The 72,089-nt window shown below is 38.7% G+C and overlaps 1 protein-coding gene and 1 pseudogene across 5 annotated transcripts; one reads left to right on the top strand and one right to left on the bottom strand.

Annotated features, from left to right (window-relative positions):
• Positions 1-2,289: 2,289 nt before the first annotated feature.
• On the top strand, positions 2,290-36,252 carry LOC149840394 (aspartokinase 2, chloroplastic-like; annotated as a pseudogene). The gene is made up of 10 exons (XR_016431393.1): positions 2,290-3,813; positions 4,563-4,645; positions 11,602-11,642; positions 12,004-12,158; positions 26,324-26,473; positions 26,601-26,696; positions 27,129-27,245; positions 34,250-34,366; positions 35,251-35,313; positions 35,379-36,252. The product of XR_016431393.1 is annotated as an aspartokinase 2, chloroplastic-like (transcript).
• A 3,409-nt stretch (positions 36,253-39,661) lies between these two features.
• Positions 39,662-47,936, bottom strand: LOC149840395 (auxin response factor 2B-like). Of its 4 annotated transcripts, XM_090003142.1 has the most exons (15): positions 47,093-47,936; positions 46,844-46,956; positions 46,623-46,718; positions 46,473-46,529; positions 46,180-46,335; positions 45,985-46,069; positions 44,324-44,414; positions 44,074-44,238; positions 43,193-43,312; positions 43,002-43,077; positions 42,741-42,912; positions 41,726-42,654; positions 41,236-41,426; positions 40,722-40,926; positions 39,662-40,016 (listed from the first exon to the last, which is right to left on the bottom strand). In XM_090003142.1, the coding sequence occupies exons 1-14, from the start codon at positions 47,250-47,252 to the stop codon at positions 40,731-40,733; spliced, it is 2,607 nt and encodes an 868-aa protein (XP_089859268.1). In that variant the 5' UTR covers positions 47,253-47,936; the 3' UTR covers positions 39,662-40,016; positions 40,722-40,730. The 4 variants fall into 4 exon arrangements, with proteins under 4 accessions (XP_089859268.1, XP_089859269.1, XP_089859270.1 ...); XM_090003143.1 differs by lacking the exons at positions 39,662-40,016; positions 40,722-40,926 and having other exon boundaries at positions 41,232-41,426; XM_090003144.1 differs by lacking the exons at positions 39,662-40,016; positions 40,722-40,926 and having other exon boundaries at positions 41,294-41,426; positions 41,671-42,654.
• Positions 47,937-72,089: the final 24,153 nt, after the last annotated feature.

Raw genomic sequence — 72,089 nt, forward strand, 5'->3', positions numbered from 1 at the left:
ATGCTTAGATGGATGTGTGAAAATACAATAAAAGATAAGATTCAGAACGAGGAGATACGTAAGAAGGTAGGTGTCACACCCATTGAAAATAAGATGAGAGAGAATCGTTTACGGTGGTTTGGACATATTCGACGAAGACCTAATGATGCTTCTGTTAGAAGGATGGAGAAATGGGGAAATATATTAGTTAAAAGAGGTCGGGGTAGGCCTAGGAAGACTTAGATGGAGATGATAGGAAAGGATATGAATGCTTTGAACATCACCGAGGACATGGCATTGGATAGAAATGATTGGAGAAGAAGGATTCATGTGGAAGACCCAGAATGATTTTCTTTTTTGGTTCATATCGCCGACCCCAATTGTTTTGGGATGAAGGCGTTGTTGTTGTTGTTGTTGTTGTTGTAGACTGAAGCCAATCTAAGTAGGAAATACTATAATTTTTCTTGCAAGTATATCATGTGTCAAGTATGATGTGGTTGTCGTGTGTGATTTTTAGCATATACAAGAACATGTAAAGAATCTACACTATGACAACAACAATTTATGAAACTAACTAATAGGTAACAACATTAGCATAATTTTAACATCTCATAACCACATATTTCATTGCATGTTAAAAGTAAATGCTCACATGTCAAAAGTAACTGTTTATGTGTATAATTGTAAATCTGTCACTACCTACTCAGATGTGATACCTAAGATGATCTAATTCAAATGTTTATCTTTAATTATCCTGTGGATACATACGGGCCAAGGCAACCATAACAGAAGAGAACATTCGGGAGTTTATTATTTATTGGTGTTTTATTAACACGAATATTCTAATTGAAACTGCAAATCCTATGGGAGTGGTCAGTAACCGAGAGAACCTTTCAAAGGGACAATAAAAAATAAAATGCATCCCTAACTTTTGTAGAAGAACGTGAAACTACTGCCTAGGACAAATTGGTAATTCGGGTCCCCTAACTCTGAGAACTGAGGACCAACAAACCATTGTGGCTCGAAGCAATAAGAGAAAGAGAGAGAGCACTAGATGTAACATTATGTGCATCAACGTCCAAATGTTATATTCTCTCAAAGGAGCCAAAACCACAAAACAACATACAAAATACAAAATACAGAAACTGTGAACTTATGAAATCCTATGCAGTGTGATCACAAACATTGTCTTTCTCCAAACACCAACTATACATAACGAGTTGTCATATTCATTGCTTCACTACTTGGAAAGCTTCTTCATCAAGAGATGAGTTTGCCAAGCGTTTCACAATGGCCTCTTCAGTAGCTTCGATAAAATCACTCTCCTGGCTGAAAACGAAACGGCCTATACATTCCCAAGTTGTAAGGCTTACTGACCTTGCAGTTGAGGCCTGCAATGTCATTCAGCCAATGGATTTAATCATAAGAAAAAAAAAGAAAGCAAGACTTCAAATAAATGCTTGGTAATTCAGGAAGTAGCCCAAAATTTGCATTGACCACTAAACCACTAAAAAGCATCATTAAAAAGGAAAACAGAACCACATATACATTAGTTTACTAATCCTATTTCTAGAATCTTGTGAAAATCTTACCAGAACCACATATACACATATCAGTATACAAGTCAGATTTCAGCAATTCAGAAGCCAGTTCTCACTAAAAATCTAATATTATGTACATCACAGTTTCAAAACAACAAAAGTAAATAATAACCATGGCAAACAAGTTACCTTAGATAAGGAATCCATTAATGCTTTCTTGGCATTACTTTGAACATGTAAGGGATGATCCGGATTTTTGTATGAGCAAAAGGGTCATTTTTTAAATGACATGACCTGCTTCCTTTTAAGTTGCCAAACACGACAAAATATTTTCTCATTTCTTCATCAGACACTATTGTTATGTAATTCAGGTATAAAATTTGGGTCTGAAATATGTATTAGGAATGCTGCACAATTTTTTAACCTTGTCCCAGAAAACTTAAGTGCAAGTTGAAAAATAATATGGAGTTCTTAAGTTTTCCATGGTAAACTTAGGTTTAATGAACACCCAAAGTCTCAAATGTGTTTCCTTTATACACATACAGATACACCCAAGGTTTAATAAACTTAGGTTTTATTCGTGTTCTTGTGACACAGGTTGACGTGCCTGGTCGCCCACGAGTCGCTGGAGAAAAAGCTCACAGTCTGCGCCCATTTTCTCGAGCTGAACCCACCAGGAAGTTTCCTATAAAAGCCGGGAGCCACAGACGCTTGTCATCGCGAGCCGTCGAGTCCGGAGGGAGCGGAAAGGTTGAACTGAATACTATCAGAGACGAGAGAGAGAGAGAGAGAGAGAGAGAGAGAGACCACGACTTCTCTTTCGGTCTTTTCCATGCATCTCCCTCTCTCTTCTTCTCCCTCTTACCATTTCAGCTGCGGTGCCGGCCGCCAGAATCCGCAGTTTTCTCGCGTTCCCTCGGGCGGACGGGCGTTCATATTCTCGACTGCAGTCGGAAGGGAACGGAGTCGGAGAATCTCGAACGAGAGGTTTCTAAGGGAGTTCTAAGCGGTGACGTCTTCGGAGATTTCCTTGCTCAGTGATTCAGATCTTGTAGGAGCTCCTTTTGTGTGTGTTTTCGTGGAAATTTGGCTTGGAATTAGTAGCATTCTTGTTCCAGAGTGGGATTCTGGGATTTCCGGGTCTTGATGTGAGAGTTTGGACTTCATCATGAATTCTAATGGTTTTCTGGTTATTTTGAGTGTTTCGAAGTGAGATTTGTGCCCCCCCCCCCCTGGTTTTGAACGTTTTCTAGAGTTTTTTATGAGTTCTGCGTATGGAATGGTGGAAACATGCAGGCTAGAGGCGAAATCGAGCTAAGAAGGACGTGCGCAGGAGATTCTTGTTTTGATATTGTGCTTCGTGCTTAGATCTGTGAAGTTTTGCTTCAGACGATTGCTTTTTATGCTATTTTGGTTGATCTAATAGCTCATATATTCCTAGGCCATTTCATTCGTCGAAACGACTGAGGATCGGTGGGGTTTTTCTCTGAAAGGGCTCTCTCGATTCGATTCTTTGGTCTAGAAACCCTATTTTCAATTTTTGAGGTTTCCTTTGGAAGATCTTGTGTATTTTTAATTGTTTTACTTGTTCTCTATATTAGGAAACCCTGGATCGTCCGATAACCGATTCGTATAGAGGACTATAGTAATTTGATTTGTTTCCCTTGAAGAGTGTTCTTTTAGCATAGAGGACCGTAAGTTATTAGAGAACTGGATTTTGGTTTGGCGTATTAATCTCTTTAATCAAAAGGGATCAATTTTTTGGGGCGGTTTATTTGAAGGAAGGTATTCTCTGTGGTTTCCTAGGTTTAAGAAGCCTTAGTTTAGCTGATTTGTTCACTCAACCTACTCGAGCTCAAGACCGGAGCTCTATTTTTCATTTTCCCCATTTGATGGCGGTCTCTCTCCAATCCAGTGTCCTCTGTGTCCCTATTGTTCCAGGAACAAGCTCAGAAATGTTTTCTTCTGTATCCTCAATTTCATGTAGCCAGATCACATTTGCAGCCTCTGTGCGCTCTGTGAGAGAGTTGACACATAGGAGGAAGAGGGAGGGAGGCTGTGCAAGAAGAGATTTGAGTGTCTGTTGTGAACAACAATCTGTTGTTGCATTATCAGAAAATTTGGATGACAAGTGGGAACAGGCAAGTGAAAATGTGCGTCAATTGACGTGTGTGATGAAGTTTGGTGGCTCATCCGTGGCAACTTCAGCTAGAATGAGGGAAGTTGCAGAACTGAGGAGAGCCCCGTGATTGTTTTGTCGGCAATGGGGAAGACGACTAATAAACTTCTAGAAGTGCGTAAGTTATTCCGTACATGAAATTTTAGTCCTTCTTTGAATGTCTGTTGTCTAAATCTGTTTGTTCTTAAAAGTGTATGTATGGACTGCACCTACAAATTAGGTAGCAGTCTCTTTATCTAATTGACTCTATTCAATGCAATAATAATGAGGATCCACCTTCTTTCGGTGAAGTCGATGCTTGAGATATACATATACCACGTTCAGTGAAAGTTTCACCTGAACAGCTGAATACCCTCTGGCCATATTCGTTGCTCTAATTTATTTTGCTAGTTTTTTTTTTCTCTTTTCTTAGATGAAATCTTTGATATGCGAGACAGATTCTGGTGTAAGACAGCTAAAGACTCGTGCAACCCATCTAGCTGTGCTACTTGCTCATGCAGGATAGTTATGGAAATATATAGAGAATAAAATTTTGTGATTTCTTTGTCAAAAAAATTTATTTATTGGCTTTTGGAGGAATAAAAAAAGGAACAAAATCTTGCGTGTATTACAGTGATAACGTATCCCAAAGTAATAGGCTGCTTTTCGTCCCTCTTTTTCGGTTGATCTAAACTCTTGTCACTTGCACTAAAGGTGTAATCATTGGTTTTATTGTGTGGTCAAGCCATTGTGGAAACTGGAAATATGCATGCATGTTTTCAGCAGCTTATATGATTTATTCTTCTTGCTTTAGTCAAGCACTAATCTCAAGGATTGCATACAATATGCTTTATGGTTATTGAACTTTTTGTGCTTTCTGTTAGGTTGGGGAAATGGTTGTTAGTTGTGGTGTTAATAATGTCTTTGCAATCGATCAATTGCATTTTGTAAAAGAATTGCATCTAAAGTGTAAGGTCATATGACCATAAGTGACTCTTGGAGTGGCTATTCCAACAGTCACGTTCCAAGAGAAGTGTCTCTTGAACAAACACATTTCAAGAGAAGAGTCTCTTGAGGGATGAAGGGATTTCTCCCAGGGGTTGTGTCCCAAAGCTTGAACTCTCTTCTTTGTCTATAAATACAAGTGAAACAGTGTATGGAAAAACAACACAAGATACACAACAATTCTTAGCAAGTAAATAAGAGAGTTGAGAGTTCGGACCCCCTGGCGATTTCGAGCGTAAATGCGAGGCCTTCATCCCGCTGCAATTTCGGCTTGGTGCAAAGTTGTTTTCTTACATTGGTATCAAAGCCAGGTTGTGCGGGCGTGACAGATCCTTGTCAGTAAAAGTGTGCACGTCAGTATTTCTGCATCGCCATCGTCAAGAAAAAGAAAAACAAAAACAAAAAATTCAAACAGGAAAATAAGCAATTAAGGTCAGTGAAGATTTTTTTTTTTGAGAAAACTCAGTTTATCAGGGTAAATAAAAAAAATAATTTATCGTCAGACCGACTCTGGCTTGCGTCGAAACCGCGCACGTCCAAATCGGGTTTTAGTGGTTTCCTCCATCCTATAGGGTTGCTGCCGGAAAACCCAAAACGTAGCAGGCGACTGAAGAAAGTCGGGCCAACGTTGGTACAAGTTGATCTGGCGAGCTATTGCCGAAAAAAATCGCAGGCAGTGACAACAGCTAACGCCCAAACGGAATAGGAACCGGCAGCTCAGCAGAAATCGCACCCGGCTGCAACCCGTTGCCAAAAAAAGCATCTGGTTGCCGCCCGTTGCCGGAAAAGAAAATGAAATAGAGGAAGGAGAAGGGGGAAGAGTAGAGCCTTACCTGCGCAGGCTGGAGGAACCTGCCTGAGGAACCCTTGTCGGAGATTCCAGCAGCGGCAGGCTCCCTCTTCTTCCTCAGACTGTCGGGGTTAGTCGCCGGGTACTGCAGTGTATGACGACCGTCGGATAAGCCGTCTGCAGCAGCGTGCGGCGGCTGTCGGACAGGACGCCTGCAGCGGCGTGCGTCGACCGCTGGTCACCCAGTCTCAAGCGGCATCCTACCGTCGGCTGATAGCCGAGTGCCGTGAGCACTCACCGAAACACCGACCGAACCCCCCTTTTTTCGTCTACAAAGACATCAAACACGAAAAAGAGGAAGGGGAAAGGGTTTCTGGCTACCTAGGAATCGTCGGCAGGCCGGAGGGAGTTGCCGGAAGAATTTTTGCCAGAAAATCGAGCACTGCTTCGGCGGCCCTTCTATGAATTTTTTCCCCTGAACCTTTCTTTTAACGAAAAGGAACCCTAATTGGGTTCCTCTTTGTTTTAACGTATAAGGTTAAAAAAAAAGGTTTCATAATAAACCTAAAATTTTATTAAAAATTCTGAAAAGGGGTTACCTTTTCTTGAAAAACAGAAAAACTGTTTCTTATTTTTCAAAAGGGTGGTTCCTTTATTTTCTGTTAAAATAAGGAAATCTCTTAATTTCGAAAAGGCATTGATTTCTCTAAAATTACAGAAAGAGGATCAAACATTTCTATTTAACTCAAAATTTTTATTTTGAGGTTTCTATTTTCAATTTTGCTTAAAAAGGCTTCTGCCTTTTTGGAAATTGCAAAAAAGTGTCTAAACTTTCTGATTAACTCAAAAAGTTGCAGAAACAGGTTTATGTGTTTTTGTTTACACAGAACCCCTTTTAAATATTTTTGAAATTGCAGAAAAGCGGTTTTGAGTTTCAGAAAACCACCTGTTACTTATCTTTGTCAAAAAGTGCTTAAAGTTAGCATTTTTTGTGAGTTTCTTGCATACTTAAAGATTGTATTGCATGATAAACTAGTTTAGAAAGATTAAAACTAGTTTTAGTTACAAATATCAGTTAGAATATACTTTATTAATTCTTATATTTGTTCACAATTAGGAAAATAGCAAATCGAATAGTCATAGCTGAATTGTCCAAAATCGAAAAACTCAATGGGATGAATTTTGGAATGAGGAGAAGAAAAATGGAATATCTATTGACACATGACAAGACCCTATACGTATTGAACAATGCAAAATTTTCATTAACTGATAAATCAACTGAAGAAGAGAAGAAAGCTTACAACAAGTTTATTGAAGACGATCAACTTGCTCGAGCAACTCTTCTAACATTTATGCAAGATGAAGTCATCCGAGTATTTGAAGATTTTGACACTGCAAAGAGGATGATGAAAGAAGTCAAGAAAAAATATGATATGACTTCAGAAACCCATATTCAACTTCTTCTAGAGCGGTACAAGTCTTGCAGGATGAAAGAGTCAGATAACGTAGTCGATCATGTGAATCAAATGCTGGTAATGGCTAAGGACTTAGCCATAGCAGGAAATGATATTCCCGAGCGCATGCAAATTTCCACTATATTAAATAGTCTTCCTCCAACATGGAAGATGGTGTCGATTGTCGTGAGATTAAACCAGAAAAGCCTTACTCTAATAGAGCTCCCTCTTCAATTAGCTCTTGAGCAAGAGCAGATGTCAAAAGACAAAAAGGGAGAAGTTATGAATACTCAAGAATCCTTTCCAGCAAATTTTCACAAGTTCAAGCCTAAAGGCACATTCTTTAAGAAATTTAAGAAGAATAAATTCAACAAGAAGCGTCCAGTGCAAACCAAGAACTCCAAGACTACAATCAGGGGAACATGTTTCTCTTGTGAAAAAGTTGGGCATTTCAAGAATAATTGCCCAAATAGAACCAGGAAAGAGACTCCAGGAAAGCAAGTAAATGGAGAACGAGAATTAGTATGCATTGTATCTGAATCATTAATCGCAGATAGTGATCTCCGAGAGTGGTGGATAGATTTAGGAGCGACGCGACATGTGTCTAAGACAAATGAAGGACTTGTGGAAATGAAGGAGTTGAAGCCTGGAGATCATAAGGTGTATATGAGAAATAACACCTATAGTGATGTGGTTGGGATAGGGACTTATAGGCTTCAAGTAGAAGGGACCAGTCTCCTATTAACAAATGTACTTTATGTACCTTCCATGAGAAAGAATCTTTTAGCAGTGGGCGACTTTGTTAAAAAGGGCTTCGAAATCCGCTTTCGGGGTGACAAGGTCACTATTGGGAAAGATGGAAAAGTGAAGCTCATTGGTTTCTATGATGCTGACCATGGTCTTTTTCGTCTTAATGTAACTCCTTCTACAAGTAATGCAATGAATATTTCTGGTTATATTGATTGTGCATTTAATGTAGATGCATATTTATGGCATTTAAAGTTAGGGCATGTAAATATCAATAAAATGAAAAGAATAATTCGCATGAGTTTATTACCTTCCCTTAAAAATATAGAATTTGAAAAGTGTGAACCATGCATATCAGGAAAAATGACAAGAAAACACTTTCCTAAGGGAAGTAGGTCATATGATTTGTTAGTTTTGGTACACACAGATATTTGTAGACCTTTAACCGTAGAAACACATGAAAGAAAATCATATTTCATCACATTTATAGATGATTACTCTAGGGATGGATACATATACCTAATTTCTAAAAAATCAGAAGCTCTAGAAAAGTTTAAGGCATACAAACATGAAGTTGAAGGATTATTAGGAAGAAAAATCCAGGTTATCAGATCAGATAGAGGAGGTGAATATAACTCTGATGAGTTTAAGTCCTTCTGCACTGATAATAATATAACTCCTCATACAACAATGCCTTATACGCCACAACAGAATGGTGTAGCAGAACGAAGGAATAAAACTTTAATGGATATGACAAGATCCATGTTGGCTCATGCAAATCTTTCCAAAAAATTCTAGGGAGAAGCAATTTGCACTGCCATGTATATCCTGAATAATGTTTCTTCTAAAGTTGTAGAGCTTACTCCACATGAATTATGGACTGGTAGGAAACCAAACTTGAGTCATTTACGAAAGTGGGGGTTACATGCTCATGTGTTAATTCCTAGTCAAATGAGAGACAAGTTAGATAGTAAAACTATCAAATGCATCTTCATGGGATACCCAAAGGGATATCGTCTATATAATCCTGAAAAAGGATTTATAGAGAGTAGAGATGTAGAATTCTTGGAAACTTAAGAAAGTATTTTTGATCCTGAAGATGATGATGTCTTTCTGGATATCATAAATGATCCTGGGATACCCATTCAAGATCTAGGGCATAACGATCCAGTTGTGAATAATGAACAAACTTCACAACCAATAACTGGACAAAAAAGAACAAGAACTCCTCCATCGTATTTGAATGATTATTATACATTCTTGGGTGAGGAATTATGTTATTCCATGGATTTGGATGAAACTCTTGATAACTTGAGTTTTGAAGATGCGATTGCTTCTAATGAGTATGAACTCTAGAAGGAAGGAATGAAAGATGAGTTGGACTCCATAGAAAAGAATGGAGTTTGGGAACTAGCTACCTTGCCTAATGGATATAGAGCAATTGGTAGTAAATGGGTTCTCAAGAAAAAACTTAAGGCAGATGGATCTATTGATAGATTCAAGGCCAGATTAGTAGCAAAAGGCTATACTCAACGATAAGGGATTGATTATGAAGAAACTTACTCTCATGTAGCCAAACTAGCATCTATTCATATAATTTTGGAATTGGTAGCTTATTTTGATCTTGACCTATATCAAATGGATGTGAAAACAACCTTCTTAAATGGTGAATTAAATAAAATTATTTTCATGCAGCAATCAGAAGGTTTTAAAATTAAAGGTCAAGAAGATAAAGTATACAAGTCAAACAAATCCTTGTATGGACTTAAACAGTCACCAAGACAGTGGTATTTGACCTTTCATAATGCTATAACCAAATTGGGTTATAAGGCAAATAGTCTGGATCACTGTGTATATGCCAAAAAAAGTGGGAGTAAGTTTACTGTGTTATCCCTATATGTTGATGATATATTAATTGTAGGGAATGACATAGACATGATAAGTTTGACTAAATCATGGTTTAGTTCTTGATTTGAAATGAAGGATATGGGTGAGGCTTCATATATCTTTGTTATTAAAATCCACAGAGATAGAAAATCGAGATTGCTATGTCTGAGTCAAGGGAAGATATTTTGACCACATTCTAAAGAAATTTAGAATGGAAAGTACCAAGGCAAAAGGTACTCCTGTAGTAAAAGGCCAAAAATTAAGTAAGAATGACTGTCCAAAAGATGGACAAGAAAAGTTGAAGGTTCTCTATGCTCGAGCAATTGGAAACTTGATGTATGCAATGCTTTGTACTAGACCTGACTTAAGCTTTGTTGTAAGTCTAGTAAGTAGATATCAAAGTAACCCTGAGCTTTCTCACTGAAAAGCAGTGAAGAGAATTTTTTGATATCTAAAAGGAACTAAGGAACTTAGCTATACTATCAATCAAATAGTTTAAAGCTTGTAGGATACTCAGATGCTGACTTTGTTGGTGATAGGGATGAAGCAAAGTCCACCTCTGGTTATGTATTTATGTTAGGAGGTGGGGCAATTGCATGGTCTTGCAAAAAACAAGGGTGTGTGGCACAACATACCTAGGAAGCTGAGTATATAACTTGTAACATGGCAGCTACATTTGGTGTGTGGATAAATCGTTTCTTAAATGAGTTAAAATTGGACATTCCAAAAGATCCAGTTCAACTATATTGTGACAATAAAGTTGCTATAAGACTAATACAAACAGGAGCAGATAGCTCTAAAAGTAAGCATATTGAAGTTAAGTATCAATATATTCATGATATTCTTATGAAAAAGGAAATAGCAGTGGACTATGTTCCTTCAAGTGACATGGTAGCAGACCCGCTAACCAAGGCAGTCACTGAGGATCTATGTCACATGGGTGCGGGTGCGGAGATTCGACACTTCCAAAAAACCCGAGTGCGGGGGTGTGGCAGGGGCAAAAATGTAAATATATATATATATATATATCATGTATAGTCTATATGTATGAATGTATGGTAGCTGTTAAGGTCCATGACATTTATGCCCAACTTACTTTTTACCATTTTTTTATCTTATATGGTTGTCCCCAAAGATGAAAGTGATGAGTTGTGGAGCCTGATTCATTGTTTTTGCCCTTGCAGGAAGGGGGGTTCGGGGGCTCCCCCGGCGCGAGTCCAGGGGGGCCCCCCTGGCGGGGGGTTATAGGGGGCAGCAGCCCCCCCCCCCCCCCCAAAGATTTTTTTTTTAATTCTGCAGCCTATTTCATAGGGCAAAAAATTTTAAAAAAAAATCCAAAAAAAATTGGACAAAAATGACCCTGGGTGCGGTCAACGCACCCAGGGTCGGGTTGACTGCACCCGCGTCGAGTCGCGTCGACGCGGGTGCGGCACCCTGCTAGCCGAATCCCTGTGACATAGCTGAGGATGTTTTCACTAGACATGTAAGTCAGATGGGACTCAGATATGTCTAAGTGGTAAATGAGTAAAGATTACTCAGAAAGTGTGTATGCAAGGTTCCGGTTGAGAACAAACATATAAACACAAGAAGTCCCTTATGGCCAAGTGGGAGATGTAAGGTCATATGGCCATAAGTGACTCTTGGAGTGGTTATTCCAACAGTCACGTTCCAAGAGAAGTGTCTCTTGAACCGACACATTTTAAGATAAGAGTCTCTTGAGGGATAAAGGGATTTCTCTCAGGGGTTGTGTCCCAAAGCTTGAACTCTTTTCTTTGTCTATAAATGCAATTGAAACGGTATATGGAAAAACAACACAAGATACACAGCAATTCATATCAAGTAAAGAAGAGAGTTGAGAGTTCGGACCCCCTCGCGATTTCGAACGTAACTGCGAAGCCTTCATCCCGCTGCAATTTCGGCTTCGTGCAAAGTTGTTTTCTTACATAAAGTAAGGAAAAATTTTCCTGCTCACAACGTTTAGTAGGTATTCTCAATTATAGACCAAATTTCACGGTATCTTGTCTGCTTATATTTCTTCAGGACTGTTGATGAGCTAGAATTGCCCAGATCAACAATTTCTGGTAAGGACTGCCTTTTGTAATTTGACATGTGATAGCATGTTGGCTAATGTTTGTGCTCTTCTAATTTTGTATGTTTTCTTCCCATTTTCCAAAAGGCATTCCCTTGAAAAAAATATAATTAATGGTGTAAAATGTTGAAAAAATCTCTGGATTTTTTTTTAAATGACACCTAAGTTTTTGCTGCAACTAACCTACTAGGAATTCTATCTGGAGGGAAGTGGAAATAGGCGCTTAACTTTGATTAATCAAAGCAATCCATGTTTTGGACCACAGTTTCTGTACTTTTGTCAGCATTCAGCAGAACATTATCATTGTTGTTGACGAGATTGAATAAGCTTATGAGATACAACCGATTATCCAGGGCTGCTCGAGGAGTTCGAACAACTGCTGACTGGAATTGCCTTGATGAAAGAGTTGACACCTCGCACAAGAGACTATCTAGTTTCTTTTAGAGAGCGTATGTCTACATGGATTTTTGCTGCATACTTGAATAAGATTGGTGCCAAAGCCCTCCAGGTATGTTATTGTACAGCTTGACATGTATGCTAGCTGCATATGCTCATGCAGGACTGTGGAATCTATGCAAGTACTTGCACTAATTGTAGTTTTTATTTTCTCTATTTTGTTTAAAGCATTTCTCATTTCTTTGGACACATTATAGTTATGCTACTGTAGCTAAAAGATTAATATACATGAGTTTTTGTTGCTTCAAAGTTCAGACATGCCATAATTGTTAAAAAAGAACATTTTAGGTCTATATAAGAGCAGTGGAGCATCTATAGAATTGATTCCTGTGTTGACCTTAAACATTGAAAGTTCATTATGTTTTCTTGCAATTTTTTGTGCAAGCATGTGTGGACATTCAGATAAAGCTCTGGGTTGCATTTGCTTTAATATGAGGTTCCTTTGTACGTTAATTCTTCACCCTTTTTTCTTCTAAGAAACAAAAAGTTTAGATTCAATACATGAACGTCAATAGAAAGTCTCATCACTTTGATCTCTTATGATATGATGGAGACTCGTAAAAGACAATTATGTTTTTCATAAACCTGAACTGTTTAACCATGTAGGAATTTGCCAACTGGCTGGAGGTAAATTGATTAACCCCTTAGCGGTGAAAAAAACTGATTAACCCCTTTCAACAAACAGAGGCAATGATTTGAACAATCCATAAAACAACTGCCAACCATTTAAGAGTTTAAGACAAAGACAAGATTAGTCACACAAACTATCGAAACCAGAAAATGATTGTATTTTGAAGAATTAAATTGATGTTTTTAAGCAGGATAGCACCTGAGACGATTAGAGAACACTGCTTTAATTCAGATCATTCTCACCTAAATGTAAATGTACTGTCTTCAAGGAGTCCAGTAGATGGGCAAATCTGCCCACTCATTCCAATTTGCAGCATGAGAACTTCTGTTGTGGAGCTGAATATCAAATAGCGTAGAGATGTGACCTATGATAGTTGCAAGCCCATGCATTGGCAGCTTCATCATTCATAAGAATTAACCCACTATTTCCAGTTGACATTGAGCCCTGAAGCCGCATTCAAATCCCTATATGGATATAGTTGAGCAGTATATTTTTATAATAGCCAAGCTGGAAAACAACGGACTTGTTAAATATAAACCTGGAGGGTGATCAACCATGAGGAGTGACCTCCTTAGAAAAGAAAACCCATTGTTTGTAGTAAGGGTGCCCATTTTTTCCACATGGAAAAGGAAGGAGGGGATGTGGTGTTCCAGCTTTGAAGAATCTACCATTGAACCACGTCACATTTGATTATGGCAGAGAAACCATAGAGAATTTACTCGGTCCTAGCTTTGTTATGTTCAATCAAATTCATTTGTTGTGGGGATGTACAATTGGAAAACCCTGATTGGCCACATAAAATACCTTTTAAGCTATGTCACAGGGATGCCCTTTTTTGCCTATGTAACTGTGCTGAATGGATTCGGTTTGGTTGAGTAGGATACAGTTTGACGATATCCTACTGATGTTTGTCTCAATGAAAAGAAAATACTCTATTGGCTAAGACTATCATAACCCCCAACCTTTTTCACCCATCACCATATTTGGCTTATTTGACCTTCATTTTTTAGGCCAAACGCTTAGTCAAATATCAAATACGTCAAAAATAAAAAAATCTAAATTTGCCCCAGCCCCTGTGTGCAGCACCGTCTATGAAAACCCTAGGGGCAGCTTCTTTTTGTAAAGGAGAAGGATGTCTCCTGTAGTTCCCATATGGGACTGCACCATGTATGAAACCGATAGGAGTAGGCCTGATTTTTGTAAAGGAGAAGGATGTCTCCTTTAGTTCCCATCAATATGGAAAATGTAGTTAAACACACATTTACAATAGAAATGTTCATAGAACACAAAACTTAAAAATAAATAATTTTATTAAACATAAAATTCAAATAATACAAAAGAAATAAAAATTATAAAGAATCCTCGCTATAGTACACTCACATCACACACACAATCCTAAAACTACTCATTACTCTCTCAAAACTCACTTATGCACACACTCACTTATTTATAGAGGGAAGAAAAAAGAAAAATGTGAAGAAGGATCGCCTTCTAGCCGTTGGAGGGAGTGAAACGGTTAGAAATAGTCAATATATATCCATCTTAACACCCTCCTCAAACTTATAGTGACTCACTGTAAGTTTGAAATTACAAAAAAAGAAACCCATTACAAAAAAAATCTTCATAGACTTCATCAAATTCTTTCATTTGGTGTTTCTTTAAAGGGTGCTCAATCATATGCTCTATCACACAGAGGATATTCAATATCATCAATTCTTGATATGCTCGAAATGTCTTTATAATCATCAATACCGCTAATATTTGGAGAACCTGTAAAGAGAGCAAAACGAGAGCAATCTAACAAGAAATAACTATACTTATATATATATATAATGCAAAAAAGATGGTCAAGCACACAACCATACAATATATAGAAGATAAGTTCATTTAACAAATTTTAAAATCATTTAGAGTAAGAATTAATTTAAAAAATCATTAATTTCAAACATGATAGTCATTTATCACTTTAATCATTTATGAAAATCGTGCACACATATATCTATCACAAAAAGGCATATTAATGCATAACATGCATAGATTTTCAACATTATCAATACAACAACAACAACAACAACAACAACAACTACGCCTTCATCCCAAAACAATTGGGGTCAGCAATATGAACCAAAAAAGAAATTCATTTCGGGTCTTCCACATGAATCCTTTTCCTCCAATCATTTCTATCCAATGTCATGTCCTCGGTGAGGTTCAAAGCATTCATATCCTTTCCTATCATCTCCATCCAAGTCTTCCTAGGCCTACCCCGACCTCTTTTAACTAATATATTTTTCCATTTCTCCAACCTTCTAACTGGAGCATCATTAGGCCTTCACCGAATATGTCCAAACCACCGTAAACGATTCTCTCGCATCTTATTTTCAATGGGTGCAACACCTACCTTCTTACGTATCTCCTCGTTCCGAATCTTATCTTTTATTGTATTTCCACACATCCATCTAAGCATCCGCATCTCAGCTACACTCATTTTTTGAATATGATGTCTTTTGGCAGCCCAACATTCCGTACCATATAGTAAAGCGGGTCTAATAGTCGTCCTATAAAACTTTCCCTTCAACCGCAATGGCATTCTACGATCGCACAGCACTCCAGTTGCACTTTTCCATTTCATCCACCCAACCTTTATCCTATGATTTACATCTCCATCAATTTCTCCATACTTTTGAATGATGGATCCCAAATATTTGAAATAATCATTCACCGGTATTTCTTGCTCACCAAGCTTCACTACACTTCCATCACTACTTCGTTGCTTACTAAACCGACATTCCATATATTCAGTCTTACTCTTACTCAACTTAAAACCTCTAGCTTCCAATGTCTGTCTCCATAATTCTAACTTAGCATTAACCCCAACTCTAGACTCATCAATCAAAACAATATCATCAACAAACAACATACACCACGGTACATTTTCTTGAATTGATCTCGTAAGCTCATCCATCACTATCGTAAATAGGAAAGGGCTTAAAGCAGATCCTTGATGTAACCCAACCGTTATCGGAAAATTGGTTGTCACCCCTCCACAAGTGCGGACATTGGTTACTACTCCTTCATACATATCTTTAATTATACTATGTACTTGAGAGAAACACCTTTCTTCATCATTGTCCACCAGAGAACGTCCCTAGGTACTCTATCGTATGCCTTCTCTAAATCAATAAAAACCATATGCAAATCTTTGTTCCTCTCCCTATATCTTTCAATAAGTTGTCTAAGAAGATGTATAGCTTTCATAGTTGATCTTCCAGGCATAAAACCAAATTGATTCTCCGATATCATGACAACCTTCCTCAACCTAAACTCAATCACCCTCTCCTTAAGTTTCATAGTATGACTCATGAGTTTTATACCACGATAGTTTGTGCAATCTTGTATATCACCCTTATTCTTATATAAAGGCACCAAAGTACTCTTCCTCCACTCATTAGGCATCTTATTTGTTCGCCAAATCAAGTTAAAAAGATTTGTCAACCATTCTAAACCTTTCTCTCCCAAGCATTTCCAAGCCTCGATAGGTATACCATCTGGGCCAACTGCCCTGCTTGATTTCATTTTCTTCAAAGCCTCTGCAATTTCTTTCTTTTGAATGTTCCGCATGAAGTCACGATTTATCTCATGAAAAGGAATGGAGAAGTCTCCAAGATCTTGAGCATGACTATCATTAAATAGCTTATCAAAATAATCTTTCCATCTCTCCTTAATCTCCTCATCTTTGACAAAAACCCTTTGTGTTTCATCTTTGATACATCTAACCATACCCAAATCCTTCGATTTCCTATCTCTCATCTTTGCAAGCCTATAAATATCCTTCTCGTCTTCTTTGGTATCCAACTTGTCATAAACCTCCTTATATACCTTAGCCCTCGCGTTTCGAACAACTTTTTTAGCTTCCTTCTTTGCTATCATATACTTCTCCAAATTCTCATTATCACGACTCTTACTTAGATTTCTATAACACTCTCTTTTAACCTTAATAGCTAATTTGGCATCCTCGTTCCACCATGATGCATCCTTACCTAGTGGTGCACCGCCTTTAGACTCACCCAATACCTCCTTAGCCACTTTTCTCATGCCACCTGCTATCTTATTCCACATTGATTCTGAATCTTTCTCGAGACACCAATCAGCTTCCTTAACTACCTGCTCTACTATGTCACAGGGACTCGGCAAAACAGGTGCCGCACCCGCGTCGACGCGACGCGACGCGGGATCGCGTGCGGGTGCGGCACCGGGTGCGGTCAACACGACCCTGGGTGCGGTCAACGCACCCAGGGTCATTTTTGTCCAAATTTTTGTGCGAAAAAAAAATTCCCCCCCCCCCCGATGAAAAGGAGGAGGATTAGGGCAAAAAAATTTTTTTGCCCTAATCTCTCCTCTCTCTCCCCCTGAGCTCGAGCTCTCCCATCGCCGCCCCAGCTCCGCCGCCCCCAGCGTCGCCGCCGCCCCCAGCTCCGCCTCTCAGACTCCTCTCGGCTCCTCCTCTCGGCTCGCAGGTATGTCTCTCACTGTCTTCTTGGGTCGGCTGGGGAGGGGCCGAGCACCCCCCCCCCCCCTCTCTCGGTCTCTTGTTGGGTCGGCAGGGGAGGGGCTGAGCCTCCCCTGCTCCCTCATTTTCGGCACAGGAGGGGCCGAGCCCCTCCCCCATCTACCTCTTTTTTTTGGGTCGACAGGGGAGGGGCCGAGCCCCTCCCCCATCTTTTTTTTTTTTTGGGTCGACAGGCCATCGTAGAATGCCATTGCGGTTGAAGGGAAAGTTTTATAGGACGACTATTAGACCCGCTTTACTATATGGTACGGAATGTTGGGCTGCCAAGAGACATCATATTCAAAAAATGAGTGTAGCTGAGATGCGGATGCTTAGATGGATGTGTGGAAATACAATAAAAGATAAGATTCGGAACGAAGAGATACGTTAGAAGGTAGGTGTTGCACCCATTGAAAATAAGATGCGAGAGAATCGTTTACGGTGGTTTGGACATATTCGGCGAAGGCCTAATGATGCTCCAGTTAGAAGGTTGGAGAAATGGGAAAATATATTAGTTAAAAGAGGTCGGGGTAGGCCTAGGAAGACTTGGATGGAGATGATAGGAAAGGATATGAATGCTTTGAACCTCACCGAGGACATGGCGTTGGATAGAAATGATTGGAGGAAAAGGATTCATGTGGAAGACCCAAAATGAATTTCTTTTTTGGTTCATATCGCTGACCCCAATTGTTTTGGGATGAAGGCGTAGTTGTTGTTGTTGTTGTTGTTGTTGTTGGGTCGACAGGCCATCAGTTTTTTTTTTTTTGGGTCGACAGGGGAGGGGCCGAGCCCCTCTCCCATCTGTTTTTTTTTTTTTTTGGGTCGACAGGGGAGGGGCCGAGCCCCTCCCCCATCTTTTTTTTTTTTTTGGGTCGATAGGGGAGGGGCCGAGCTCCTCTGTCACCTTCAATGCCTACCCTTTGGTCTCGATGATTGCTTGGCCACGGAATTGGCTTCCAATGCATGCTACCAGTGTACTTATTAGTGAACCGAGTAATGGAAATAGCCTCTCCTTTAAGAGCCTTTCTTGCAGCAGCGAATCAACTAGAGAGTCCTGAACATTGGGGAGTATGATGTTCTGCTCCACTGTGAGCCTGAGATTCCCTGTTCCATAGGTGTCTGAGCGAGCTAGCTCAAGCATGTCGTCGGCCTGGAGGCGGCCCACTAGCACATGGAGACCAACAAAGTTAAGCCCTTTCTGCTTCTGGGGGTGAACACCCAGGTACTCTCTTCTAACCCAATTCTTGTGTACCATATCTTCCTCTGCTACCCTCTGTAGCTCCCCTGCTGGCATTCACTTTGCTACCTCTGCTCTGAATCCTACCACTCCCTAATTGAGCACATACCAGATTACTAGTTAACAACACCATAGAAATTGAAAAGAATAATACCAAAATGCATCACTACACTGAAAATTACTGGAATTAATTCTAAACTGTATATTATTTGGAAGTTTCCCTGAATTGCTATCGCATCCTGTGCCACAATTATCTTGATGAGCACAAAAATTCCAATAACAAACTCAGTTGAAAATCTCTTTCATGAAGAAAAACACTGAACATCCAAACATAATACTGAGGCACTGAAAATTTCTCATAGTTTCATAAAGGCAACATTATCAACATCAAGAAGTGATATTTAGAGAAGCATTATATCAGTTATCTAATAAAAGAAAAAAAAAATAATGCATTGCTTGCTTGATTATGATGCCTCACGTAACATTGATTGCATTGATTGATAATTTGATATTTAGGTTGATATACTGCATGCATGATGAATCATATTATGAGTTTATGACAATGTTTACTGTTAAATGTTAAACTGTTAAAACTTCAAAATTATATATATATATATATATATATAATTTTTTTTTTTACATTTTTGCCCCTGCCGCACCCCCGCACCCGGGTTTTTTGGAAGTGCCGAATCCCCGCACCCGCACCCATGTGACATAGCTGCTCTACAAACATTCCTTGTTTAGCTCCTTTCAGTGCCCACCACTTAATTCTAGGATCTATCCTATGTCTATCCCTTTTGCGGCATTGTCTAATTCTAAGATCTAAAATTAAGACTCTATGTTGTGTAGCTACACTTTCTCCCGGTATAACCTTACAATCGATGCAACAACCCCTATCTCTCTTTCTAAGTAGGAAAAAATCTATCTTACTCGTATTAACCCCACTTTTAAATGTTACTAGGTGAGACTCCCTCTTCCTAAACCAAGTGTTTGCTAAGATCATATCATAGGACAAACAAAAATCTAAAATCCTTTCTCCACTTTCATTTCTTTCTCCTATACCATAGCCTCCATGGATACTCTCAAATCCATCCCTACTAATGCCTACATGTCCATTAAGGTCACCGCCGATGAAAAGCTTTTCTCCATAAGATATCCCTTGTACTACTCCATCTAAATCTTCCCAAAATTGATGCTTAATGGAATCATCTAAACCTACTTGAGGTGCATAAACACTAATAATATTAATAATATCCGTACCTAATACTAATTTAATAAGTAAAATTCTATCACCCTTCCTACGGACCTCAACTACATTATCTATAAACTGACGACTCATAACAATCCCTACTCCATTCCTATTCCTATTTATTCCTGTATACCAAATCTTATATCCCCAAGGTTCTATCACTTTAGCTTTCTCACCTACCCATTTGGTCTCTTGAAGACATAAAATATCAATCTTTCTCCTACACATAACATCTACTAACTCTACCAACTTACCAGTTAAAGACCCTATGTTCCAAGTGGCTAACCTAATTTTATGGTCTTGGACTAACTTCTTTACCCCCACCCGTCCAACAAAGTGAGGGAACCCTTGCCTATTTGACACCACACCTGAGCGCCGGTGTGACGCGTCGCTTCTGGGCAACGACCTAGCAACCCTTGCCCATTTATCACTGCCTCCGGGCCTAGAGAGGACAGTAACGAAATTCTCATATTGGTTTATTTTCATAGGGTATGACAAAGTTTTTATGCTGGCTGTCACAGGCCTACCGCAACCCTCCTCCTTTATCCGGGCTTGGGACCGGCAGTGTATAACTAAACAGTTATACACAGGCGAGTTATTTTCAACATTATCAATATCATGAAAAAATAACTCACAAAGATATATAAATAGCAAATCATTTTTACATAACGAAAGGTAAGAAATTATTTTAATTACTCAATAAAATATTTAAGAAAAGTCAAATACATAGATTAATTTCATTTTAGAAGCAATATTAGCCATACAACTAAAATGGTCACTTATGGACCAATTTTAAGAGATAATAATGAAAAATCTTTCAAGAACACATGCGTAGAAAACTAACTAATGAAACCAACAATATCTCAAAGAAATACCACAATGGCTACAACGAGATATCAATACAATGGTGGTCACTTGTGGACCAATTGAAAACACACAAACAACTCACAAGGTAACAATAATATATCCTTCATTATCAAATGCTTAGAAAATATTAATTAAACTTATGCAAAACATGCAAGACAATCAATCATGGAACAAATCATGCAACTAAAGCATATTAAATGCAAAAATGCATGAAAATGTTTCAATAATCATTTCTTATACAAGAGCAAATGAGTTTAGAATAATTACAAAGAGATTTAAAAATCACACAATAAATGATATTAGTAAATCTTAACACTAGTTTGACCACCACAAGCAATCACCTTACCAAACCTCAAATCCTCAAAAATCAAGATTATCAGTTACTAAAATAATAGCATAATCTCAATGCCACTTATGAGTTAAACAAACACACAAAAGTGTGAATAAACATCTCTTATCTACATATAATAACACTCAAAATAAGTGTATCAACTACTAGAACAAGAGTGTAATTATAATGCCGTTAATGGACTAAACACATACACAAAAGTGTGAATAAACATCTCTTGTCTATATATAATGATACTCAAACTGAGTGTATCAACTATTAGAACAGGAGTATTATCTCAATGCCACTTATGGGCTAAGTGTATGTGAATAAACATCTCTTGTCTACATATAATGATACTCAAACTGAGTGTATCAGTTACTAAAACAAGAGTATTATCTCAATGTCACTTATGGGTGAAACACACACATAAAAAGTGTGAATAAAAAACTTTTGTCTACATATAATGACACTTAGATACGAAGCATAAGAGGAGGAAACACAAGAGATAAGAGAGCTTATAATGAGAAACAAACTAATGCCATCAATAATTATTTTAACAATATTTCGAAACTCCATGGTTTAAAAAACATAACTACTATCACAAGATATCAAGCATCTAATGACCATATAAACAAATTAGTGTTACAACACACTCATAGAAACCGAGGTCAATCACCTGCCTATACTAACAAGATGACATGAGGTGTACACACAACTCACCACGACAACTAACTCGGATTTCCAACAACAATGAGTTCAGAGGTCAATCAACCATCAATCAAACCCAAGGCAAATGACAACACGTCACTCATGACCCCTGAGAATCTAGACTGATAAGATTATATGAGGTACACACATAACTCACCTCAACGACTAACCCTAACTCCACAACATCGAGGTGCACAAAAAACAAATGAATGATGCAACACACTTATAACCAAAGGTCAATCAACTGTCAGTCAGAGCTGTCAGTCAGAGCCAAATCATTTGGCAATCTATACTCACAAGAAGACAAATGTACACATAATTCACCTCAACAACTAACTTTGATCTCACAACATAGAAGTGCATACAACTTACTTCGATAAGGCCAAACAAATGATGCATTATATAAAATTCAGTGATGGACAATTCAAATGTCATAAAAAGGCAATACATACTCACGGACATCAATTTTCAAATAGGTGAATTCATATCAAATATCCGATTTGAGAAAAACAAGTTTCAAATCAAATCCAATAAAGTTATGTCAATTGCACAATAATATGTCAAATGATGCAATTATATGCAATACATAATGATTGAGAATCCTTTAAAAGATCATAAATCCACCAACGAAAAACAAGTGCACTAAGCACATCACATACAAAAGGTCAATAAGTCTCGTTAAAGAAACAAGAACACATATGATAAGAGGTTAGAGTTAAATCATAAGTCTACTATGAGGCAATTGAAGACAATCATATGAAGATTCTCAAAGGGTTATAAAAAAAACTTAAGTACACTAGTGCACAACCACACAGATACAAAGCCACTAGTGGGCGAGATACAAAAAAACCAACTATGGGCTACATACAACTTTCATAAAAGCAATATAGATGTTTTTGATAAAATACTCCTAAAGAGTCATAAAGATCCACACATATATGATCACATCAAACAAGAGATTTTTTTTTCTCATAATATAACATTCTTCAATAAGCGTGATGTAGAATATCAATACGCAAGAGAGAAATAACAAAGATAAACATATTTATTGTACAATAACAAGTCATGCTTATGCCATTCAATAAAGACTTCTTAAGGCATATGCCAAAACGAAAGTCTTAATCCAACACGTGTCATTTAAAAATAATCTTACTTAATAGAGCAAATATTGTTCAAATATATATGAAATAACATATTAAAAAAAAGGCCTCATTAGAAATCAATCACGATAAAAGTTCATGCTTGATCACATCATAATATTCCAAAGATAGTCCATACATACGTTTGTGAATTTTTAATACTTTGCAAAACATAATATTTTAAGAAGCCACATATTCAACTTGAGTGAATAACTAAAAAGGTGTTCTCTAAGGAACACACTCACAATACCCACAAAGGGTACCAAGAAGAGGTGTTCTAAAAGAACACAATCATAAATCCCATAAAGGGGATACACAATAAGGCACAATATAAAAATATATTTTTATTCAAATGAAATGATTGTGCAAAAACATATATATCTTTGCAAAATATAGATTTTCACTACACATATCCATAATCTAATGCATATATATATATACAACTTCTACATACTTAAAAAATCTTTATTTTTAACATATTTCCTTTTAAAACTTACCATATATTATGAAAAACAAGAAGCTAAAGATACATACCAAAATGCAAAATCCTTGAATCCTTTTCATTCATTAATACAAATCTTTTCCAAGACCCTGATGCATCGCTCTGATACCATGTCACAAAATGGCATGGATCCCAGTGCACTTTGGAATGCGTCCCATGGACCAAGGATACAATGTAGTTAGACACACATTTACAAGAAAAATGCTCATAGAACACAAAACTTAAAAATAAACAATTTCATTAAGGATGAAATTCAAATAATACAAAAAAGTAAAAAATACAATGAATCCTCACTACAATACACTCAAATCAAACACATAATCCTAAAACTACCATCACTCTCTCAAAACTCACTTATGCATACACCCACTTATTTATAGAGGGAAGAGGAGAGAAAAGTGAGAAGAAGGATGCCCTTCTAGCTGTTGGAGGGAGTCGAACAGCTAAAAATCTAGCCGTTGGACTAGCCTCCTATGGCTTGAAATAGTCAACCTAGGTTGACTAATATATATATATATATATATATATATATATATATATATATATATATATATATATATATATATATATATATATATATATATATATATATATATAAGAATACATTCATCTTAACAATCAATTCTTTCTATGATCGCATATATGGGCAGCACCTTGATGAAAGATGTAGATAGGGGTTCCCTTTTTATAAAGGAGTAGGGAGCCCTTCTCTCTTGTTCCTGATAAGCCATGTTTCATCCCAAATCAAACCCATTCACACCCCTACTAAAAATTTGATAAATGTAGGCAGGTCAGATACTAATTTATATAACTCCATATTCAATTTATGATTGAACTATACCTATATCCACCTAATATTGGACATGTATGAATGTAGATCAATCTAAATCCGACCCATATATGGACAGTATTGTGGATAGAGTTTCAACCTTCCACCAGACCATTTAGATTCAGTCACCACTATCATCATCATTATAAACATCATTACCATTATATATATATATATATATATATATATATATATTTATTTATATATGAGTTTATCTAACATTAAACTAATTGCATTTAACATTAGCTACATTTAATTGATTAAAATAACTAAAATACCCTTAAAAGTAATGGCATTTGAAAAATTCATGGTTACCCTTTTGGGCATTATTAGACTTGGATTTGGAGGAAAATAAAAAGTCGAACACTTTTTTCAAAAAAGTAAAAAGTGTACTTTACAAATTTAAAATTGAAAAGTCAAAGTTAATTTGTTTACCCCAAAAGGTGGTAATGTATTTTCAACGGTCACAAATATCAGTATTGGCTATATCTCGGCAAGGCTATTTCTTGTGATATTATAGGCTGGGTGATAATTCTTGGGGCTTAGAAAATTAATATAAAAATAACAAACATAAGTAAGAAAATATAATGTCTAGACCAGGGTTACTAGAAGCTCCATAGGGCATGGGGAAGTGCGCTTCCCCTTCTTTTTTTTTTGTGTTTTCATTTTTATTTTTCTCTTTTTTCGCTTCCCCCTCGCTTCGTAGGTTGCTTCCGGTTCGCTTCCGAAATGATTCTTGGTTTGCTTCTAAGTCGTCTCGTGCTTCCCGCCTCCTAAAATTTTAGAAGTGCATCGCTTTCTGCTTTCGCTTCCCAAATTGCTTCCCGCTCCCGCTTTCCCGACTGACAACTCTGGTCTAGGCAATAAAATACATATATGATAAAAAAGTAAAAAATGTAAAAAAAAGAAGAAAAACATATTTAAGATGTAAAAAATAAATAAATAAGTAAAAATAATCAATAATATAACGATATAATTAAATTGGCAATGTTTTCAAAATATCATTATATTTTACTTCTAATATTGTTCACTGAAAACACGGCGATAATATCACAATATTTTGAAAGTATAGCCAATATATGTGACTGGTTTTAAAAAATGCTTTACTTTTGAGGGCATTTTGGTCATTTCAATAGGTTGAATCCATCTAATGTTAAATACAACTAGTTTAATGTAAGATAAACCATATATATATATATATATATACTGTTTTTTGGAAAGTGCTATTCATATGGTCTCTACTATGCCATATCCCATTTCTATATCCATGTTCATAGCTTTTCAGTATCATTCCATATGCATATATTCTTGAATCTTGACAAATATGGACCAAACACTAGGTCAGCATTTAGGTATGCAGCATTTTGAGCTGCATGAAGAGGAACTGGCTACTTCCATGGAGTTATCTATTGCAAATCATGAGGAAATGGAGTATCCATGTGAGACGCCGAAATCATGTAAAACAGCAATCAGTGAGAGATGTTGCATAAAATTTGCCAAAGCTCAATGATAATCTCTGTCCAGAGAAGGTTATATATATTTTGACAATTAAAGATATTCATCTGGATATTCTTTGTGCTGCTTACTGGCATGCTCTTGGAAAATTATACGTGGGAGCAACATGTCAACACTTCAAAAGGTATCCAATCAATGTCAGGTGATCACTGGAAGGATTGGTTCCATTAACATACTGATGATGATCTTTATCTAGAAAGTTGGATTTGTAAACTTATGTAGCCTTACTATACTAACATTAACATGAGAACTTGAGAAGGCACTTGAATATGGTTGATTCTCAAATACTTGGGCTTGATGGAACTTTTCATGGGCCAACCTCAGGCTCGACTAAGACTTGTGAAGTTCTTCCTCCACAGAAGGTCAAACTTAATAATGCATGTCTAGATTGACCTATAAAGGTAAGGCCCACTTAGACGTACTAATTGCAGGGTTTGTGTTACCAGGGAATTTTATTTTATGGATTTCATATTTGGTAATATCTTTACTCTAGATAGATTTGAAGGTTCTCTCTTAATTGCAGCCTTTATGTGATGGTCCGAACTTCAACTGTGTATTGATCAATCATCATTTGTCAGTCAAATTTTCTTTTGAAGTTTGTCATCTGTATTTTGTGTAATAGTATTTTGGTCAAGCTGATCAGTGATGCATAATCTTCTGCAGTATGATGCATTCGATATTGGTTTTATAACCACAGATGAATTCACAAATGCTGACATCCTTGAAGCAACTTATCCTGCTATTGCAAAGAGGTTGCATGGGGATTGGGTTGATGATCCTGCAATTCCTATAGTCACAGAATTTCTTGGCAAGGTGTTTATCCGCAAAGTCTGCATTCATTTTTTATCTTGAGCTAGTAAGCAAATTTCTCTTTATTTGTTAATGAATGGTCTGTCATGTTTCTTTCCATTTATAATTCATTGTACACTGCTATTTGCAGGGTTGGAAATCTTGTGCTGTTACAACTTTGGGTAGAGGTGGCAGTGACTTGACAGCCACCACTATTGGAAAAGCCTTAGGCTTAAGAGAGATTCAGGTTGACTTTAAACTTTGTGCTGCAAATAAATCTTGAAACCATATGTTGAACTTTCTAGGATGAGATCAGTTTTTCCCCTTGTTAGTATGTGCTGAACAATCTCTAACTGAATTTCAAGAGAAACCATCTATAGCTTTCCATCATAGGATGTTTATGTTTGAAATTTTGGCACTCATATAGATTGTTGGAATGTTTCAGAAATATGATTGATTTTGTTCCAAATTTCAAAATATGAGAATTGTCCCACAGATTTTGGAATGTTTCAGAAATATGATTTGTAAGTGAAGCTTTTAGCATGTGATGAACAATCTCTAGCTAAATTTCAAGAGAAACCATCTATGGGTTTCCATTGTAAGATAATTGGAGTTGTCTCACAGCGTTTTCAAGTATTTCAGAACTTTTATTTGTGACTATGATCTCATCTTGTCACAGGTATGGAAAGATGTTGATGGAGTGCTAACATGTGATCCCAACATCTATCCAAGTGCTGAACCAGTACCATTTTTGACATTTGAGGAGGCTGCTGAGCTTGCCTATTTTGGTGCACATGTATTCTTCATTTTCCATTTCATGCTATATCTTAATTGAAAAATCTGTATATAATAACCAATTTTTTTATGTTGTATGTTTCTTGGTGCTGAACCAGTCCCATATTGTATGTTGATTCATACCTATATGTGTGCTTTCAACCAATACAGATTAAACAATCTACATAAACACTTGATTAACGAGAGAGCAGTAGTCTATAAATATCTGCGATCAGCAGTGTAGCACCAGTGAGGAATGCCACATGCCCACTAATGCTCAAGCAGAAATGCAGTGAAGAAATGGAGAGTGTGAAAAGAAATGGGAGATGAACAGAAAAGCATAATACAATGCTAACCCCACAATGAATCCACTCTTGAATGCAATCCTAATCCATGTCAATTTGCCTAATATGCTAATGGGAACTATTGTCAATGGCAATCGATGACACTTTTGTTATCACAATATTGACAGAATGGATGAGAAAGAACCCCACCTCTGTAATGACCCCAAATTATACCCTTTGAAAATGCGAAATATTTTTTTTCAATCAATGCAAAAACCTTCCCAGAGATCCGGGGTCTTCATCGTTCTAATTTTCATTGGATAGCCCAAACACCACAAATGAACTTGCAACCATCATCCATAATAACCAGAACAATTTCTTTATTTATGAATAAGAGTAAATTTCAGAGACAAGGTTTTATTCGACTGAAAATAAAGCAACTGAAAAAGCAAGAAGAATTGAAACAAAAGAAAGAGTCACTCTGTCCCCTGCTGAAGCTGACAAGCTCAACTATGACTTTCATCCCTTCTCAGTAGTCAGTCTAACCTCACTTTTCACCATATCCTGTGAAAAACCAACAAAGTAGGGTGTCAGAACCGAAATTCTGAGTACAACTACTTCTAAAGAAATGAGGTGAGACAAAGAACATGGATAAGTTTTCATGTAATGATTTGAGTGAGTGCAGATATAAAAATTTGCAGAATTTAAATAATCATTCATGCAACCAGTTACATATGCTAAGCAGAAAGAAACAGTAAGGCATAAGCATAGACAAGAACTAAGTAATAAGATCTTTCAGCATGCTCGAAAGGAAGTAAATAACATACACGCACCATTCTACCATGCATAATTGAATTGTTCTCTAATTCATGGTAGAATGGTGGGTGTATGTTATTTACTTCCTTTCGAGCATGCTGAAAGATCTTATTACTTAGTTCTTGTCTATGCTCATGCCTTACTGTTTCTTTATGCTTAGCATATGTAACTGATTGCATGAATGATTATTTAGATTCTGCAAATTTTTATATTTGCACTCACTCAAATCATTACATGAAAACTTATCCATGTTCTTTGTCTCACTTGGTTTCTTTAGAAATAGCTGTGCTCAGAATTTTGGTTCTGACACCCTACTTTGTTGGTTTTTCATAGGATATAGTGAACAGTGAGGTTAGACTGGCTACTGGGAAGGGATGAAAGTCATACTTGGGTTTGTCAGCTTCAGTAGGAGACAAAGTGACTCTTTCTTTTGTTTCAATTCTTTTTGTTTTTTCAGTTGTTTTATTTTCAGTCAAATAAAACCTTGTCTCTGAAATTTACTCTTATTCATAAATAAAGAAATTGTTTTGGTTCTTATGGATGATGGTTGTAAGTTCATTTGTGGTGTTTGGGCTATCCAATGAAAATTGGAACTGTGAGGACCCCGGATCTCTGGGAAGGTTTCCGCATTGATTGAAAAAAAAATATTCCGCATTTTCAAAGGGTATAATTTAGGGTCGTTACAAGTTATGGTATCAGAGCATGGGAGCACTAAATCAAAGATCACGGTCATGCCACACCCTGCAAGTGCTCTGTAAGTATAATTTATTTTGTTTTGTTGTTGGTCATATTGCTGGTACTTTTTATTATGATGCTCATATTAGCATATAGGTGAATTCATGCCTACATAGTTTCATATTGTAGATGATTGCATTATAGATGATTATCTGAACAACTCGATTATAATGGCATAGCATGATTGATATGTGTATCATGAATATTCGACTAAATCTCTTAGTTGTCAATCATTAGGCTCGTATGATATTTAATTTGGTACTACCCACACGTGTTTGATATGTTCTAATTTCGTGGACGAAATTCTTTTAAGGGGGTAAGGATGTAATATCTACGAATTTTAAGGTTTTGGGTTCGGGATCCGTTACCCGGATCCAAAAGAAATATATATGGGTATTAAAGGCATAAATGTAATAATAATGTTTAATAAATAAATAATTAAAAAAATAAATTATTATAATAAAAGAATTAGTTTATGTGGGATTGGATCCACGATTGGACCCAAACAGATCCAACATTTTGGATCCACATTTTTTTTTCTGACTCGGATCCACATTCAAACCGGACCCGGATCCATGTTAGGATGGATCCAACACTTTAAAGTAGACCCGGATCCACGTTAGAGTGGATCCGGCACTGCGGGTCACGGTTCGGACCTGGGCTTTATTTTATAAAACTCACGAAAACAAGAATCGTGCCTAGGGCACGATTCTTGCAAAAATCGAAAGGGGAGGGGGAGGTTACAGAGAGCGTAACCGACTCCACCTTTCGCGGAGGGAGGGCCTTCATTCGATAAAAGGGAAGGGAGAGGGTCTCGCCCTCTTTCTCTCACGCTTTCTTTCTCTCGTTCCACCTCTCTCGGCTCCCTCTCGTTTCTGCCCTCCTTGCGTGCGACAGCGCCATCACCGCATCTCCTCATCACCCTCTCGACCGGCATCACGACTGTGGAAACAACAGGCCGACCATCGACAGCAGCCTCCCGATCGCGCCCTTCACTGCGGCAGGAGCAACCGGAGTCGGCCGACCATTGTCTTGCGATAGCAGTCTCCGATCGTCGGAAAAAGCACCGGAAAAGGTAGGTTTTCTGCCTCTTTTTGTGTGGAGTATGGATTGAATCTGCCTGTGATTGGGTCGTTCATGGGGGAATCCCGATTTTTGTTTTACATTACAAGCCTGTCAATGCATTTCTTGGATGCTGGAAAACCCAACTCTGTGAGTCGGGGTTTTTCGGTAGCAGTGACCTGGAGTTGGGGGTTTCTTTGCCTAACCCTGAACCGGAAATCCCAAACCCAATCGATTTGAGGATTTTCTTGTCTAAACCCTAACCTGCAAAATCCCCAAACCAAATCGATCTGGGGTTCGACTGAGGTAGCTGGATAGCCCCAGTTGTGGGGTTTTCGATTTCTTGAAATGGATAATCCCAGGTTTGGGGTTTTTTCCTATTTTGGGACTCGATAAACTGAATACGGAAGGGAAAGAGGTAAACGAAATCTGTTTATTTTGGGTTCAAGTGGGGGATGTTAAACCATATGAAAGAATCAGTATTTTGGTTCAATTAAATTTTTGTTTTAGCGTGATGCCCAGTTTCAACTTTGTTTGCTACAGAAATCTTGGATTTTATTTGGGTAATAAATTTGTTATAGTTTCCTGAGTTGTTGGTTCATGCTAGTCATCGATTGATTTGAGATGGTTCTCATGCATTGTTGGTTCCATGTGAATCGATGTTTTTGGATAGGTGTTTGAGAATTGTACATACAAAACTGATCATGTGCTTATTCATGTACCCATTTTGTTGATTTGATTTTTGATAGGCCTTAAACCCGAATCTCTACTGAAACAAATAGAAATGAAGTCTGTGCTTTTTGGTTAGAATTGATATATTGAACTTTACCCTAACTTGCATTTTCTTGATCTGAGTTCAATTGGTATATTGACATATTGTTTACATGTATGGTGTCAGTTCTAATGTTGAAATGATCCTTGGTAATATCTAACATTTCTATAAATGGGATCTGTTACATAATGGCATTGATGTATGCTAAGGCATTTATAAAACTGTACCAAGAACCTGTTATACACAATGAGATCAACCTAGAGGAGTCAGCCTATTACCTTTTCCTCTCTTGTTGCTGTCATCTAGCCCTCTCTCTTCTCTGATCTTTCATATGAGAGGTCTTATTTTGGTGCAGGTTATCACCATCCAAGCATAAACGGTTATTTATTTATAAAATGTGCTTTAAGAAACCAAGAATTGCATTCCTTTCTTTTTCCCCCAACCCAATCTCCCCCAGCCTCTCCTTTGCATGTGAGTTTGGTATGGTCTTCACTTGCTGGCTTGGTGATGTGCTTAAATTGTAATATATCTATAAGAACTATTCATCACTTTCTGCCATCGCTAAATGATTTTGTCATTGTAGAACTTATGTGGTTTTTCTTTTGTTTCATCTCATGCCCCCAAGTATTAGTCCTCTAATATTTTTGGGCACACAGGCACACTGTGATTACACATATTTGCTTAGGTTTGATAAAAATAATGACTATTCTGATCTAGTTTTGATGAACCCAAATAACATTGTACCAAGAAAATTCATTAGCAGTCAGAATCATTCTGTATATCAGAGGGATGTTTGTCATTTCTGTCACTCACCAAAGTTACTAGGACATGCAAATAATTCCAGAAATGCCAGTGGCCGTTAACATTGGTTCAAAAATTGGCAATAACTTAGTAAGTCTAAGTTGCCTGCAAGCACTTCTGGAGGGGCAGTTGGTACAGGCGCATACATGATATGAATGTGTGCAGTCCTGAAATTTCATTTTCTATATCCGGGTGATGTTCATGTGTGCGGATGTTAACACGTGTTATGAATGAAAAGTTTCATGTGCCTACATTTATGGGACATGTTTGATTATCGTGCATCTATGAATTGGTTTCCAGTACATGTGCATATATGAAATCAATGTGTGTTTGGCATGTAAAATCATGCATAAATGTTCGCATGTACTTATGAATTATGGACTAATGTATGTGTGTTAAGTGGTTACATGAAAGCACTTGCACATGGATGGTGAACACATGCATATAACTGTGGAAGCTCATGCACACTGTTAAAATGGTATGGATGAATGTGTATTTGGAATTATGTTTGTATTATTGCATACATTTCAATTTGTTATGATTTTTGCATACGATGCATCGATGGTCTAAATGAATCATCACAGGCCTAGAGAGCCTTGAGCTTGGGTTTGCTCTTTCTTTAATTGTTTAAATGCATCGCAATAATCATATTTACATGATGGTTTTAATTGTGTTATTCTATGGTTGCCACGGGTGGTAGGCCGTGAAGGGCTACGCATTGGCAATTTGCGAGCTTAGGTTTGCATGATGATTTGCAAGTATATGATTAACTTTGCATGTGGATTTGCAAATGTGATTCTATTGCTCTATATTGCACTGTTCGATGTATTTTCACGGGTTGGAGTCTCGTGATGATTCTCGCAGGGGTAGATGCGAGCTTTTGCCTTGTTTTTGCATGTGGAACTGCAAAACTCAATAATTGACTCTTAATAAAAAGATAATAAATAAGAACAGTGTAATATACGTTCTGGGATATCTCATCTGGAGAATGAGTATCTTAGAGTTCTGGTCTTGGGGAGACTGTGAGGATACAAAAACTCTGTGTGCTGCAATTTTGTCCCCTTAACCCGATATTGAGGTTCTTTCTCCTAACCACGGTTTTAGGGAGAGTCCGCCACTTTACCTGTGAGTGGTGTGTTGATCACAACTATGAGTTTGTTTGGTACCAAGGAAGTGACACTTGTGGGCGTGGGGTGTTCCTTGTGTCCCCGACATTAGATGTGGAGGTCTAATGTTTCGAAGGTGATTCAGTCGAGAGCTAAGTTGGAACTCAGTAATAAAATGCAAATTGTGTGCTAAGCTACCCTGAGAACATACTTGACCTCGGGGTTCGTACCCGTTTGGTATATCCACGGGCAATGGTAATTAAAAAGAGGAACCTAAATTGTATGCATTTAATAAGGCATGCATATAGAAAGGGAAACTTAAGGAAAGATAATAAGAGGATTCATGCATTACACATAAGTCATGCATTTTCCTGCTATGCATTAGAACATGCATATGTTATCTGTTTCCTTAAATGTTATATGTTTGGTGGATGCTTGATGTTTAACTTTCAATGTATGTTAAATGTCTTGTTGTACTAAGATTGTGCATCATAGTATGATTTAATGTTTCTTTTATGCCTAATGGATATACCATGTGGTATGAATGTTTACCTGAATTATGAATTGTCATAATTGCATTTATCTGAAGTTAGCATTTCTTTGACGTTGGACCCTTCAAAACTATGGAGCAGAGAACTGATACAGCAAGCAAGTGTTTCATCCAGGCCTTAGCTGAAAATTATCAGTTGGTATTCATATTCCTGTAACTTTTTTTTTCCATTATTTAAGCATGTAGTGATTGCATAAAACCTCCCATAGAAAAACATCTTGGTATTTCCTTTCACATGGGTGAGGGTGTGGGGGTGCGGCACTTTCAGAAAACTTGGGTGGGGGTGCGGCAAAAAAAAATAATATATATATATATATAATATATATATATATATATAGTCCAAAAGTTGGACATAAATGACCCTGGGTGTGTTGACCGCACCCAGGGTCAGGTTGACTGCACTGGGTGCCGCACGCGCACCCACATCGCGTCGACACGGGTGCGGCACCCAGTTGGCCGAGTCCCTGTGACATAGGGTATTTCTAACAGAGATATTGTCTTCATGCTTAGGTATTTGTTGTCTAACATTTTTTTTTGTTAAGGAGGTGATTTTCTTTAATTGGTATGAGCATCAAATTCACACATGCTGTTTCTCACTATCTTGATGTGGCTTGATTTACGTCCACAATTGCAGCCCCAATATTGTGTGGATATGGGCTAACATGGCATTCTCTCATTTTCTTCTTGGGTGCATGAACAATTTTCTTCTTTGTTCATGGTTTTGAAGGAGTGCCTGAACTTGACCTCACTTCTTTTGGGGTATTGAGGCTTGTGGTGCCTTGATGCACTTAATTTGCTTAATTTTGCTTGGAATTAGATCCATGACTGGGGTTTCTTTTATGCTCAACAATGATTGATTTTCTTTTATTTGGTCCATAATGTGTGTTCTGTTGAATATAGGAGCTTGACCATGTTGTAGAAGAACTTGAGAAAATTGCAGTTGTGCATCTCCTACAATAGAGGTCAATAATTTCACTTATTGGAAACGTGCAGCTGTCATCCTTAATACTAGAAAAGGTAAGAGTCTCTTGGATGTCCATTTTTTATCCTGTTATATGGGCCTCTTTCAGGACTGGAAGATGAACTTCTTGGCTTCACTCTGTGTTTGACCTTCACAGTGCCTCCTGCATGTCCACTTCACAGTTTCCCATCATGATTTGAGGGTTTAGATTTGTACTTTTCTATCACATCTCAAGTTGTGCATTTTCCAACCATATGTCGATTTCCAATTGGTGTGTATTCTCCAAGACTCTAACCTCTCTCTTTCTCTCCTCGTGTCTATTTTGGATGGATAAGGAAACCATAGGAAAATGATTAGAGGCTGGAGGTCTTTTTCCTGTGTACAGACAGGAAACTTTTGTGATGATCGGATGCAGTTAGAGAATCCTAAATAGGATCTAGTTTCCATCACTCAATTGTGCCATCTTGTTATCATCCTCTCTCTCTCTCTCTCTCTCTCTCTCTCTCTCTCTCTCTCTCTCTCTCTCTCTCTCTCTCTCTCTCTCTCTCTCTCTCTCTCTCTGTGTGTGTGTGTGTGTGTGTGTGCGCGCGCGCGTTTACCATCTTGTTCTCTGCATGTGTGTGTGTGTGTCTGCATGCGTGTGCTTACCATCTTGTTCTTTGCATGTGTGTGTCTTCATGCTTTTTTTTTTTTGGATGGGCAAGCTGGGGAATAACCCTGTGGGATTCGAACCGGTGACCCCTCAGTTATGATGGTGTGACCTAACCTTCCGGCTGTCTCATTCAACCCTGTGTGCATGCATATATGCTTGTGTAATATGTGTTTTTGAATCAAAGTCAATATTATGCACTAATGAGTCTTCCATGGTAACATCAAAAATACTGTTAACTGCTTTGATTTGCTCCATTTGATCCCCACTTGATCCCTTGCCTTGTTCCAGGCATTCAATGTTCTCCGTACAAATGGTGTGAACGTCCAGATGATCTCTCAAGGCGCATCAAAGGTCTCTCTCTCTCTCTCTCTCGCTCGGCATATTTTTCACAACCTGCAATTTCATCTGATTGGCAGGTCAATATATCTTTGGTAGTAAATGACAGTGAATCAGAACAGTGTGTCAAGGCTCTGCACCGCACCTTTTTTGAAACACCAGAACTCGCTGCTCTTGAGATTGCCAACGGCTCGGCAGATGAGTGCAGAGAGAGACAACATTCCTAACTCATAATGGTATTATGTCTATCTCCTGTATTCTTTCACCTAGACATGCGGCAGGCTAAATTATCGGTTGCAATATGTTCTTGGTGGAAATATTCCCCAGCGGCAGAGGCATCCTAACAAAATTTTGCTGTTCTTAAAAGCATTATTTAACGTCCATCTATAAAATCAAATGCAAGACGTACTTAGGCCTTTGGTTCACTTTTTGGGCGAAGCCAGAATATTGAGAAAATGGAGGTAAAGATTGATGATTGTACCATAGCTCAGTTCAACGTTTCAGCAAAGCTGATATATTAGGAAATGGAAGATTTGATTATTTTAGCCTCTCTTTTTTTTGCTGACCAATATGTATCTCCCTCTTGTGTGTGGTCAGTATCGTCACGTTGCCATCATAAAATATTGGTCATCATCTTACGACGGTAAATTTGATCCATCAGTGATCAATTTCTCAGGTCGGCTTTTTGCATTTTCTCCTTAACCAATTGATTCTTGCTCATTGTCCTCTTAAAGACTGCAACAGCAAAGCTTAAGGCCTCTGCTAATCGTATCCATCTCTTTTGATGTAATGAACTTTTTCCCCGCCCATATTGGACCATTGATGGTCGTCATTGGTGGTAGCCGAAATTGCTAAATCTTTTACTAAGCCATTGAATTCCTTGGGGAGAAATCTGATAATGCTTCTATGAAAGCAGAAAAAACTGTGAACAAGGAGTTCTAAAGACCCTTCTGTTACTCCCCTCCCATACTTTGATTGATTTGGAGGACAGCGTCTCTTTGTGAAGTTTCAGTCATGATGCTCATGATATAGGAATAAAAGATAAAATTCGAACCCATCCTCAATAATCCTTCTCTTTAATTGATGATTGATAAATGACCCACCCAGCTTTGAGTAACCGGCCCTCTGAGTCTCGAATCACATAGCCCACTTGCCGTTGAGATCGATATATACTAAAGAAATTGCCTTTAAATGTTTTCTTGTAATCATTTTGTTGACCATGAATCAATCCCATCGAAGTTTTTGTTGACCAGGTAAAATGTTTTCTGTATAAGGCTTTTGATTCCCTCGGATCTCTGATATAACAAGCAGCTGATGCCAAGTCTCTGGATTTTTCAAATTGAGAATCTCACATCTTCAACTATGAGATCCTCAAAAGCCCACTTTTCATGGATCTCTTATCTTAAGCTCTTAGATTGCTTTGGATCTGAGATCCAAAGCAATCAACTGCACCCCCAAGCGACATCTGTCCTATATAATGGCACCTGCTAGCTACTTTGCATGTCAAGCAAAACAGATTTCATGAAACTAAAAGGCAAGTTATCAAAGATTTGAGTGCAAGCAACGATCTTTAAAGTTCTACAATTGAGAATACGCAAAAGCCAACCCCGTTTCTTGTAATTTACCTTGGAAAGAAACGAGCAACTTCAAGTTGGAACTAGGAGGTGGCTCTCCGGGGTGAAAAGATCAGGTTCAATATGATTGTACAAATATTTATGCATTAAGCACCTGATCGCCCTCCATCAGGCCTTAGGCCCCACAACTGACAGGTGATGGAGGGCGATCAGGTGCTTAATGCACAAATTTTGTGCCATGTAATTGCACCCGATCTAGACTCCTCTCTGGGCTTTTGCTGACACCACACAAACTCGGATAGTACAACTGTCCCTAGAAGGACCCATTCTAGCTGAATCCCCACGACTCATTCGGTGGTAAAAGAACCAGTTTACCCCCAAGAAGTTACCATGCCCAATAAACTCCAAAGCCGACAACAAAGACAGCAGGGTCATGTACCTCACTGTACATCAGCTTGTGACCACGGACCCACTAGGCATGCAAAAGCATACGAGCCCATCCAGTGTAGAGCATTTAAGCAGCGACATTCATCCCCCCTCCCCCCACCAAGTACAGTAAAATCAGACACAATGGGAGGGAATGAGAGGGTGTCGGAAACAGTTACAGGCAGTTTAGCATTCACAAAGTATTTGCCTTGGGTTTGGGAGAATGGATTTGACGGAGTTGTAAGAATAGGTTAGGAATCAGAAGCTCCCAAATTCCTGATTTCATTGGTTTCAACTTCTTTCTGAATGAAAAAAAAGTGTGATGTGTCCACATGAACACAAAATGCCCCAACTCCTTTAATTGAGTTCCTAGGGCTTCCAAACGAAAAACAGAATCCACATTTCCCTTCAAAATCAATTTCCTTGGATTCCTGTAATTTGAGTTTCCTAAACTCCATTCATAACCCTCCAAATACCTTCTCCCAAACACAGCCTTAACTGCATCCAACGAGCTCATCCAAGGCACGTTCATCAAGAGGCGGTCCATGGCACCACATTCATGGAGCTGTCCTTTGATGATGCCACCTTTTTAATGAAAATGAAGTTCACAGGAAGAAATCAACACGCCCCCTTTTTTCAGTTCAGGACCACCGCCTTGGATTTGTGTTTTTTTTTTCATTTCTTACTAGACTGGAAAAGGACCTTTGATCTGAATCAGGTCTTGGCAATCCATTTCGAAAATCGGAAGACTCTGATATGGACCTTGCAACCAAGTCGAATCGGAAAGCAGTAGTTCTGGCCTTCCGGGTATGGTGGACTGGACAAGGTTTTTTTTTTCCTGAAAGGCAAGCTAGGGTTTTGCGGTCCCCTACCAGTTATACAACTATACCATTGGGTTTTGAAACTGCAACGTGCATATATCACAGTGATGTACACTAGCTGCTCTTACCAGACAAGTGGAGCCCCCATTGGTGGACTGGACAAGGCTGCTGCCACTGAAACTGTTGAAATTATGCAGCAATTCTCCAAGGCCAAACAAGGTCCGTCTCCGTCCCCCACTGATATGCCTGCTTGTGTCAGAAACCTAAACCAGCAGAGTTCACTTTTCTGAGACCACTGGTCCCAAACCAGTAGCGATGCTATCATGACTTTCGACGCATGCAAAACTGGATACCTTTGAACGCTACTTGCAATTTTCTTTTGGCAATATACCATTTATATTTATATTTACACTGAGAAACTGTCATAGACCTAGCCACGCTGGCTCTGCCGGCCATAACTTACTGTCATCGTCTTGGCAATGTAAAACTGTGGGCTTACCCCCCTTGCTCCCAGAGAATCGCCACGCTTTAGCTTGTGCAAAGAGTGATGACCACGGGATTTGAACATAGATCACCTGCCTAGCAGCTGAGACGGCTACAACACCACTTGCAACTTAAATCTATAAAATTGAAAAAAACCAACACAAAAGGCCACGCAAAAACGGTTCCTCGGAAATTGAGGTCTATAGGCTCAAAATTATCCGTATGAGAGTGACCCAGTCTGTGTGAACTTGATGAGAGCTGGAACAAAGGGGTTTCTCATCTTTGAATCAATCTGTGTGGGGTGATGAGGCCGGGGCTTCACCTCTCCCAGTGGGCCCAATTGGTTATCCAGAAATGCAGTGTCTTTAATCTAATGCAGGGTGCTGTCCACTGTAGACCTGTCCCAGCAAGCCGATCCGTACGTCACGTGTGTCCATCAGTGCAATGACCTCGTGGTGGGCCGATCGTCGATGCCCAAAAGGCCACCAGGCAATGATCACCCACTTTTGGGACCTTGGTTGCGGTTCTCGGGGAGAGAGAGGACTGCTTGGGATGGGACATAGGAGGCCAAATGTTCAAGGATGGATGGGGACAACACGATAGAGAGGTGATGAAGAATTATTTCCTGATGGGTGTGCTTGGGACGTTTGAGTAGATAGATTAGGGACCGCAGAGGGTCCATTTCAGGACTGTACTCGACGATCCTAAAAGGTCTCCGAGTCCCAAATTGTCAAACCTTTCATGAATTCGTCTATTGAAAAACAGAGAGTAGTAGCTTTGGCTATATGAGAAAGCAATCGTTAAATGCAGATGACTAGAACGCAATTTCACATACCACACGTTCCTATCGAGTAGGTAATGGCAAGGAAAAACAAAGACAATTGTCCAACTAAACATAAGGCCCTAAACGGCGAAGTATAATAAACCAGTGGACACAAGAAAAAAAGCAAATATAAACCACCTACACGATAGAAAACGCAGCAAATTGCTCGATACTGACACGATTTCAGCTCCAATCCCACGCAGCTCGGGCAACATTCACAATTTGGCACTGAAGTCTGCAGGAATTTCATTTTTTTCCAATTTCCTTGAGAAAATTTACATGCATATCTAAAAATACAACCCTCGAGAGTTTTGCAAAAGTAGAGTTTGGGTAGTAAACCAAGATCAGTAGAACAATAGAAATCATACAACCCATTCATAGGAAAAGACCATTATCGGGGGAAAAAGACGTATATACAATCGGCAGGTTGAGAAAGCAAGGCAGCCCTTACCTTGCCTACTACAAGTGAAGAAACGATATAGAGTGCAAAACTGAGATATTACAGAATCTCCTCCAAACACAAAGTAGACAAAGACGCTCCAGCCACAAAACAGCACCCCAATGCCCGGGTCATACCCCCTATGGAAAAACCTGCACATCACAAAAGTCGCAGATGAAGGCAGTAGAGAAAAAAATAATTCACCACAAATTTCAAATACTTTGTAAGCCAAGAACAGCACTTTGGTTCGTCCCAATTTCCCAAAGAGCACGTGTGTGTGTGTGTGTGTGTGTGTGAGAGAGAGAGAGAGAGAGAGAGAGAGAGAGAGAGTTAATCAGTCTGTGAAGCATCAGGCGTTTGTTGGACAGCAAATCACGGTCTACCATGAAAGAATCCAGATGACCATGCTCAACCATCAATTTTGAAAATTGACATCTAAAAGATCCACTATGAAGTATGAACAGTACACCAACCACCTTCCCACGCGCAACTTCTAGTTGTCAAACATATAACACATGAAGTGGATGCCGCTCCAAATGCCAGAGCATGCACGCACAATGAATGTCCCCAAAACCTCCCTATCGCACAGTGTCAGAGAGACATCCATTGTCTATATGCTCTTGAGAAACCAAGGAGATATCAAGAAGCAAATTTAACCATCAAGGCTCCCAAGGCATTTGGAGAGACGTCTTCTGCAAATAAAAACAAATTGCAAGCGATTCTGAAAAATATTATATACAATATGGAAGAATGAGCATACAACAAACTTCCAGAACAATAAGGCCATCATGCTATTCCCTGCAACAAAGTAAGTCAATTGACTCCATCATTAAAAAGATGCAGGTTCATCCACTGACCTGCAACCACTAGACACAATGCCGGTTGTTCTCAGTAGCAGCAGCTGCTACAGATGTAGAGGTGCATTTTGGGTCTCTGGCTGTTGCTCTGCCCTCTGCAACACCTGAACTTTCTTCGGCCTTCGGGTTTATGGCTCCTGGGCTCATTCTTTGAACCTCTTCACGTGTATAAATGAAAATTTTGCGGACCATGCTACAGAATTCTCTGGTTTTTACACAAAATGAGAGTTAAGACATGACAGAGATGAAATCACAGATAAGATGAAAGGCACCCATGCATCCAGTCTACAGGATAACCAAGCGCATAATTGATAAAATGGAAACACTTTTCTATTCAAAGGCATTAAAACGTGATCTGATAGTTTTCACAAGCAAGAATACCCATTCACCATGGAGACTACAGAGCAGGAGAGACAATAATGATAATCAAGAGAATCCATGACTGCTAATGTAGATTCCTATAAATATAAAAGAGAAAACTGAAGGGAAAAAACAAGAGAATCATAGGACTTACTGCCATGGATCATCCCCTACAAGCATCATATCGCCTTCATTATCTGTGTAAACAACTAGCCAGCCTTTGTTAGGGTTCATCAGATCCCCCTGGAATTCAAACATGTGATCCAGCTCTCTGATTAGCTCCTCATAACCATTAAATTTTGCAAGGTCGACAGATCTTCCAAGAGCACTCCCCTGCTTGTGCACCTGAAACCCATTGTGTGGATGTCTTAGGTCCCTCCATAGTATGCAAGCCCATGAAAAAACTTCATATCACCACTCAAGTCCACAACAGACTTCAATTTTCCACAACTGCCAACTGAAGACACAAAAGGATTGAAATGCAAATGCATGCACACACACATGAAGCACAGATGAGAATGCAGTAACCTCAAATGCACAATTCCATCTATTGTAAAGGGTCCATAAAGGGTCCACTAGTTGGAAATACCTAGAAGAGCGTTCAAAAGTCATTGCATCAGAAGAGTCGAGCCCATATCACAAACCTTAGTACAACTCCTGGTTGAACTGCACAGGGGCTTGCTACGAGTGTCTCTGGAATGCTGCTGACATGGTTGGCAAGGCTTCTCTTGGTCACTATCGCTGCAAAGAGTATCAGCTGATTTTGTACATTTTGAAGGCTCAAACTGTTGGTCTGTTTCCAATGCTTGAGGTTTATGGAGTGCTATTGCTGCTTCGTCAGATGTCTTAGCATGCGATAGGGAAGGTTCTGGTGTGTGAGGACTGCCCGTAAGATTTATACCAAACAACATACAGTTTCCTTCACCCTTAGGTTTAGCAGCCTCTGATTGAGAATATACACCATTCTGAGGTCTTACTACATTGGGATGAGATGGACTTTGCGGATGAGATGATGAGGGTGGCATCATCCAGTTCCCTGATTGCTGCTCAACAATGGTATTGCATATCACAGGGTATCCAATAGGACGCAAACATCTAAAACTCCCAGGTCTCTGACATGGCTGCTCATTGGAACCCATGGGAATTCTTGAGCTTGACTCCCTTGAGCCCATCATGGAAGTGGAAGGCATTATAGGCCATGAACCTCCATGCATCTGAAATTTGCCACCTTGATCCTGAAATTGTCTCAGTAGAAGATTAGCTTCATCACGAGTTTGGTCAGTAAATGGCACACCAAAGCCATGGGCATCATCGCCAGGAGCTTGAAAACCACCAGACAATAAATCAGAATAAGTGTGCTCATGCCTCAACAGTGACATCCAGTTTTCAGAACCCAGTTTTACTAATGAAGAAGCTACATCCACTTTCTCATCATCTTGTAAGTGCGGCTTCTGGGCATTGTCGGATTCATTGTTATCAGAAAAAGTGCCCTGTAAGGTTGTGATCTCTTGACTTTGCAAAACCCTTAAAAATCCATGGGCTTGCACAGGGTCAACTGCAATTTTACAGGGACCTAAAAATAATAAAAAATATCAATCATCAACCAGTAACATAATCAGATGAATAAACTGGATATACACAGCAGAGAGAGAGAGAGACCTTCCCTAGTGACAGCAGACGAGTCGGGTGATGAAGACATTATGTTTGCCCTAGGCCTCTTGGGTCTAGAAACAGGAAGTGGATTTAGAGCAGCAGGTGCCAAAGCAGGCTCTATTTTCCACGGGCAAACTCTCTCTGGGCATGGAATAGAAGATGTTTCGTCCCATCTCACCTAAATACAATTGGTGAAACCAAATCAACAAACTCTTCAAGCATGTGTAGCACAAACTGTCTACAGACAGAAGAAAAATGTTTACATGCCTTAAGGCATCTCCATTTTGAGTCAGGCCACCTAGTGTGATTAACAGCTCCAATGCCAACAATGGTACCTGTAAATCTGATCCATGGAACAAAAGAGATGCATAAAGAACTGAAAAGTAGTAGATGATCCTCATTTGTGGTTAATTACAAGACTCGAGCTTAAGAGACAAGAAACCTTCTATGCACAGTACCTTTGCTCAGGTGCCTCTTCGCCTTCAAATCTCATTTTGAATCTCATCCCAATAGAACAGTTGTTCTTAACAGATTCCATGTATTGTGCAAATGGGACTATAAACTCTGAAGGACTTGTCCTAGAAAAGAGAAAAAGAGTGGTATAAATGAAATTTCAGAAAAAAACAGATGTATGAAAATTATACAGCAAATATAGCAAAATCGCAGGCCCCAATTGCAAAGCTGTCTAAAAGAATGCGGAAAAAATAACGCCCATAATTTGTCATACTTCAAAATTACGTATGATTAAGTAATTTGTGAGTTGAAGCAACCAAGGGTTGCCACGTGGAAACATGCATACAAACAGATTGTAACAACGCAAAATTGCATGATTTGCACACATCTGAAAACAAAAGCACAATCACATGGGCTCCATTTAACACTGGTATGCTTTAAAAGAACTGAACAGTGTAACCCTGTTTAGGGCACTCGTGGTCCTGCCAAACATCATATTATGTCCCTATGCCTGCAAACATTGCATAGGGAAAGATGAGGCAGAACTAAAAGGGCCAGTAGGCATGAAAAGTCCATAAGATCCTCACAACTACCCTCCAGCTTCAACCAAGTTGTTTCGGTAGTAAACCCTGGACTCAGATTCAGGATTAATGAAGTTGATTAGCTTGCGAAAATTCATACTGCAGTCAATCTATTGTTCTCTAAGGCCAAGTAGAGAATTATAAGGGGAACAAACCAGACACATCAATATATGTGGAGATGCCTGACCTAGACCACAAACTTCAAAAATCTGAAGACTTGGAACCAACCAAATACACAGGCTGGGACCCCGCAAAAAATAAGCAGCTTTTGAAATAATTGATAGATTACAAAATCTTCCTCATACCTTGGTTTGTAGTACACAGTAAACATGGTCCCTGTTTGTATAGCATGCAATGCTGTTGCAAGAACACCGAGATGCATACTGTGACTAGATATGACTGAAGATGGAACATTGCTCTGCTGTCTCATGGCACGTCTAACTCCAACACGAAGTTCACCATTTTCACCTCTGCAAAACATTAATTATTTCTCAGTATGATGTAAACCCCAATTCAAAGGAATGAGAACAAACAAATACAGGAAACAAAGGAAACCTTAGAAAAATAAAAGCATCCCCAGCAACAAGCCTCTTAGAGCTAACAAAGACACTCCAACCACTTTGAAGCAGATGCCTTCTGGGCTGGCCTGGAATATCAAGACAAGATGCAGAAGATCACTACATAAGAAAGCGGCGGCTCTCAATTGACAATGAATGATTTAATGAAACAAAACGTTGAGTATTCATGTAGAAGAATGCAAAACCATCAAATCTGTTGGCTGCTGCAAAAACTTGCACAAGAAGCCACTTAAGCAAAATAAAATTAATATCAGATCTGACAGAATTTGCAGAAGAAAGTAAATCACCAACACTGAAGCTCTTTTTTTTCTAGCAACTTGAAAAGCATACCAGTTCATAGGTCTTTTGCACACTTCTCTACTTCCAAGAATGAAATAAAAGATAGAGAATTAATTGGCTTACATCTAAAGACAGAAATTAAAACAAGATTTTCCAAAGAGAACACATATGACCAGGTGACAAATTGAACAGCCCGTGCTCCTTGTAACATACACAGAGCAGAAGATTAATGACGCAGCAGGCAACAAGTATATATTTTTTTTGTTTATCCATATTAAGTGTAGCTCAAATGACTCCATGTCAACAAGTCAACTTCAAGTTTTACCCAATTAGTCTATATCAGCATATTGACAGTGTGCTCCCTAGGTTTCTGCTTATCTAACATGAGCAACTGTCACAGCATGCCGCTAACATGCCATAGCATGAAAATCAGCATACAGGCCATCAGTTGGCATGACAGACATGGATGACCATCTGCCCCATAGGAACCTGACCGTAAACTTTAGTGACTACACTTCAAGCTCAAATATCTAAAAAGAATGACCAGCATTTCCCTAGCCCTCACTAGTAGAGAATGAACCCTGCCAACATAGTCAACATTAGTAGAGTTTACTAGTGCTTATTAGGTATATCCACAACTCTGTCAATCTCATTATCCGACCTCCCTCATTAATGGAACAATCACAATGGACGACCACAGCACCTTCAACTAAAGCCAGGTAGTTGATAGGCAAGGGTCTGAAATCCGGATGGTTATTTTCAATGTTCTTGATAATGATTGTGATGCCTCAGAACTGTCCCACAATTCAACAGAATCATCACCAGTCAGTCAGTCAAAAAAAAAAGTCCCCTTCTGATAACCACAATCCTTATGAAACCGTTTCAAAGTTGCTTTGCATGTTCCTTGAAAAGTAAATTCCAAGGCAAGTCACCACTCACTACTAGTGCTACAGCATCAAAAACACCAAAATGCAGACAGTAGATCAAAGAAAGGATCTTCTGTTTTTTTGCTCTCCCAGTTTCCTAAGGTGATCAATTAAATTTCTTGCCTCCCAGTTTCGAAAATGCGACTTCCATGAGTTTGTCATTTCTTCAAACTGCAGGCCAGCAGAACCTGCATGCGCCACGAAGTTTCACAAAAATGGATGCACAGAGTCTACCTAAGGTTTCTTCAGAGACCTAAACTGAAGACCTAAACAAGTAGGCGGAGGAAAAGGAAAAAGAGAAACAAATTCAAAGCAATCAAAGCATAGATAAATCTCATCAACATGTGAACAAAGGTCAGACCACATCAAACCATCATGCCCTAAGTCTCCAACTGTCCAAAATACAAACGCCAAAAGTAGATCAAACTCCCACCTCGAAAGATATGCCGAAAGCTCCATTTTTTCCCATGCAAGTCCTTTGCAACCAGTTCCTGACTCGGCGGTTGCTTAGACATATCCTGCAACCAACAACAGGAATCAAGCGTTTACCAAACCAAAGGAAGCAGCAAAGATTGGGTAAATGAAGGCAATCAACATACGTCAACAAAGAGCAAATTAGACCGCTCACCAAAGGAGGGAGACATTCGTCAGCGTGCCTCCTGAGCACCGAGAACCCACCATGGGTGCTTGTATCCGAGGCTGTCAAGGTCTTGCAGAAGGAGTGGACATGAGGACGTGCAGGGGGAGCTCTCGGAGTCTCTACTTCCACCCCGTTCTCATTTTTCTATACAAGCAATTCCAAAAATGAAATACCAAAAAAATAAAACTTTAAACGAGAAGAGGAACCCATCTTATGCGTAAAACGAGCAAAGGAGAAAAGGAAAACCCTGTCCCCAACTTTAAGAACCAGAGGCAGCATACCGTTGCTTCTGGAACCAGAGTGATCTGTGCGAAAACCTCATCCGTGTCCGGCTCCGCCTGCATAGCCAAGGCAAAAACAGTGAGGAAAAAAAAGTGTGGCAGAATGCCGCCGAAGGAATGAGAAAGGCTTCAGGTTTTGAAGAACCAGACCTTCAAATCAACGTTGATCACGGTGCAGAGTATCTTCCACGGAAGGTTGTAAAGAGGCATCTGCTGATCCGCAACCTGGTTCGTCGACGCCTCCACCTGAAACAGAACACCAAAACACGTCCGTAATGAAACAGGACCACGCAGATCTGAAAAGCACTAGTCCAGAGCCCCCCCTGTGAAACTCTAACACTGACCCACTAGAGTGAGAAATCCCTGCGCACCTGCTCGATGTGGCCCTGCGGGAAGTAGAAAACCTTCTCGCCGGATCGCGGAACCGTGACTAGCGGCCCGGCGCAAGCATGCCAGAGCTCGTTGTACAGTGGATCGTCCATCCCTAAGACAAAATGAAGACGATAAGGCGGAAACGAACTCAAACACTCAATTTCTCTCCAATCTCCAGTGAAAATGCCGAGCAAACACCAACGCTAACACAAGATTCGGAAGCTGAGCTCCTCCCGGAGAGAGAGTACCTTTATCGCTCAAAGCAAACCCGCCGAATCCCCTCGGCACGTCGGCCGCCGCATCCTTCCGCCCGATCCCGCCATTGCTCGTCTCGACACACACAGACGAGAAGCCCTGTCGCCACCCAATGCTCCCGCTCCCCTTGATCGACACCTCCGACGCTACCATTTCCCGCGACAAATCACTCGGAAAACCCCCTCATCCGCCACAGATCTCCACAAAATGGTCTCGGCACAGCAACAAATAAAACTCTCTCTCTCTCTCTCTCTCTCTCTCTCTCTCTCTCTCTCTCTCTCTCTCTCTCTCTCTCGTTGCAGAAAAAACACGAAGGACAAAGAAGAAGAAGACGCAACTCTAGCTTCCTATCCGGAAACCACTACAATCCCGTCACAGAAAAAGCAAGAAGAAGAAGATGAGGAAGAAGAAGCAACTACTCCAGCTCCCTCCCCATAATCCACTACAATCCCGTCAAAAAGAGAACCAGATAAAGAAGAACCCTACCTCCTCAAAAAATACCTACAATCCCGTCGCAGGAAGAACCAGAAAACGAAGAAGAAGAAAGCCTACCTACCTCCTCCACCAGAAAACCCTAGACTGTCTACACAGGACAACCAGAAAAGGAAGAAGAAGAAGAAGAAGAAGAAGCGCCTCCGGTGGCACCATCTCCAGGCGAGTCCCTCTCCGACGTCGGCCTGGCGGATTCCGATGGTTTCTCGAGGAAGGAACCGATGGCTTTAACCGCTCGCCCTCTGACCCCTACTCTGCTCGCTGCCATTACCATCGTACACACACACTCTCTCTGACTCCCTGAGTCTCTCTCTCTCTCTCTCTCTCTCTCTCTCTCTCTCTCTCTCTCGACTCCTCCGGTCCGCCCCCTTAACCCACGGGTCAAATCCCCCGCGTACAATCATTACAAACCACGGTTAATTTCCTAACCCCGAGAAACCGGGTGTTACCGGTCACCCAACCCTTCCTGCCCGCCCATTAACTGAAATGCGGGCAGCGAGGGGACGCCGTCTTCCGTCCTCGTTCCCAATTGGCCGCGGGCAGTTGACGCCGTTACCCTCCTCCCAACTGTCCGGACAGCCTTGTCCTCCCATGGGCGGGCCGCCCTATCGCGGGTCTGGCTTTCACCCGAGTAAGGATCGGGTTCGGGATAAGTGAATTAGGTCCGATTACATATTTGTGTCTGTCCAGGGACGTAGCTAGGATTCATGGGGGATGTGCGGGGGGCAAAGAGGGGTGTAGCAAAAAAAAAATATTTGGTGTGATAGTATGGGTTTCGGGGCAGTGCCCCGAAAAAAAAAATGAGATAAAATAAAAAATAGCTGCAATTATTAATAAAAATCTATTTCATATGGACAAATCAAACTATTTGATGCTGGGCTAGGACTGGGCTACAAAAATGGATAAAAATCTATTTCATATGGAATCAGGGTTGGGATAGTACTGGGCTTGGGCCGAAAGGCAGGACTGGGCTATAACCCAGTTCAGACTGCCCCCCCCCCTCCGCCTATGTGTCTGTCAATGGGTTTGTCAAAACCAAACTGAGATCCGAACTGTCTCGGATTAAGATTTATTTTTAAGAATTTCAGAAACGGCCATGAAAATCTAGGACAGTAAAATCTGGTCTCAGATCCAATACGGGTAAGTCAAAGTCCGAGTCCAGACCCATATGGATTTGCTCCAGTTCCCACCTGTTGACGTAATGACCTAACCCTCGTTACGTCCCCAACTACCATCACTAACCCCAGGTTGGTTTTTATTCTTCCCCCTAGTGCTTGACACGTGTCCACCTCACCCTCCTCTTCGCTCTCCTATCATAGTTAATTAGTGTCGTGTCTATGAGTCAATTGAGCGAACAAGATGGTGTCGGTCTTGCACAACCCAACTTCGGATGTGAACCAACGTGGATATCAAGAGTAGTCAACAAGTCGGGCAGCCCAGCCAATCAAACATGCTAACAAAAGAGCTAATGACGAGGATGAGCATATCGGGCATGATAATAGTAAGGTCAAATGTGAGCACGATAATACGAATGGCATCAAGAATATCGGATATAATAAAGGCAATGTTGATAAGGTCAAATGTAAAGTCATGCTGATAATACCAAATGTGAAGTAAGTCTTGATAGAGATCCCAATAATATCAGACACGATAATGAAATTCTCATAAGAAGTTTTGATAAGGTAACGCGTGAAGTCAAAATGATCAAAACCATCGACAATGGAACTCATTCGGTTAAAATGAAGAGAGGTCAAGGTAGCAAATGTAACAATGTTATCGAAAAGAAGAATCTAGAAAAATTGATAAAAGTCGATAATAATATAATCCTTTTAAATAGTAAAAAACTTCACACGTGATTTGTTGAGTGGAGTACCGTGGATGTACGTGGTAGTTCACCGAACCACATTAAAAATTGTATGTGAATCTTTTCTTTTATGGTATCAGAGCATATTCGATTCTGGGTGATTGGTGAATTCTTCTTAATGGCGTCAACATCCACTAACTGCTCTATCAAATTCTCGTACCCCTTCAACCTGAATGTGACAAACTTTGTTACAATTAAACTTAATCATTCAAATTTTCTATTGTAGAATACATAGTTGCTTGGCCTTATTGAGAGCCAAGACATGATTGGATTTGTTGATGGCGAAACTCCAATTCCAGCTCAGACCATTGATGGTGTCTTAAATTTGGAGTTTATTGCGTGAAAAAAATCTGACAAGCTACTTTAAGGATGGATCACATGCACTCTGTTCGAGGAAGTGCTGGATCTCGTCGTTGGCCATCAAACATCTAGTGAGGTATGAAATACTCTTATCAAGGCCTTTGTTTATGTTTTGAAGGAACATGAATTCCTTTTGAGACAAAAGTTGCAGTCTTATCGGTAAAAAAAAAACTCTTAGTAAATAAGCGTGTTAATAGGTTCAAAAAAAATTATGATGAACTTGCGACCATTGGCAAGCCCGTGGAAGATGAAACCATGATATTCTGGCTTCTTAATAGGCTTGGTCATAAGCATGATGCATTTATTACAACTATGCTAAAGCCGTCAATTCCATCATATGATGAAGTGGTTGGCTTACTTCAAAGGCGTGAAACCATGTGCATTGTATATGAAGAAGGTGTGAATGAGAGCTCTGCGTTTTTTGGTCAAAAAATTTCTAATCAAAAAAATTGGTTTAATACAAAGCAGCAATTTAACTCAAAGGGACGTGGTTTTATCCAAGCCGAACAGAATGACAGTCGATTCAATCAAAACAAAATCAAATCTGATTTTAATCAATCGCATGCCAAAGGCAATCAAGGAAAAGAAAAGGGAGTCCTTTGTCAAATATGTAGCAAAATGAATCACAGTGCTATTAACTGTTGACACTGCTTCAATCATGACTATCAAGCTGAAGATGTTCTGCAGGCTCTTATAGCCATGAAACTTGTTAATATTCAAGATCAAGATTGGTTTCCTAATACAGGAGCCACCTCGCATATTACTGCTAATCCAGGTAATCTCGAAACATGTTCTAAGTATTATGGGTCAAAAAAAAATATGATTGAAAATGGTGCCAGATTGGATATCACTCATGTTGGATCTACAAAAATCGAGAATGGTGATTATTCTCTTCACCTGAACAATGTCCTGATCATTCCTGAGATTAAAAAGAATCTAGTATTTGTAACTCAGTTAACTTCTTATATGCCTTGTTTATTTGAATTTTCATCTGATGGTTGTGTGATTATGAACAAGAGGATGGGCAAACAAATGGTGACAGGGAGTAGAGTAGGCAACCTGTACGAATTTGACAGCTCAAGGAAAAAGAGTGATCATAAAAAGCAAGTTTTCTTTTCTTCACGGTTTAGAAACTCAAGTTGGAAAGTCTTGTATCAATGACTTGGGCATGTGCATGAACAGGTTGTTGACTTTCTTGAAAAAAATAAATTAATTTCAATAACTTCAAAGTTTGTTAAAAGTGTTATATGTGCAAGCTATCAAATGGGCAAAATAAGTAGACTTCATTTTCTTTCGGTTGATGACCATTGCATGAAATTGTTTCAAAAAGTTCATTGTGATCTGTGGGGACCTGCTCCTGTTATTTCTCATCAAAGATTTAGATTTTATGATATCTTTATTGATGAATATTCTCATTTTTCTTAGATATTTTTCCTAAGACATAAATCTGAATTATGCACCAAATTTATTTAATTCCATAAGTATGTTCAAACTTAGTTTGAAAAGCAAATAAAGATTTTTCAAACCGATGAAGGGACGAGTTCGGGAGTACTGAACTCGAGACTTAAAGTCAAACAGGATCATCCATTATAAAAAATTGTCCAAAAACTCCAGAACAAAATGGTATGGCTGAATAAAAACATCGGTCTATCACTGAATTGGGGTTGACCATGCTCTTTCATTCTCAAATTCGAAGCTGATTCTAGGTGGAAGCCTTTTTAATGGCAGGATGGATTATCAATCAACTACCTAGGCCAAGCTTATCTATGCAAACTTATGAGAAGATTTTTAGGAAGAAACTGGATTACACAAGCTTAAGAGTCTTTGGATGTCAATGTTTTCCATATCTTTGGGACTATGCAACCAACAAATTTTATCCAAAAAATATTACCGTATATTTTTTTGGGATATAATGATCACCACAAGGGCTACCGTTGTTTCTTTCCTCCCACTGAGCATGTTTATACATCAATACATCTTTTTAATGAAGATGTCTTCTCATATCATAAACCAAAACTTCTCTTCTATGCCAACCAACACGAAAGCGAGCTCAAAAGTTTAGATGAATGGTCCATTAAAATTGACTCCAACTTGGTCGAGTCTTCTGACTCACAGGATCTCAAAAATGTGACATGTGGGTCATCACAAGCTGTCACGGTTTCACAGCACGAACCAACTCAAACTGACTTGGTCAATGTCATCTCTCAGCCTTGTGCTTCTTCTCCTAATGGTGTTAGACAATTGGTGACCAATGAAGACAGTGTTAAAGACCCCTCTGTTGTCTGACCGATTTGAATCCATCACATGGTCACTCGTATGTAGGATGACATAGTAAAGCCCAATCACAATTACTTTATTGCTCTTTTTGTGCCTCTTGAACCAAAGAGTCTCAAGGCTGCCCTTGCTCATAATGGGTGGTGTGATGCTATGCATGAGGAGATGCATGCCCTTCATCTCAATGACACATGGGAGCTTGTGTCGAAGAAGCCCGACATGTATATCATTAGGTACAAGTGGGTCTATAAAACCAAACTTAAAAGTGATGGCTCCGTCGAACTACGCAAAGCTCGTCTTGTTGCTAAAGGATTTTGATCAAATCCCGAGTATTGACTTCCTAGAAACCTTTTCCTCGGTGATCAAGCCTGCTACTATACGTATTGTTCTCACCCTTGCCTTGGCTTACAATTGGGATATTCGCCAACTGGACGTTAAGAATGCCTTTCTACATGGAAATCTGAATGAAACTGTGTTTCTTGATCAACCTCCAGGGTTTCATGATCCTTAACTACCGGATTTTGTTTGCTAACTAAAAAAATCCCTGTATGGGCTCAACCAGGCTCCTCGGGCATAGTATGATCAGTTTGTCACATTCCTACTTTCTCTTGGGTTCTTCTCTAGTGTTGTCAACCCATTATTATTTATTTGCGAAAATGGATCCATGATTATTATTGTTCCCCTTTATGTTGATGACATCATTTTAACGGGCAATAACTCTCAGTTTCTTAGTCAGTTCATCCACACTGTCAGACAAGAGTTTATAATAAAATATCTTGGTTTTTTGCACTGTTTTTTGAGAAATGAAGTTCATCAATCCTTCGAGGGTCTATTTCTGAATTAGAAGTGCTATGCCTATGAACTTCTTAACAAAGCTCAAATGCTTGGCGTTAAGCCGGTCTCAATACCTATGGTGGCTCATGTTGCTGGCATGACGGATGGTGATTCACCCTTTTAGGATGCCACCTTTTACCGAAGTCTGATTGGCGGTCTTCAATATCTTACTATGACTCACCCTGATCTCTCCTTTAGCGTTAACTATGTTAGTTTGTTCATGCAGAATCCAACCAATGCTCGTTTTCAAATGGTTAAGTGGATTCTTCATTTTGTTCATGGCACTATTGATCACATGCTCAGACTGCTCTCCAATACATATTTGTCTTTATATGCCTTTTTCGATGCGGATTGGGCCGAGTGTTCCATTACCCAATGCTCTACCTTAGGCTTTTGCATATTTCTTAAGAATAATTGCATTTCTTAGAGTGCTAAGAAGCAACCTACGGTTGCTCGGTCTAGTTCAAAAGCATAGTATCGATCAATGACGTCTACTACTGCTGAACTTATGTGGCTTACATTTCTCTTCTGTGACTTGGGTGTCTTCCTCCAACAACCTCCTATTATATTTTGTGATAACATTTCGGCACTTCAAACCATGATCAAGCCAGCCTTTCATTCTCGCATGAAGCATGTTGAACTTATTTTGTTCGAGAGAAAGTTGCTCTGGTGACTCTCATCACTCGTTATGTGCCCTTGTCAAAACAACTTGCAGACATTTTCACTAAGCCATTATTGCGCACTCACTTCCTTGATCTTCACATCAAACTAGGTCTCTCCGCTCTGCCTGCAACCAGTTTGAGGGGGACTATTAACAAAAGAGCTAATGACGAGCATATCGGGCACGATAATGCTAAGGTCAAATGTGGGCACGATAATGCTAATGACATCAAGAATATCAGATACGATAATGCTAATGTTGATAAGGTTAAATGTGAAGTCAGTTATGATAGAGATCATGACAATCTTAGCCATGATAGTGGGACTCTCACAAGAGATGTTGATAAGGCCAAATGTAAAGCCACTCCTAATAGAGATCCTAATAATATCGGACACGATAATGAGACTCTCATAAGAAGTTTTGATAAGGCTAGACATGAAGTCAACATAATCAAGACCATCGACAATGGGACTCTCTCAAACAGTTATGATGAAATAAAGACCAAGAATATTGATAATATCAAGTGTGAAGCTAATACCAAGAATATCAAGATTATTGTTGCTAACGATAATCTTGATAATTTAATTAAAATGAAGAGAGGTCAAGGTAGAAAATGTAACAATGTTATCGAAAAGAAGAATCTAAAAAAATCGATAAAAGTCAATAACAATGTAATCCTTTTAAATAGTGAAAAACCCCACATGTGATTTGTTGAGTGGAGTACCATGGATGTATGTGGTAGTTCACCGAAAAACGTTAAAAATTGTGTGTGAATCTTTTCTTTTAAAGCATATTCAACTAACTATTGTCTGGGTTTGGGCCAAGGTTCTAAGATCTAACTTGTTGGAAAATAGGCCAAAGCCTGCTTGTTTATTAGTAATGGGTCAGGTTCAACCAGATCATGCCAGGATGGGTTGGGCTGGGCCGCAGTCCACCTATAGTTTTGGGAAAGGTGCAGCTAATCTCAGATCCAACAATTTATCTCAGATCTAGGATTTAATATTCCAAAATGGGTTGTGAATCCAGGATCTCTAGGTTGATCACATGAGCTCGAGCTAGAAATTCTTGATCCAAGAACTGAAGCACTTGAATGCACCTTTGATGTTTGGATTTGTTTTTATTTTAAAGGCAACACATTACAAATTCTTGATCGGGAAAGTGCTTTCCCAAGTTTGTAATGTACCTTCATGCCCATATCTAGAAATTTGATTTCGTGTTTTAGTTATCTAAAAATTTGATTTAATGTTCCATAATGGAGCATAATTAAGGGTGTCAACGGGTCGGGTTTACCCGGACCCGACTTGTACCAAACCCTATAGGGTTCGAGTATGGTAATAAATAAAAAGACCTGATTAAGACTAGGGTCCGGACCCCGAAAGTCCAATTAATACATAGATCCAAGTATAATTTGTGAAATTTTATGCCAGACCTTGGCCAGACCCGAGTTTCGATTAAGATCCTTAAATTTTTAATGTAAAAATAATGAAAAATATTATTTTACTTGGTTCATGTAGTTCTTATCGAGTCCGAGTATGAATTTTCTTACGGTGAGTTCGATTAGACCCAAGTCCAAAACTGATACCATATCCAAAAATTAGGGCCAGGTCTGTTTTCACTTGGGTCCTAATCAAACCTGATCCGTTGACACCCCTAAGCATAATGTTGTATCCATCTCGCAAAACCTTTCAAGATTATATGGATGAAATCATGGTTGGCATTCTCAAATTTTCTGCTGATGAGCCCAACTCGAGTTTCGATTAAGTTCCTCAAATTTTAAATGTAAAAATGATAAAAAAATATTATTTTACCCGGTTCATGTCGTTCTTATCGGGTCTAGGTATGGTTTCTCTTATGGTGAGTTCGATTAGAGCTGAGTAAAAAACCGATTTCATACCCAAAAATCGGGGCCAGGTTTGGTTTCACCTTGTTCTAATCAAACCTGACCGCTTGGCACCCCTAAGCGTAATGTTGTATCCATCTCACAAAAGCCTTCAAGATTATATGAATGAAATCATGGTTGGCATTCCCAAAATTCGGTATGGAATCGACCACATGCAACTCGGTGATTGGAGTGAGTCATGGTTTTTTATTTATTAAAAATAATAAACATATGAGTTGTAATATAAAAAAAAACATATAAATGTATACCTTGTTTTATAATAATAATATATAAAAAATTATATAAGTGTGTCATTATTATTAAAATCATGCGCACACACGCACATATACATATGAGCTATCTTAATAATTATGTTATATCTTTAAAAAACAAAAAAAATATATATAACACTTGGCAAAGTGAATGACAAAACTCAATTGACTCGTTCAATGATAAAACTTAGTGGACTCGGCCAAGCTTGAGTCCTAAACTGTGTCATACTGATTTTTCGAGTCAATTAAGGTCCAAATATGAAGCAACTTAACCGAGAGTTTGCCACCTACGGTTGAAATCCAATCACTTTATAGAATGCTATGGAAACACAACCGAGCTGATGGTCACTCGAGCTCACACTGGTGACCTGACCCAGCTAGCCGAACCTGCCTAGAGCCTAGAAATGGGCTTAATGTCTGTGGTCCAGTAGGACAAGCTTGACCCATCTACGGGACCTAGACGGCCTAAAAGGCTGGGTCTACTGGGCCCACCAGGCCATTATTGTACGGGACCACGTTCGCACTGCAACATGCACATGACCCTGATCGGTACGGGTCGAGGGGTCCAGACGATGATGGGCTGCAGCCGTGTTTCGCCGTATGACATAACAAGTCACGAGTCACGACTCGGGAGCCGTGCAGCCACGGCTCTGCACCTTTTAGTAAAACGGTAGGGGTGATCGTACTGCAGACATTGGCTTAACGAGGCAAGCCATGGACGATATTGAGTTGGCATTGTCAATCTGTGTGTGACTTTTCTTTCCAAACCATGACGTTGCAAATTTCCCAGATTATCCCAAAATTTCTGGATAAATGTGTCTAGAAAAGTGCAGAACACTGCTTTATTATCAGGAACCATGCGACCGTGTTTGGATTCCTTTTTGTAGTTGGTGACTCTTGGGTTTGAAGGTGCTGAGTTGAAGACCCTGGATCAAACCCCGCTGGTGCACGGGTAGCTGGTGGTCATGGGGCCCCACTCGGCTATTTCCTTTGTTAGGTGAGGGTTCCTCATCATAAAAAAAAAAAGAAAGAAAAAAAAAACTCTTGGGAATCCTTGCCCACGAGGAGACTCCCTTCATTTCATCTCCTAGAGCCAACTTGTGAATGTCATTAAGCTGAAGTGGTGCATCAAGAGTTCAAAACCCACTGATGCACATCCCTTATCGTGGTGTCAATGTGCATTTGTGTGCCACGAAAGCTGTGGAGTTTTCGCAGAAAAGCACAAAGCATTTTCACGGGCCCCACCGTGACAACGCAATCAACGGTGACCACCCTCCTTTCAACATAATACACAAACAAACCTTCAAAGTTTGGTGAAGTAACCAACGGGAGAGCACGTCTCCTTGTGTTGGGACGTTGCAGGTTCAAAACCCAATGGTATAGTTTAACTGGTAGGTGTCTGCCTAACCCCAGCTTGTTTGGTGGTCTTGGTAGGGAAGGGGGCTTGGGATTTTTAGGCCAATCAGCTTGCAAGGGAGCTACGTGTGCTTTTTTCTGATTACCAAAAAAAAAAAAGGAGTCTTGGGAATCCTCAGAGATACGGCCAAGGGAAATAATTCACGTGAATACATCAACTACCACTATTGTAAAACTCAAATTGGATGGAAAATCTGAAGATTATGTCACAAAAACGTATCCTCAATATTTTTAAAATATAATAATACTCACATTTGGAGAATATCACCTTTTTTTTTTTTGAAAGGCAAGTTGGGATTAGGCAGACCCCCACAGTTATTATTCAACATACCACTGGGTTTTGATCCTGCAGCGTCCCACCACAGGGAGATGTAAACTGACAACTCCTACCAACAACACTGATCCCACATTGGTGAATATCACATTTTTATCACGATATATATTAAAGCAATAAAACAGCTTATGTCAATTCTTTTACATTTCATACATTTTGTTGTATTAATCTTTTTTATGTTTTTTACTCTTATATAAGACGATATTTTTTCGAGCAAAAATCTGTTTTTGAAAAATATCACAAGATCTTCCCTCCTTCTTGAGAACTAGGGTTGCAAATGGGTCGGATCAAGGATGGGGGTTTTGCAATTTTTGGCTGTTCTAGACCAGAATTCTCATGTATTTATTTGTTTCGGAGCCAAACCGTTTGCATCCTTATTGAGAACTAGATTTGTGATGCCGGCGGGAAGAATAGCAAAACTTTGTTATGGATTAGATAGTTTTATTTCTTTGATTATGTAAAAATTTTAAAAAAAATGATTTTATGTAAAAATGATTTTGTATGAAAAGTGTCAGGTGCCAAAATTGGACTGGACTAACAAAAAAATAAACAGACTTGACCTGATTTTGCAAGGATGAGAAACCAGACGAGCGGCTCATGGTATTTGGCTTGGCTTGTACGGGCTCAATTAAGCAATAATAAATATATTTTACATAATGTAGTGCAAAATAAATAGTTGAAGTGTTTGACTTTCAAGTAATAAGTTCACTTATTTAGTATTGGCTAGAAGAAGGGAAAACCCTCCCATCATTGATTGTGCATTGGTAGGCCTTTGGTTGGTAAAATCCTTGAGGTCTTTCCCTGTGCACCAGAGGTTACAACCAACTTCCACCTTGCATTAAGAAATACTTCCTCTGGTTTCGAACCATAGTCATTCCATGTCAGGTGGCAAGAAACCGTTGCTCCTAACCTGAAAGGCAAATCCCTTGCACGCAAATCGTGTTTTCATCTTTAAAACAATGTATTAGTTTGTAAATACATCAGCTTCATCTTAGCTCGATAAGTCTAGAGTTCAAATATTATTACTTTCAGCTTTGAAACAAATTTTTTTTTTTTGATAAACAAGTCATCTCAAACTTAACTCTTTTTTTTGGAAAGGTAAGCCCGAGATAGGCAGACACTTATATACCATTGAGATTTGAGCTTGCAATGTCTCAACACAAGGTGACATGCACTGGCTACACCTACCAGAGAGGTAGGCAGACCCTCCATTGGTCAAACTCAACTCATTTGCTTGACTAGACTCACCACAAAAACAAGCCAAGCTAGAATAGTTCATGTTTCTGTTCCTTTAATTCATTTACCAACCCTACACTAGAAAAAAAACTCTAAAGAACCATCCTTCAACCTACCATAGATCTAAAAAAGAAGCACAAAAAAACAAAAGGTAAGAACCACACACACTACAATAAGGATTTTATGTGGTTTGGTAAAAACTAACTAGGTCCACAACCGCACTGATCTTTCTTTTATTGATTGGGATACACATTATAGAGAAAGACCATAAGTTTTGCATATAGTCTACTAATATTGTTGGACACAAGGAGTCTTAGATAAAATTACAAAACTTCTTTAAAAAAAAAGTTTGATAAAAAATAGGCTAGGAATTGATTGGTTGTTCTTGTTTGGTTTATACCGATAAGGCACTCAAAAGCAGGAACTTGATGGTTTGTGGTCCCCCAAAGATATTGTCAAAGTATCTTTTTTATGCATTTAAGTGCCCTTGAAATCCTTCTTGATTTTTTTAAACAGAGCTTTTTTCAACTTTAGTTATACTTTTAATGAGAAGGCATGAATTCTTCTAACAACTGTGTAACGGTAAGAATTCTATCATGGTTTCCATGTGGCAATTATTCTCTTGTCTCAATAGGTAGTCAACAAAATGACGCATACATTATAAGGGTTAATTATATTGGTCATGTCGACCTGACCGTCCAAATGAGCTGAAAATTGTGGGTGCGAGTCATGTCGACTCAATCGGATTTCAGAGATATCTTCAACGCAGTTCAAAAGTTAGGAATTCGTGGATTGTGTGTGTGTGTTTTTTTAAGAAAATTAGAATTTTATGAGCAAAAAAAAAATTGGTATTTTGTAAGCCATTGATTTTTTAAAGTCTTCTAAAACCTACCAATATGTCACAATCAGATGATCCAACAGTTGATTTCCACCAACCAAACTATCTAATCATATATGTAAAGTAGATTCATGATAAAAACAAAGCCTTATTTGTACACCATGACAACCTAACCAAATATTAACAATATATATAGTAATAGAGTAATGGGTTAGTGCTAAATGAGTTTTTTAGATTTTTTTTTGTTTTATTTTTAAATTTTGACCGTATAAATGTGATCTATGTACTGTACTTGATTTTATAGGGATCAGCTCTTGATTGTGACATATAGGTGAGTTTTTATAATGTTTGAAAAATCAACATTTCAAAATCTTTATAAATTTTCGAGGCTCCAAATATCTTTTTTTTTTCATAGAAAACACATGATCCAAGTGTAGATTCCTTGTAAAGTGACCATGGCCAACACATTTATGGGGGTCAGAACTGCAAAAAAAATATCAGAAAAACCTATTTGACACTTTCATTTAGCACGCACCCATTTTCCAATAGTTATATATTCAAGCCTTAAAATGGATGGTAGGGTTTTATAAGGTTTAAAAATTGATAGTATAAGATTTTTATAAATATTTAATCCTTAAAAAATATTGTTTTTATCAAAAAAACATGATTTGAGTGTTGTTTCCTAGCAAATTGACAATGTTGAACACATCTGCAGGGTCTGATTTAAGAAAACAACTCCAAAATAGTTGTTTGCTTGTGATAGGCAGCTATCACTTTTCATATATATATATATATATATATATATATATATATATATATATATATATATATATATATATATATATATATATATAGAGAGAGAGAGAGAGAGAGAGAGAGAGAGAGAGAGAGAGAGAGAGACTCTTCAACCAAAGGAAGGTTCAAAATCTATAACCGATAATAATCAACTGTGTTCCTTCTCTTCTCTAGAGATATTCATCAACGAGACTTTACATATTGGATTTTTGTTATTCATTTCGTGATAGACATGTTTTGGATTAAGAATTTTTGATGTTTAAATGCATTTTTGAAAGCACTAACAGTCAACAGCCTACAATACTTTGTATTGTGAAGTTTTAAATGCATTGTGAGCTGTCTGTTTTTCATGTTTAGAAAAACATGCCTATACATCATCATAAAGTCTTTGTTTAAATCTTATTTCTTACTAAATAAATTATAACAGAAAAATAGATGAGATGCTCAAGCATTAATAAAGGAAAGATTTTTGGACCTTCCCGTTGGCTGGACGGTTCCCCTTCATATACATATAGAATGGTACCATGTGGTCCAAGTTGGCTATTGACACGCCACATACTATTAATAAATGCTGATTTCAGATAACCAAACAAACAGTTGATTATGTCTAGCTAAAATTTATGGTCAAAATAAGCTGAAAAGTGATCGGCGATGTAGGATGAAGTTGATTTGATCCCATGAATTTGAAGTTTAGTACAACCATGGTTTGGACTAAAATGGCGTGGCAAAATATCTGTTAACTCAAAGATTTCACCAACACTCAGGCTATGTTTGGGAGCCTTGGAAATGGATGGAAACACAAATATTGTTTTGCCAATACGTGATGTTGAGAGATGGCGTTGCCAAAAATATCTTCTCATGAAAGATGTTGAAACATGGTGTTGAGTAGGGGGTGTCAACCGATCTAGGTTTACCTAGACCTGACCCATACAAAACCCTATAGGGTCCGGTATGGTGATTATTAAGATCCGGGTTCTGAACGTCCGATTAATACATGGATCTGGGTATAGTTTGTGAAATTTTATACCAGACCTGGGCCCAATCCGAGTTCTGATTAAGACTCGCAATTTTTCAATGTAAAAATGATAAAAGATAGTATTTTACCTGGTATATGGCTGAGGTTTGGTTCATGTAGTTCTTATCGGGTCAGGGTATGATTTCTCTTATGGTGGGTACAATTAAACCAAAGCCCAGACCCAATACCATACTCGAAAATGGGGGCCAGGTCTGATTCCACCTGAACCACGTTAATTTGTGCTGTCTTTCTTCTTCTTTGCTTACCTTTTCAATTATCATGATAAGGTTCTTTTTTTTTTTTTCTTTTTTTTTGACAGAGAAAGCTGGGTTAGGCAGACCCCTACCAATTATACAACCATATCATTTGGGGTTCAAACTTGCAACTTCCCAACACAAGGTGACATGCACTCCTGCCAGACAAGTCGGAGTCTTCCCAACACAAGGTTCTTAGAAACTGCATAGAAGCAAAAGCTGAAAACTCATGTTATAAAAATGATGAAAGATGACCTTGTAGGCTTCTACATGTCCACAATTTAGATGCTCACAAGGGCTCTACTCATCTGGTTGAGGCTACTTGTGAATGTCACAAAGTTAATGGGATGTTACAAGTTCAAAACCGACGGGTGGTGTCCCTTGCCATAAAGTCCAAGTTGGGTGTACTCCCCGGTTGGTAAGAGGGACTTCAAGGGTGTTACCAACCGGAGGCCAGCCAATGTGGGGTCTGTGATGAAAAAGTTTTCTACCTGAGCTATCAAAAGAAAAAAAAAAAAAGTCCACTAAGATATTCCATTTTTTCTGGTAAGACCACTGTACCATAACACCCGGGACCAAAAGTTCCTCTTTTTTTTTTTAATTATTTTGACTAGTTCAGCCTTTAGAATTTGGTTGCAACCTGACACTAGGGATTCAATTACCCTGTTGGTTAAAAGTTTTTGCCAAAACCCAAACAAGTTTTTATTCATGTAATACCTTCCCATGTTTATGACTGACTGACTCTTGCAATTTAAACTTTAAGCTCCAAACTCACAATTTGAACCAAACCAAATTAGGGTTGCAGGTTGGTTCCAACTTGACTTGAGTATATGTCGATTTCATTGATTTTATGGTTAACATCACAATGTTGCCAATTGTTTTTTTTTTTTTTCAAAATTTCTTCATATTTTTCATGAAATTTTTACACGCTAATCTTGATGTTCTCTTGAAGATTTTCAAAATATTGCTTATCCAATAATTTCAATGTTGTCACAGATTTTGTAGTCTTTTACTAAATATTTTTCACATGTTTTGAAAATGTCTTCTGTAATCATAACGAGATTTTCTCAATAAATTTTTTTTAGAAAGAAAAAATGTTGCAAGACTTCTCTTGTGGAAAAAATCCTGATTCATGAGAACGAGATTTGTGGGTATTGTTGCAAGACATATCTTGTAGAAAATATAGTGATTCTCAATAATGAGATTTGTGACTATGGTTTGACATAGTCCGAACCACTGTGGGGTCGCCCGTGTGGTCAGCAGGGTGATTGTGAGGGTATTGAGATGAAGACACCGGATCAAACCTCACTGGTGCACGGGTGTGTTCATAGCTTTTGAAGGTGGGTCACGTAAGACAAAGAAGTCATAAAGCAGCTTCTGTACTAGCTGCTCGCCATAAAAAAGGAAAATGATTTAGCATTCAATTTATATGCTCTTAAAACATCAAATAATGATGTCATTATTTGGTTATGTTTGAATAAGCAAAAGACTAACTTTGCCATGACAACAAGATCAGGGGTCACATTTGGTCATGTTGACTCAGGCTGTGTTGACCCAGTCAGACCTTATAGATGGATTCAACATGATCCAAATGCTATCAGTCGGTTCCTAGACCATGTTTTTTAATAAAAAATATATTTTTTTTTTGAAAGGCAAGCTAGGGTTAGGCAGACCCCTACCACTTATACAATGATACCATTAGGATTTGAACTTGCAACGTCTCAATATAAGGTGACTTGTACTAGCTGCTCCTACCAGACAAGCGGAGCCCCCACATTTTTATGAACGAGACAATATCATGCATTGTGAGCCATTGATTTTTGGAAGCTCATGAAAGAGTACCAATATATTATAACTGGACGATCCAAGAGCAGATTCCTATTAGCCAAACTATGTTGATCATATTTGTATTTGTAAGGTTAAAAGCTAGTTTCATAAAAAAAATAAAAGCAAAAAATTAAAAGAATAAAAAATAGAAAAACTCATTTGGACATCATACTTTTATTCCCCATGCTTCCTGGGGTCCCGTTCTCTGATTTCTTTATTTTGTCTACCATTTAGCTAACCTGTCTCCCACACCACTATAGTCCACCAACACAATATATTAAAAGAAAAGGGGGAAATAATTGAAGGGGATTTTTTTTGAACACGTGCGTTAAGGTTGCAGTCAACCAACCTAAACATCAATTAGTCGGATCGGGTCACAACGGTTAACAAATGGAAGCCTAGATCCGGCCCATATGATTTGAAGGTATAAAAAACATATTATTTTTACCTTAAAACTAGGGGTGTCAATGGGTCTGACCGGACCCTTACCAAACCCTATAGTGTCAGGGTTTGGTAATAAATAAGAAGGTTCAATTAGAATCCTGGTTGAATTCAAAGGATCCGATTAATATATGGGTGTGGTTTGTGAAATTTCATACCAGACCCAAACCCGACCCGAGTTTCAACTAAGATCCGCAATTTTCAATGTAAAAAAAGATACAAATATTATTTTACCCAGCCTGGTCCATGTAATCCTTATAAGCTTTGGGTATAGTTTCTCTTATGGCCAGTCCGATTGGACTCAAGTCTGCACCCGATACTATCATCTCAAATCAGGTATGAACCAAACCCAATCCATTGACACCAGTGGCGGAGCCAGAAGTTTTTCGTTGGGTGGGCAGACTTTGGGTTTTAGGGACAACGCCAGAAGTTCCCAGTGATGACTTCATCGTAGGTGGGCTTGCCGAAGGTGGGTCTGTTCGGGTCCTAGGCGTAAGGGAGGGCCGCCCTCTTCGAAGATGGGTGGTCATCGATCTCCATGGCGAGGGGCTGACCACCATCGTCGGCAGCCGATCTCTTCCGCTTGTTGCTGTTCTGGTCTCCCAGCCCTTCATCTAGACGCCGAAAATTGATGGTGCAGGCCATTGGTTTCAGAGAGAGAGATGGTCATCTTCGCCTGTTTTATTTCGGCCTTGGCGGCAGAGGGAGAGAGACATATAGAGAGGGCGAAAGAGAGAGTCTAAGGCTGCATACAGGTCAGACTACAGTCCAGACCCGCGTGAATTTAGGTCAGAATCAATTCATTTATGGGCTAATCAAGGACTCTTTTAAACTAATGTATGTAAAAATATAAGGTAAAGTAACAGAATTATTGGATAATGTGCAAAAAACTATTACTGATATTATACCTGACACTTGTTGGATTTTTTTTTTTTTCGGTTTCTAATTTTGGGGTGGGCGACCGCCCACCCATGCCCACCCCTGGCTCCGCCACTGTTGACACCCCAACTTAAAACGTGTAAAAAAAAATCCTCGGGTGAAAATAAATCGGATCTTATAACCAACTAAAAATCATAACTTAACCCGACCCACATATCACTGGGGTCCGGTTCTTGTCGACCCCAATAATATCCGGGTCGGTCTTTTCATGCCCAGATTCGGAAATTCTGGTCCGGGTCGGGTTGAGCAAACCAATCGCTGCAACCCTTCCCCCTTTCCCTCGGGTGGGGCCCGCGATGTCCCTTTGACGGTGGACACTGACCGTCCCTTTTATCCGACTCTGACGTGCTTTTGGACCAACCACTGCCACCTGGCGGTGGGACACCCCCAGCCTCATACAGGACGCCAAGGTGTGGGCCCCACCGAACTTGACCGGACCCACCGACCAAAAGCATGTCCTCAGAAACCCTGATAAACCCCAAGACCCAGACCCTTTTCTTTTTTTCCCACTTTTTACTGACCCCTGCGTACCCCCACTTGGTCACCTGCTCAGCTCAGACTTGCCCTATAGGGACCGAGTCATTGAGACCACTAGGTTGAAACGGGTCGAACCTGGTTGGATCGGGATGGATCCAAGGCCCAGTTTCATTTAACGACTCGTCTATGAGTCATTGAGGCCACTGGCTTGCAAACGAGTCCATTGGACCCTGCGTCCATGATAAACTCATGCGGTTTACATCACCATAAGTAGGCTGAGAAATAAGCCGAGCTGTCGTGTGGCTCGGCTCGTAAAGAACTCAAAAATGGGCTCGGCAAGATGAATATGAACAACAGGCACTAGGCTCGGCTTGACTTGTAAAAGCTCCTTAAGTACTAAGAAATATGTTTTAGATATATTTTACATGTATTCTTTTATAATCCTATTTCTCCCGGCTCTAAAACAATGTATTCTTTTTCCATAAACCAGCCAACTTGAACTCAGGTCCTTTAACTCAGGCTCATTATGAGTTCAAACACAATAATAAGCCAAACTAACCAGCCCTAACCATAAGCCATACTGACACATGTTTTAAATGACAATTAAAGCATTCTTAGTTTGCCGCAAGGAATTAAGCAATCTTATATTTATTACATTTTACTGGTAAAGTGTAAAAAAGTATACTTCCTTTTTCTTACTTGTGTAAAAACAGAAATATTGTATTGAGATTACAATCTTTTTATTTAAACAAAACTATATGATATTTTATTTATTTAGAACTGGTGGCAAAATATTATAATATTTTTCACATTTCCTAAACATCACATTATTTGTCATCATGCATGATCAAGTTTAGAGGTGGGCCAGGTGGCAATGAGCTTGGCTTATGCCCTTATATATATATATATATATATATATGAGAATTAGAATATGAGAACTACAATTATGGCCATTTACAACAACTTTTTTTGCAAATCCAACTCTGTGGATGCATAATTTAAAAAAGCTGGCTGGGTTGACCCAATGACTCGGCTGACTAGGCCCGGATCGCCTAGTCACAGAGTCAAAAAATGTGTTGAACTCATTCTTTACAAAACCCGACCGAGTCATGGGTTGACTCGGCAGAGTGATGGCCGAGTCAGCCGAAAATATATAATATATTGTATATATAATTACACATATTATATGAAATATAATATAAATAATATGTATAATTTATATAAAAATATAGTTATATATATTAATAAAATTATACATTAAATATATTATATAATATATATTATATATAATTTATTGGTAAAATACTATAAAATATAGATAAAATATACATATATTTATATTTTTTATATAAAATATAAAGTTAACATGACCCGACCGAGTCACGAGTCACTCAAAGACAAGCCAAGTGACGAGTCACCGAGTTTTAAAACACTGTGTGGATGTGCTTGGCATAGTGAATTTGCTAGGAATCAACCATTGGATGGTGTATTTTTGATAAAAAATGTGGTTTTTGAATGCTTGAATATTTATGAAGATTTCTGCCAATGAATTTAAAGCCTTAAAAAAATCTCGTTTATGCATCAAAATTAGATGATTAAGAGCGGGCACTTAATTATAAAATCAAGCATGTAGATCACATCCATACAATTAGATTTTAGAGAAACAAAAAAAAATCATGAAAATCACAGTTCTCATATTCTAGTGACTCTCTCTCTCTCTGTGTATATATATATATATATATATATATATATAAGTGCTAAATGAAATATGTTAAATTAGACCAGTTAAATGAGTTTTTGGGGCTTATTTTATTTAATTTTTAAATTCTAACTAAATCAACTGTCCAACATCTTTGTGAAATTTTGAGGCTCTAAATATAAATTTTTTATTAAAAACACATGATCCCAGTTTAGATTCCTCATAAATCAACCATGCCCAACACATTTATGAGGTAAGAACCACCAAGAAAACCCCATTTAGCATTTTTCATTTAGTATATATATATATATATATATATATATATATATATATATATATATATATATATATATATATATGAGAACTAATGTAATTTTTTGTTCTTTTCTCTTGAATTTGATGGTACTAATGTGATCTGCATGCTTGGTTTTATAAAAACCTGCCCTTGCACCATCCTATTTTGATACATAAACCAGATTTTTTTGAGACTTTAAAATCCATTCATAATCTTTATAAATATTCAAGCGTTCAAAAATCATAATTTTCATCAAAAATACATGATTCAATGGTTGATTCCCAGCAAATTCACCTTGCCATGCTCATACACATGGTAGGATTCACAAAAAAATGTTGAAAATGATCATATTTTTAGTTCTCATATTCCAATGACTCTCTCTCTCTCTCTATCTCTATCTATCTATCTATCTATCTATCTATATATATATATATAGAATATGAGAACTGAAAATATTATAACTAATGTGTGAACAGTGATTTTTATGAATTTTTCTATTCTTTTTTTTCTTGAATTTAACTGTACGGATGTGATTTACATGCTTAGTTTTATAAGAACTTGCTCTTGAATCATCCTATTTTGATGGATAAACCAGATTTTTTTAAGGCTTTGAAATCAATGATACATAATCGTCATAAATATTTCAGCATTAAAAAATCATAATTTTTCATAAAAAATACACGATCCAATGGTTGATTCCTAGCAAATTCATTGGTTGGATTATCCAAAAAAGTGTTGAAAATGGCCATATTTCTAGTTCTCATATTCTAGCGACTATATATATATATATACAGCCTGGACTGAACTGCCAGGTCATGGGCTGGGGATTTTCCAATCTGCACTTGTAATAATCTCAGGTACCCACTTGAGAAAGTGTGAGGGTGCCACTCCTCATGAGAAAGCCAGACTTAGGGGCAAACCCATGATCCACTTTCTCAAGTGATTGGGCATCAACTCTCTCAGCTTCAACTTTCTCAAGTCAGCAAGCACAATAAAAAAGTGGGCCGAGTTTTTTTTCCCTCTGAAACCTAAGAAAATGTTACTTCTTACGTGTTTGAAACATGCCCTAAGGCTCCGTTTGATCCTAAAAGAATATTTGAAAGAAAAAAGGATAAATTTGTCGTGAAAAAAATGTGGATACATTCAAATTTTTTTTCTAGTTAAATGAGTCAAAATTGACTAAAACGTTCAGGTTAAAGTTTTTTCATGCTTGCTAGGAACGGAAGAAATGGGTGGCTCACCATTTCAGACTTTTTTTTTTCTTTTATCTAAATTTTTATCTTACAATAAGCAATATCTAGAAGGCATTTGATTGAACAGATAGAATAGGGATGGCATTGGACAGGGGCAGAGGCTGGGGACAAGGACTCCACCCTCGTCCCATCTCAAAATTCTACCCTCCATCCCCACACAGGTTTTGATTTTAACCTTCATCCCTGCCTCCATCCCCGTTTCATGTCCTCTGTTCTTGGTCGAAATAGGGCGAGGCAGGGCCTCGTTTCTCTCCGGTTCACTGTCATCCCTAAAGATATTTTAGTTATTTTACTAACGAGGAATGCTGGCGGGGCGGGGCGGGGTGGGGCGGGATGCTTCCATCCCCGCACGAGTTTTGATTTTAACCTTCATTCCCGCTTTCATGTCTTTCATCCCTGGTCTAAACGGGCCCATTTTTCTCCTGGTCCACTGCCATCCCTAGGATAGAACTATGAAAGAATAGTCCCGTTTGGATACTACTGAATGGGCATAGACCTACATATATCCAAACCATAGTTGTCCGATCGTACCTTTTTAGAATCATATTTAGATTTGAATTATATTTTATGCCAGATTTTTACTCACTTTTTGAATCCAATCTGATCTATCGCCATTTCTTTTTAAGTGACGAGAATCAATCGCCACTAATATATAAGCAAAGTCATAGCCACCAATCACATTTAGGGATGTCAATGGATTGGATTTTATCTGATATCTAACTGAATTCGATTTCGTTTGGTGAGATTAGATAAGCTGAAACCATATTCGATTATAATCAGATATTGATATGGTTTTCGTTTTTTGCTGCAGAATCCAGTGTATATGCAGATATTGATATTTTTTTTTACATGTAAATCACCTGTTTCCTAACTCTATTTAACATATCGAGTGCTATCACTTAAAATTATTGGAACAAGGATTCGGCTCCACGGCATTAGACCTAGGGGTGTCAAAGGGTCTGGTTTGGTTCAGATCCAAGTGAAACCATACCTGGACCCAATTTTTGGGTATGGTATTGGGTTCAGACAAGAGCCTAATCGGATCCACCATAAGAAAAACCATACCCAGACCCGATAAGAACTACATGAACCAGACCCCGTAAAATAATAGTTATTATTATTTTTACATTGAAAAATTGCAGGTCTTAATCGAAACTGGGGTTAGGCCCGGGTCTGGTATAAAATTTCACAAATCATACCTGGATCCATATATTAATCGAACCTTCGGGTTCAACCCGAGTCTTAATCCGGTCTTCTTATTTATCGTCATACCCAAACCATATAGGGTTTGGTCCAGGTAAACCCGACCCATTAATACCCTTAATTAGATCTAGTTCACATACGGTCAAATCAAGAACTTTTCTTTTTCAATTTATGATATGCAAAAACCAGTGCCGGGCTATGTCACAGAGACACACCATTTTGGTGGTGCTCCCCATGACACGAGCAGACACGCCGGAACATGTGGATGCCGACACCGATGCGTACGACCAATATTGTAATAGTATTTTAATATTTTTAAGTGTTATTTTAATAAAAAATCATTTTCAATATTAAAATATCAAAAAATAGTTTTCTATTGATTAAAAAATTAAAAGAATTTGTCCCTCATGTCCTGTTTTTTCAAAAACAAAAAATTCAAACATTTGCGTTGAATCCGTATCACACGCCCTCGTCTCTCTGTGACACGGGTGCTCGGGCAGGAGACCTGACAAGCTATGGATGGTGGATCAGGTGTAATCACATGAACATTTTGAGTGCTTTGTTGCACCTGACTGCCCTAGGGGTTTCAATGGGTCGGGTTTGGACCGGACCTGGCCTATACCAGACCCTATAAGGTCAAGGTTTGGTGACAAATAAGGAGGTATGATTAGAATCTGGGTAAGACTCAAAGGGTCTGATTAATTCCATACCAGACCTGGGCCCCAACCTAATTCCGATTAAGATCTGCATTTTTTTCACTGTAAAAAAGATAAAATATATTATTTTATTGAGTATGGTATTCGTTTGGTTCATATAATCCTTATAAGATCTGGGTATAGTTTCTCTTCTACTGGGTCCAATTGAAACCGAGTCTGGACCCGGTACTAGCATCCCTTATACGACTCATTTTTATGAAAATGATGTGTTTTCCCTTGAAACAAGCAAGCCCTTGAACGAAACAACAATTGAAGGTTATGGTATCATGTTTAAAAAAAAGGTTCAATGTGAGAGAAACTATAAAGATAAAGGAATATGCATATCAATAAGAAAAGAGGTCAAATTTTATATAAGAATGGCTAAAAATAGTCGAATTAGTATCAATATCAGTTGAATTGGAAGGATAAGCCACCTGATTTGCAGGCAATCCATTAATGATCTTTAAATATCTGTATTCTTGTGCATAATTTTTTTAGCAATATACGAGTAGGGGTTTGCTTAACCCCAGCTTGATTATTGAAAAAAATTCTAAAAATAGTCAAATTTTCCATAAGAACTATTCTTTAACCAGTGTTGTCCGTATCAGTGAGGTCTATTCGTATCGCCAGAAAATAGATACGATACTGACCTGAATCGTCTATTTTTTAATAAATATAAAAAATAGCTTAAGTTAATTGTTTAATATTATTTTAATAGCTTTAACACATGTCGACATGGATTATGTTTTAGCTGATTCAGAACCATTCACCTGAATTGTTAGCCAAACGATACAGGTGATTCCGATACTAACATCCCTTTGCTTTGCTTATCTGGTAGGGGCAACTTGTGAAAGTCAACAAGTGCATAGGATGTCATGAGTTTGAAACCTAAGGGGGGTGTCCCTTACCCCTTACTGCAATGTTGAAGTTGGGTATACATTCTTGGTAGATACAACAGACATTAAAAAGTTTTACCAATTACAGGGCTGCCAATGTGAGGTCAGTGATAGGGTGTTTTCCCTTTGCCTAGCCAAAAAAAATGCAGAAGAAACCCTTCATGTTCTCTACTGTTTGATCAATATTATGGGGCTGTCAAATGGTCAGGCATCCAACCACTCAGAGGAATGGCAGTGGACCAGGGGGAAATGGGCCCCGCCCTGCCTCGAGAAACAGGCCCCACCCCACCTCGCCGAGTTTGGACCAAGGATGGAGGACATAAAATGAGGATGGAGGTTAAAATCAAAACCGTGCGGGATGGACTTACGCTTTCCCCCACCCCACCCCGTCCCTGCCTTGCCCTGCCCCGTTCCATTCCCGATCCTTATTTAGAGATGGCAGTAGATTCAGGGGAAACGGGGCCCTGCCCCACCTCATCTAATTTGGACCGGGGATAGAGGACATGAAATGGGGATGGAGGTTAAAATCAAAACCCGTGCAAGAATGAAGGTGGGAATGGACGGTAGGATTTTGAGACAGGGCGGGGGTGGAGACCTTGTCGGTCACCCCCGCCCCGGTTAACTGCCATCCCTACCCTTCAAGGTCGATCCAAAGCTGCCCAAATGATAATCCCTCAGGTTCGGGTTTGGGTTGTGCCAGTTAAGAAAATGGAAAACCAAACCTGACCCACACATTCTAAA

The sequence above is a fragment of the Nuphar pumila genome, chromosome 4 (genome assembly GCF_984573655.1).
Source record: "Nuphar pumila chromosome 4, dmNupPumi1.hap1.1, whole genome shotgun sequence".
Classification (NCBI taxonomy): Eukaryota; Viridiplantae; Streptophyta; class Magnoliopsida; order Nymphaeales; family Nymphaeaceae; genus Nuphar; species Nuphar pumila.

Coding starts and splice junctions, on each gene's coding strand:
- LOC149840395 (XM_090003142.1), bottom strand. CDS start 47,252: ATGGTAGCGTCGGAGGTGTCGATCAAGGGGAGCGGGAGCATTGGGTGG. Junction 46,336..46,472: donor CTCTGGTTCCAGAAGCAACG/GTATGCTGCCTC, acceptor TTGCTTGTATAG/AAAAATGAGAACGGGGTGGA. Junction 41,427..41,725: donor CAACCAGGAGTTGTACTAAG/GTTTGTGATATG, acceptor AATGGGTTTCAG/GTGCACAAGCAGGGGAGTGC.